This window comes from Lagenorhynchus albirostris, chromosome 3 (assembly GCF_949774975.1).
Source record: "Lagenorhynchus albirostris chromosome 3, mLagAlb1.1, whole genome shotgun sequence".
Taxonomy (NCBI): Eukaryota; Metazoa; Chordata; class Mammalia; order Artiodactyla; family Delphinidae; genus Lagenorhynchus; species Lagenorhynchus albirostris.
Window position 1 is genome coordinate 120,997,558 of NC_083097.1, and position 72,089 is coordinate 121,069,646.

Sequence of the window (72,089 nt, forward strand, 5' to 3'; positions counted from 1 at the left end):
TTCCAGGTTGTCCACTTTATTAGCATAGAGTTGCTTGTAGTAATCTCTCATGATCCTTTGTACTTCTGCAGTGTCAGTTGTTACTTCTCCTTTTTCATTTCTAATTCTATTGATTTGAGTCTTCTCCCTTTCTTTCTTGATGAGTCTGGCTAATGGTTTATCAATTCTATCTATCTTCTCAATGAACCAGATTTTAGTTTTTTTCATCTTTGCTATCATTTTGTTCATTTCTTTTTCATTTATTTTTGATCTGATCTTTATGATTTCTTCTGCTAACTTTGGGGGTTTTTGGTTCTTCTTTCTCTAATTGCTTTAGGTGTAAGTTTAGGTTGTTTATTTGAGATGTTTCTTGTTTCTTAAAAGAAGGTAGGATTGTATTGCTATAAACTTCCCTCTTGGAACTGCTTTTGCTGCATCCCATTGGTTTGGGGTAGCTGTGTTTTCATTGTCATTTGTTTCTAGGTATTTTTTGATTTCCTCTTTGATTTCTTCAGTGATCCCTTGGTTATTACGTAGTGTGTTGTTTAACCTCCATGTGTTTGTATTTCTTACAGATTTTTTCCTGTAATTGATATCTATTTTCATAGTGGTGAGGTTGGAAAATATACTTGATATGATTTCAATTTTCTTAAATTTACCACAGCTTGATTTGTGCCCCAAATATGATGTATCCTGGAGAATGTTCCATCAGCACTTGAGAAGAATGTGTATTCTGTTGTTTTTGGATGGAATGTCCTATAAGTAACAATTAGGTCCATTTTGTTTAATGTCTCATTTAAAGCTTGGGTTTCCTTATTTATTTTCATGTTGGATGATCTGTCCATTGGTGAAAGTGGGGTGTTAAAGTCCCCTACTATGATTGTGTTCCTGTTGATTTCCCCTTTTATGTCTGTTAGTATTTGCCTTATGTATTTAGGTGCTTCTATGTTGGGTGCATAAATATTTACAATTGTTATATCTTCTTCTTGGCTTGATCCCTTGATCATTATGTAGTGTCCTTCTTTGTCTCTTGTAATAGTCTTTGTTTTAAAGTCTATTTTGTCTGATATGAGTATTGCTACTCCAGCTTTCTTTTGATTTCCATTTGCATGGAATATCTTTTTCCATCCCCTCGCTTTCAGTCTGTAGTGTCCCTAGGTCTGAAGTGGGTTTCTTGTAGACAGCATATATACGGGTCTTGTTTTTGTATCCATTGATCTAGTCTATGTCTTTTGGTTGGAGCATTTAATCCATTTACATTTAAGGTAATTATTGATATGTATGTTCCTATTCCCAGTTTGTTAATTGTTTGGGGTTTGTTATTGTAGGTCTTTTCTTTCTCTTGTGTTTCCTGCCTAGAGAAGTTCCTTTACTATTTGTTGTAAACCTGGTTTGGTGGTGCTGAATTCTCTTAGCTTTTGCGTGTCTGTAAAGTTTTTGATTTCTCCATTTTGTCTGAATGAGATCCTTGCTGGGTAGAGTATTCTTGGTTGTAGGTTTTTCTCCTTCATCACTTTAAATATGTCATGCCACTCCCTTCTGGCTTGCATAGTGTCTGCTGAAAGATCAGCTGTTAACCTTATGGGGATTCCCTTGTGTGTTATTTGTTGTTTTTCCCTTGCTGCCTTTAATATTTGTTCTTTGTATTTAATTTTTAATAGTTTGATTAATATGTGTTGGCGTGTGTCTCCTTGGATATATTCTGAATGGGACTCTCTGTGCTTCCTGGACTTGATTGACTATTTCCTTTCCCATATTAGGGACGTTTTCAACTCTAATGTCTTCAAATATTTTCTCAGTCCCTTTCTTTTTCTCTTCTTCTGGGATGCGTATAATTCAAATATTGATGCGTTTCATGTTGTCCCAGAGGTCTCTGAGAATGTTCTCAATTCTTTTCATTCATTTTTCTTTATTCTGCTCTGCAGTATTTATTTCCAGTATTTTATCCTACAGGTCACTTATCCGTTCTTCTGCCTCAGTTATTCTGCTATTGATCCCTTCTTGAGAATTTTTAATTTCATTTATTATGTTGTTCATGCTGTTTGTTTGCTCTTTAGTTCTTCTGGTTCCTTGATAAACGTTTCTTGTATTTTTTCCATTCTATTTCCAAAATTTTGAATCCTCTTTACTATGATTATTCTGAATTGTTTTTCAGGTAGGCTGCCTATTTCCTCTTCATTTGTTAGGTCTGATGGGTTTTTTCCTTGCTCCTTCGTCTGCTTTGTGTTTCTCTGTCTTCTCATTTTGCTAAACTTACTGTGTTTGGGGTCTCCTTTTCGCAGGCTGCAAGTTCATAGTTTGCATTGTTTTGGGGGTCTGTCCCCAGTGGCTAAGGTTGGTTCAGTGTGTTGTGTAGGCTTCCTGGTGGAGGGGGCTAGTGCCTGTGTCCTGGTGGATGAGGCTGGATCTTGTCTTTCTGGTGGGCAGGTCCATATCTGGTGGTGTGTTTTGGGGTGGTTTTGGCCTTACTATGATTTTATGCAGCCTCTCTTCTAATGCATGGGTTTGTTTTTCTGTCTTGCTAGTTGTTTGGCATAGGGTGTCCAGCACTGTAGCTGCTGGTCGTTGAGTGGAGCTGGGTTGTGGTGTTGAAATGGAGATCTCTTGGAGATTTTCACATTTTGATATTATGTGGAGGTGGGAGGTTTCTTGTGGAGCAGTGTCCTGAACTTGGCTCTCCCACCTCAGAGGCACAGGTCTGACAACTGGCTGGAGCACCAAGAGCCTCTCATCCAAACGGCTCAGAATAAAATGGAGAAAAAAAAAGAAAGAAAGCAGAAGCTAAAATAAAATAAAGTTATTAAAATAAAAAATAATTATTAGAACAATTTGTTTTTAAGTAAGAAAACCCGACAGATAGAAACCTAGGACAAATGGTAAAAGCAAAGCTATACAGACAAAGTCACACACAGAAGCATACACATACACCAAAATAGTAAAAGGGAAAAAATAAGTATATATATATAATTGCTCCGAAATCCACCTCCTCAATTTGGGATGATTCATTGTCTATTCAGGTATTCCACAGATGCTGGGTACAGCAAGTTGATTGTGTAGATTTAATCTGCTGCTTCTGAGGCTGCTGGGTTAAATTTCCACTTCTCTTCTGTTTTTGCACAGCTCCCAGGGTTCAAGTTTGGATTTGCATGCCCCTCTGCGTGTAGGTCTCCTGAGGGCGTCTTTTCCCTGCCCAGATATGATGGGGTTGAAGGAGTAGATAATTCGGGGGCTCTCGCTCGCTCAGGCTTGGGGGCAGTTGGGGTATGGAGTGCCGCGGGAGCCTGCGGCAGCAGAGCAAGGCATTACACTGCCCCAGCCTGAGGATGCCGTGTGTTCTCCCGGGGAAGTTTTCCCTGGATCACAGGACCCTGGCAGTGGCGTACTGCACAGGCTCCCGGGAGGGGAGGTGTGGAGAGTGACCTGTGCTTGCACACAGGCTTCTTGTTTGCGGCAGCAGCAGCCTTAGCATCTCATACCCGTCTCTGTGGTCCGTGCTGATAGCCGTGGCTCACACCCATATCTGGAGCTCATTTAAGCAGCACTCTTAATCCCCTCTCCTCGTGCACCAGGAAACAAAGAGGCAAGAAAAAGTCTCCTGTCTCTGGCAGCTCCAGATTTTTTCCAGGACTCCATCCCTGCTAGCTGTGGCTCACTGGCCCCCTTCAGGCTGTGTTCACACAGCCAACCCCAGTCCTCTCCTTGGGATGTGACCGAATCCATAGCCTCAGCTCCCAGCCCCCACCCGGCCCAGCAGGTGAGCAGACAAGCCTCTCGGCTGGTGAGTGCTGGTCGGCACCGATCCTCTGTGCAGGAATCTTTCCGCTTTGCCCTCTGCACCCCTGTTGCTGTGCTCTCCTCCATGGCTCTGAAGCTTCCCTGCTCTGCCACCCAACGTCTCTTCCCGGGAAGGGGCTTCTATTGTGTGGAAACCTTTCCTCCTTCACAGCTCCCTCCCACTGGTGCAGGTCCTGTCCCTATTCTTTTGTCTCTGTTTTTTCTTTTTTCTTTTGTCCTACCCAGGTACGTGGGGGAGTTTTTTGCATTTTGGGAAGTCTGAGGTCTTCTGCCAGCGTTCAGTAGGTGTTCTGTAGGCATTGTTCCACGTGTAGATGTATTTCTGATGTATTTGTGGGGAGGGAGGTGATCTCTGTGTCTTACTCTTCTGCCATCTTGAATGTCCCTAAAATTACTTTTTGAGTGTTCCCTCCCCTTCAACTTTTTGGACTAGTTTAAGAAGGATAGGTATTAACTCTTCTTCAGAATTCCTCTGTGTTTTGTAGAATTCCCCTGTGAAACTGTCCAGTCTTGGACTTTTGTTAGTTGGGAGTTTTGTTGAGTACCAATTAAATTTCAATAGTAGTAATTGTTCTGTTCAGATTATCTGTTTCTTCCTGATTCAGTCTTGAATGATTTTATATTTCTAGAAATTTTCCATTCCTTTAGATTTTTCGGTTTGTTGGCATATAACTGTAATATTCTCTTATAATTTTAAAAATTTCTGTGAACTCTTTTTTTATTTTGTTTACTTGAGTCCTTTATTTATTTTCTTAATGAGCCTGGCTAAAGTCTTATCAATTTTTTAAATCTTTTCAAAAGACAAGTTCTTGATTTTATTGATATTTTCTATTTTTTTTGCCCCTATTTTGTTCATTTCCACTGTGATTTTTTTTTAAATTTGCTTTATTCTGCTGACTGGGCCTTTGTTTTTCTTTATATAATTCCTTTAGTTGGTACATTAGGTTGTTTATTTGAGATGTTTCTTGTTTCTTGAGGTAAGCCTATCTCACTATAAACTTCCCTCTTAGAACTCCTTTTTCTGCAACCCACAGATTTTGGAAAGTTGTATTTTTATTTTCATTTGTCTGAGTTTTTTCTGATTTCCATTTTGATTTTTTGTTGATCCATTGATTTTTTAGTAGTATGTTATTTAATCTCCACCTGTTTGTGTTTTTCCCATGTTCCTTTCTGTAATTGACTTCTACTTTTATACCTTTGTGGCTGGAAAAGATGCTTGATATAATTTCTATCCTCTTAAAGTGTTTAAAGCAAGATTTTTGGTCTGTCACGTGATCTATCTTGGAGAATGTTCCATGTGCCCTTGAAAAGAGTGTATATTCTGCTGATTTTAGATGGAATATCCTGTAGATATCTATTAAGTCCAACTGGTCTAATGTTTCATTTAAAGCCACTGTTTCCTTCTTGCTTTTCTGTCTGGTTGATATGTCTCTTGATGGAAGTTGATTGTTGAAGTCTCCTCCTATTTTTGTATTACTGGCAATTTCTCCCTCTGTTTCTATTGATATTGCTTTATATATTAGGTGTCCCTATAGTAGGTGCATATATGTTTACAAGTATTATATCTTTTTCTTGTATTGAGCCCTTTATCATTATATAGTGCTCTTTTTTGTCAAAGTATACTTTAAAACAAAGTCTGATATGAGTATTGCTATCCCAGCTTCTTTTCCTTCCACTTGCATAGAATATCTCTTTTCATCCTCTTACTTTCAGTCCTATGTGTCTTTAGCTCAGAAGTGTCTCTTGTAGGTAGCATATAGTTGGGTCTTATTTTTGTATCCAGTCAGTCACCCTGTTTCTTTGGATTGGAGCATTTAGCTCATCGACATTTAAAGTGATTATTTATAGCTATGTACTTACTACCATTTTATTAATTGCTTTGTAGTTGTTTTTGTAGTTCATCTATGTTGTTTGCTTCTTTTAGTCTCTCCCCTTGTGGTTTGAAAGTTTGCTTGAGTGTTATGTTGGTGTTCATTTCTCTCTAGTTTTTGTGTATCTATTGTAGTTTTTTGATTTGTGGCTCTCATGGAGATCATGTATGTTGACTTATAACTATATCTACTTCTTTTCAACTGATAGTCATTTAAATTCAAACACATTTTAAAAACTCCACATTTTTTACTGCCCTCCCCACATTGTTTGAAGTCATATTTTACATCTTCATGGATATCCCTTAACTGTTTATTATAGTTACAGTTGATCTTCCAACTTTTGTCATTTAAGCTTCATACTAGCCTAGTTAAGTGGTTGATCCACAGAGTTTACTATATATTTGCCTTTACCTGTGGGATTTTTTTCCTTCCTATAATTTCTTTTTTTTTTTTTTTTTTTTGCTGTACGCGGGCCTCTCACTGCTGTGGCCTCTCCTGCCGCGGAGCACAGGCTCCGGACGCGCAGGCCCAGCGGCCACGGCCCACGGGCCCAGCCGCCCCGCGGCATGCGGGATCCTCCCAGACCGGGGCACGAACCCGCGTACCCTGCATCGGCAGGCGGACTCCCAACCACTGCGCCACCAGGGAAGCCCTATAATTTCTTATTTCTTGTTGTAGCCTTTTGTTTTTCACTTAAAGAAGACCCTTTACCACTTCTTGTAAGCTTAGTTTAGTATCAGTGAACTTGTTTAGTTTTTGCTTGTCTGAGAATCTCTTTATCTTGGAATTCTGAATAAGCTTGCTGGGTAGAATATCCTTGGTGGTAGGTTTTTTTTCCTTTCAATAATTAAACATATCATGCCAGTCACTTCTTGTCTGCAAAATTTCTACTGAAAAATCAGCTGATAGCAATATGGGGGTTCTCTTGTATGTCACTCTTCATTTTTATTTTGCTGCCTTTAAAATTCTCTCTTTATATTTAACTTCTGCCATTTTAATTAACTTCTGTCTTGGTGTGGGTCTCTTTGGGTTTATTTGTTTTGAACTCTTTGTGCTTTCCTGTACCTGGATATCTGTTTCCTTTTTCAGGCTTGGGACGTTTTCAGCCATAATGTCATCAAATACATTTTCTACTCTTTTCTCTCTTGTCCATCTGAGAACACTTTGATAAGAATGTCAGTATGCTTGATGTTATCCTAGAGGTCCCCTTAACTAATCTCATTTTTTAAACATTTGTTTTTATTGTTGCTGTTCGGATTGGGCAATTTCCACTATTATATCTTCAAGATAATTTACGCATTCTCCTGTATCACCTAACTTGCTGTTAATTCTCTCTAGTGTGTTTTTCATTTCAGTTGTATTCTTCAGCTCTGACTAGTTCTTTTTTATATTTTCTAGTACTTTGTTAAAATTCTTACTGTGTTCATCTATTCTTTTCCCAAGTCCATTTAGCATTCTTGTTACTACTGCTTTGAGTTCTTGGTCAGGTAAATTATTTTTCTATATGTCATTAGGGTTCAGGGTGTTTTTTTTCCTGTTCTTTCATTTGAAACATATTCCTCTGTCTTCTCATTTTGTTTAACTTTCTCTGTGTCTATGAAATTTGGTGTAACAGTTACCTTTCTAAGTCTTGATGGTATGTCCCTGTGTGGGAGCATCCCTGTGCAGGCTGACTTTGCTCAGAGCCAGATCTGAAGTAAGCATGTGCCACATTTGTGCTGGCAGCCACCACCTTGACAGGAAGTAGGGCTGGAGCTAGAGGGGCTAGAGCCAAAGCTAGGTGCAGGCTGGGACCTCTCCTATGCTCAGTGGCCTTTACTGCTTTTTCAGGAGTGGGATTGGGGCCATAGGTGCTGGAGCAGGAGCCCTGAGCAGTTGGGTTTCTTCCAGGTGTGATGGCAGTCTCCAGCTTGGTTGGGGGCTGGGGATATGGCTGGGGTCTGAGGGCTTGGGCCTGTGTTTCTGGGCTGGTTTCACTTTTTCCCCTGATGTGTGTGCCTTGGCTAGCACGTGGGTTGGGACTAGAGGGATGGGTGCCAAACTACTGAGGTAGTTTTGCTCCCTCCCACGTGTGTGCAGGTATGCATGCTTGCAATGGTGGTTATGCCCTGGAGCTAGTTTTGCTCCCTCCTGAGTGTGTATACTGACGTGAGCACTGGCAATGGCTGCCTCCAGCTGGTCAGAGACAGGACTGGCATTGGAGCTGGCTCCAGTCCCTCCAAGTGCTCACTCTTGTTGGCAGTGGCAGCCTCTGCCTTAGTGGGGAGCAGTGCAGGAGCAAGAAAGGCTGAAGCAGGATCCCAGTGAGGGCTTGGGGTTGGGCTGGGGGGGGCCCTTGCAAGGTCAGCAGAGCACCAGGCAGTTTTCAGTCTGCTGCCTCTGAACTCTCCGACTGGGAGTAAGCAAGCTTGTTCTGTGCAAGCATTTCAGGAGTGGAGTTTGGTTTTCTTACAGCCCTTCTGTAAGCTCCATTGGTTTTCAAACCAGCTAAGGGATTGTCTTCCTGGTGTCAGACCCCAGGGCCAGAGTGCCTGATATGTGGCTTGAACCCTTTGCTCCCCAGAAAGGATCCCCACATCTGTGATGTACCCCTCCTCTTCTGTGACTTCTGCTGGGGGTGTGGGTCCTCAATGTATTGCTTCTCCTTCCTTCCTACCATGCTCCATGTGGATCTTTTTTTTTTTTTTTTTTTTTTTTGCGGTACACGGGCCTCTCACTGTTGCGGCCTCTCCCGTTGCAGAGCACAGGCTCCGGATGCACAGGCTCAGCGGCCATGGCTCATGGGCCCAGCCGCTCCGCGGGACGTGGGATCCTCCCGGACCGGGGCACGAACCCACGTCTCCTGCATTGGCAGGCGGACTCTCAACCACTGCGCCACCAGGGAAGCCCCATGTGGATGTTTCTTGACAGCTTTGGTTGTAGAACAGCAGTCCTGCTAGTCCCCACGTCAGTTTCAGCAGAGCTGCTCTATATGTAGTTGTGGTTTTGATACATTTATGAGAAGAGGTGGGTCCAGAGTCCTCCCACTCTCATCTTGTTCTCCATCCTGTTGAGTATCTTTAAACTGTGTCTTTTGCCCTGCAACTTTTTGTTGAAAGGTAGACATGATATTCTGTGTAAAGAGAAAAAGAAAATCAAAACCAAAATCACTGTAGTAACTAGGCCTTTAGGCATAAAGTGGTAATGTGGAGGGGTAGCATTCTATGATCCTATGATTAGGTCTTAGTCTTTTGGTGAGCCTGGAACCCTGAACTGTGAACTTCCCCAGTGCTTCTCAGTAGTCTAGTTTTTTCCTCTCTTAGGTGGGACCAGATAGCTAAAGAAGGCTGCTTGGGTAGTTCTCTTCTCCCAAGTCGATGAGACTCTGAAAAAAATACCCTATTAGTCTCCGGTAAAATAGTTTCTCCTTAGGGCAAGTTTTGTTGGGGACAGAGTGCTCTTATGTATTGCAAAAAAGCTATTTTTCCCTCCCCCTCCTGGAAGCAGAAGGGACTTTTCTCCGTTCACTGTGAGAAACTGGTAGAGCCCCCTGAGGTAAAAACTCGAAAAAGGTGACTAGATCCCCCTGAAGTTTTTATCTCTCAGATTTGTCCACACTAATCCTGCAGCAGTTCATTGATTACAGCTTAAGTTTTCCTACCGCAGGCACTGATTCCTGCAGAGGTTTTTGCTTGTGTTTTTTCTTCTCTGGTAACTTGTGATTCTATGTATCTTTTTGTCTCTCCAACTTTTAGGGCCGCACTTTGCCCTGTGACCTCACTTCTCTGATGTATCTAAAAAGCTTGTTGGTTTTCCAGGTCATTTAACTTTTTACTTCTGCTTATTTGTTCTTGTTTGTTATTATTTCTCTTTCACTTGGTTTGTTATCTTACAGACTGTAGGCACTTGATAAATATATGTTGAATGAGTATATGAAAGAATGAATAAATGAGTGTATAAGAGAAAAATTACATATGACCCTTGACTTACTTTGCTGCCATGCAGTTCAATGTAGCCCACAGCTACCAGAGGACACAGATTGATTGCATGCTGGGGTGGCAGGTTTCTGGTCTGGACTACTTTCTTGGGATGCCCCCACCCACAGCTTCATATACTTCACACTGATTGCAACTCCAAGAGTTAGGGCATATGAGGTAGGAGAGAAATCTCTGTCCCTAGTCCTCTTTAATCCTTCTTTTCCCTTTTGGAAGAGAGTAATTCATTCATTATGTAAGAGTGAGAGGCAGTCATTTCTAGCAAGAGACGAATTTGTGTGTCTTGGAGATGCTCTGCTCTGAAGAGTGGGAGGGCTCAATGTTAATGGGATTTTGAGCCTCGTCTGTACCTGGCCAGGACTGCAAAGGAGGAGCCGGCTGAGAGCATGAGTTTCTGTCTCTTCCTAGAGACGGAGGATGACCCTGGGGACAAGCTACCATCCAGATACATGGACAGAAAGACAGACAGGTAGGAGGCAGGTGGGTAGAGAGATGGGTAGGTGATGGACAGGTTAGGGTTAGGGTAGGAAGTTTAAAATAAGATGCTGGAAGAAATGGCAGAGGGTAAAAAATGAGGGTGAAAGGAAGACCAGGGGGTGGGGGATCCTCCATATGTCATTTAATGTGAACTTCGCCTACACTGACATATGATCCAGTGGGAAGAGTCACCTTTTGGTATGACTCAACAGACACAGCATATTGTTTAATCAAGGATAAGTACAATTGGGCTGTCTCTAGTAAGAGTTCAGATCCTTTCAGACATTCTAGGACATAATGACAAGGTTACAGAGGCCCAGGCATTCATACCTTTTTTTCCCACAAGTTCGGACTATTGAAGGGAAAACACACTCATGCATTGAGATGAAGCAACCTGCTGCTCCATTGGTAACAACCCCTTGGATTTGGTAGGCATCAAGAAAGCTACAGGATGCTTTTGACCATGCCTCTTGTTTAAGATTCTTTTGGAAAAGCAAAGCAGGTTTTGTTTCTTGGACAAACAAGACAACTAAAACATTAAAAATAAAAGGCCACTCAAATGCTGGCATGTCCAACTGTGGTGCCTATAAGTAAAGAACAGATTTTCCCTCCCACTTGTTTTCATCAGAAACAGATAAAGGAGAAAAAACCAAAACAGTGTAGTTGAGATAAGTTACATTGTCAGCGTGGCATTTTTAAATAGCATTATAATACGGAAGTTGTATTCTTTCTTCGATTCCTAAGAACATATGCTAGCATCCTATTCTTATAGGCAGCTTTGAGATGAACATTAAACAATGCTGGGTGCAAACACACACTGCAGTGTATTCAGACTTTTGGTATGTGAAGACCACCCTCCCTGCTTCTGCTTCCTCCTGTTGGATAGCCTGCAGAAGGTATGGGCCCAGGAGAAAGAGTGGGGACTAGCATCATATAGAGCCACTCAGTTAGGATTAGACTGGTGTCAAAGGTCGTCTTGCCTGTTTCTCTCTGCTACTTTGAGGCTAATTTCCTGGCAGTCTCTGATCTGGTTTCAACCTGACTTGACAACTTGCCCCATGTCTAGACTACTCCTAGGGTGTAGTAGCTTAGGGCATGTATTTCAACCTTGGGTTGTCTGTATTCCACTTTGATTGACTCACTCTGCTTATACCTTTCAATTGGAAACTCCTGAGATTCACACTTTCAAAGGCATAGGGCACAGGACCCCTTTTTGTTTGCTACCAAGCATCGTGATGAATGGATTGTTCTGTAATGGTGGTGTAAAAACCATCTATTTTGTAATCAAACAGATGTGGAGAAAACTAGTAAGCTCTGGGGCGTCAGTTTCCTCATTTGCAAATGGAAAGGCTAATGAGAACTGTACCATTGAGCAGTTAGGAAGATTGACAGATTGACGTGAAGTATCTGTTATAGTGTCAGGCTTATAGTAGGTGCCCAGAGTGGCTTTTAAAAGTAAATAGATTCAAATAGAAAGCCAGATATTGCCAAAACTTTAGGGTATGGAGGAAGCATAACAGAACCGTATGAGGCTGATGTTTTAAAGGACGTAATTGGTTAGCAAGATGTTTGTACCTGAATCAGAATCTTAACATGAAGCATAATGTATCCAATCATTCAGAACAGATTAAATATCATGCTTATTGATGATACTTCAGTTCTGTGCCAGATATTTGAAATAGTGTTTATGTCAACATAGGTCCAGCATAATTTTAAAACTACTCATGAAAGTGTTTTCTGTTTTGGAGGCAGCAAGAGATTTTCTTGGTCATTTTAAATGGAATAGGTTGGTCTGATCAACAATTTGGCAAAATAATGCCATAAGAAAACCATTGAGTTGACTTTTGTTTTCCGACCGGTATTTTTCTCAGAGTAAACAGTCATAGCAATCACAGTGTTTTGTTTTGTTGTTATTGCTTTTGCTTTTTCCTTTCTTTTCCACTTTTCCTTTTTCCCAAGAGGCCACCTTTCTCTTAGGGTATGTTCTGACACTCTCTGCACTGTCTGTTCACGTCTCTCTTTGTTTCCACTGAAGCTAATAGAATTGGAAAATTGACTTTCCCCTAGCGGGCTGGCAGAGTGATGCTCTGACCATTTTTAGCTTAAGAAATCCGTTTTGGAAGGATTCGTCTTAGCTCAATCTTCTGAGGCTGAAAAACCATGCTGTACATTTCTTACACTTTTGGAAAATCACCTGCAAAGGCAGCCCTGTGCTAAATTTTCTAACTGACAGGAAACTGACCCATCAGGTCACGTGGCTGTTGATGATATACCCCAAAGAAGACATCATTCTAAACATGTTTGTCTGCGTGTGAGATGCTTCCTGGAGGAGTTTGCTCTTCGATGTGTTTCTGGACTGGAAGATGATTTTCAGGCTGTTTTCAGAATTTGGGCAAGCTCTTTCTTTCCTTTCCTTCCCTTCCTTCCCTTCCTTCCCTTCCTTTCCTTCCTTCCTTCCTTTCTTCCTTTCTTTCTTTTATTCATTCATTCATTCACCAGGTCCATCATCAGAGACTTAATCATAGCCGACCTGTGAATACAGCTACATTGTTTCTAAGCAGCCTCACGAATAAAAAAAGCAACGATCTTTGCCTGTGATCGTGGGGGCGAAATTTGATAAAGAAACAGATGGCACTTTGCTGCTTCCAGGAATTTTCAGTAAACAAGCTGATATTGAAAGAGGTTTGCAAAAAAAAAAAAAATCAAATAATACTAGTAGTATATATTTTTTTGTAATTGAGTGCACGCATCAAGTGCTGAACAATATCAGAGTAAAAACTTACAAACCGCAGGATTTAATACTTCTGGATACAAACTCCACGGCATACAGGGCTCATTATAAACATTAGCCTTCCACTGAGTTGACAGACCACCCTCCCCATGTTGGAAGCCTGAACACCACATTAATTCCACAACAGGTGGCAAAGCTCCTACTACCCAGTGGGTCAAGAGTGAAGCACATTTTAAGCAAATATTTTGCAGGCTGTCTCCCCTCAGAAGAAATGTGTTTTAGGGGACACCAGTATTTTCAAATGGGAGTACATTAAATGTGAGTATTTTGAGTTTTCAGAAGGCACACCGTAAATAAATACAGGAGTATCATCAGAGGAACAGTTAACATACATTAAACCAATGAATGCAGACCTCTGTCTCATGATATGAAAATATTATAAAATTATACTTTTATATGCATACTATTATATCTTATGTTACTCTGTAGTCTATATACACTTGATTCTGTAGGGTTGAATGTACTCAACTGCATACATATACACATATATATGGAGAATTTTTAAGAATTTTCAAAGATAAATGTGATCCCCAGTGAATTTGCCTGTGCACTGAGTTTAGAGCCCAAACACCTACTTTATTTTTATTGAAAAGGAGAGGTGAGACTTTATTTCTTATTTGTCAACATGAATAAAAGTATATCTTCCTTATTAATTATAGTAAAAATACTAAATAAAACACTTATAAATTTAGCACTGTAATACACTAAGTGAACAATATATTACATGGAGGTTGGCATTCCAGCAGTGCAAGTTCCCTTCGTATTGATTATTTTCATATTCTTTTCCATTTTGGTTTATTACAGGATATTGAATATAGTTCCCTGTGCTATACAATAGGACCTTGTTGTTTATCCATTCTATATATAATAGTTTGCAACTGCTAATCCCAAACTCCCAGTCCTTCCCTCCTCCCCCCACCCCCTTGGCAACCACAAGCCTGTTCTCTATATTTGTGGCTCTGGTTTTGTTTCATAGATATGTTCATTTGTTTCATATTTTAGATTCCACATATAAGTGATATTATAAGGGATTTGTCTTTTTCTGACTTCCTTTGCTTAGTATGATAATCTCTAGGTCCACCCATGGAGCTGCAAATGACATTATTTCATTCTTTTTCATGGCCAAGTAATATTCCACTGTATACATATATACCACCTCTTCTTTATCCATTCATCTGTTGATGGACACTTAGGTTGCTTCCATGTCTTAGCTATTGTAAATAGTGCTGCTATAAACATTGGGCTGCCTGAATCTTTTTGAATTAGAGTTTTCTCCCAATGTATGCCCAGGAGTGGGATTGCTCGGTCATATGGTGACTCTATTTTGGTTTTTGAGGAACCTCCATACTATTCTCCATAGTGGTTGTACCACTTTACATTCCCACCAACAGTGTAGGAGGGTTCCCTTTTCCCCACACCCTCTCCAGCATTTGTTATTTGTAGACTTTTTAATGACAGCCATTCTGACCAGTGTGAGATGGTACCTCATTGTAGATTTGGTTCACATTTCTTGAATAATTAGTGACGTTGAGCATCTTTTCATTTGTTTATTGGCCATCTCCAAACACCTACTTTACATTCCTATAATCTACAAACACTGGCCCTCACTTTATTCTCACTCTCCCAGACTCTGTCTTTCCATGTTCCTCTTTTTTTTTTTTTTTTCCTGGCTTATAAGCAACAGACATTTATTGCTCACAGTTCTGGAAGCTGGAAGACCAAGATCAAGGTGCCAACCTGGCCAGGTGAGGGCCCTCCTCCTGGTTCATAGCTGGTGCCTTTTTGCTATGACCTTACATGGTGGAAGGAGTCCCCTGTTCCTCTTTTCTCAGCTCAGACTCCTGCCTCTCGCATGAGTCTGTGCTCCTTCAATCTCTTCCTCTGTGATCACTGACAACTTTAGCTATTAGAACTTTATACTCTGCTCATCCTCCCACATGTAAATATTACTTGTATTAGTTGCTTTTGGTGTTTTGTTCTTATTGTTTCTGTGCTTTTCAAACTCCTTCCTCTTTCACTCTCCCTTCTTCTTTTCTAGCCTGTGATAAGTAGCAAGAATCTAAAATACCCTCACAGAGGCAACTGTCCTCCTGCTGTCCTCGTGATCCTAAAGACCTTGGCTTCTCTACATGGGGCCAGGTTATGTGGCCTCCACCATGCCAGCTTCCATTCTCTGAGGCTGATACTGTCCCAAAGCTGTGGATGCTCTTGTGGGACACCTGCTCCAATCATCATAGGCCCATCCTCTGTGCTAAAAAAGAGGTGGAACTCTTTTAGGTACAGAGCTGTTCTTCATTCACCATGCTGGTAGTTTTTAGGAATGTAGACTCTGGAAACAATCTGCCTTGGCTGAAATTCGAGTTCCACACTATGTGAACTGTGTTACGTGAGTGATATAAGTTACTTAAACTCTCTAAATTTCCTAATCCTCCCTTGATTTATGGTTGTGAAGATTTCTTGGAGCCAATGCATGTAAATTGCTTAGGGCAAAGCCTGCTATATAGTAAGAACTCCCGAAAAGTTAGCTATTGTAACAGATAGATTAACAGTGATGTTATTCTGTCATTCATTAATCCTTCCAACAATCCTTTATCAAATGCAAGTGTCAGACTATATGCCAGTCACTGGGGAAATAAGGATAAATTAAGCAAGTCACCTGCCATCAAGAAGTGTAGAGTCAAGACTTAGAGACAAATAGGCCAAATAAATAAAGCCAAAGTTTCACAAGGGTTGCTGCTCCCACCCTGCTGCACCTGGCTTTCCCTGGGGATACAGTTTCAGGGGATGTTTGCAGACTGACCAAGAAATCAGTAGAAGATGCCTCAGAGGGGAGGGTGCAGAGGGTAGACACTAGAGATCTGGGATGTTTACTCAAGAGTTAGAGGTCATGGAGAGAGAGGCTCCACACCCTGGCCTTAAGGTGTGAGGTTTGTGAGGGATTGAGCAGTACCTCCTGAGAAGTTCTCCTCAGACACCACATATACTGTATCTCCAGTGGAAATCCAGGGTTTTGTTATGAAGAATGTAGAAGGAAAGTTCTCTGAACAGATATAGATAGAGAGGAGTTTTCATTTTTTCCATGTTCCTGAGATTTCAGAGAGTCCCAAAGAAGGATTACAGAGAAAGGAGCCATGGGAGATTGTGTCAGGAGAAAGAAAGAACTGCCAAGTATGAACATTAGAATATCAGGTTGTGGAGATGGCTGACAGTGCTTATAATTTAGAAAGTGACCACGGCTGACAAAGGTGTGACATATGGTAGGATTAATTGCCTGTAAATTTTCACACAGAGCTCTCCACTTAAGCTTTCTGAGTCTTGTTTTCTAGTACTATTTCATGGATGCAATATATTTTCCAAACAATCTATGGGAGTGAAACTGTTGAGGTCAAGGCCAAGTCTTTCAAACAAAAGAGCAAATTCTTTCAGCTACTCATTAGGCCAGATAAATTTTTGTACAATTTACCCACGTGAGAACAAAGACCAGATTTTTATATTATTAAAGGAAACACTCTGAAACTTGAAACAAAATTGTTCTTACTGATTCACACAATCCTATTGGAACATTCACAAATGCTCAGGCTGCCTACACTGCCCTTAATTAAAATGGCTTGTTTTCCACCATGAACTCAACATTTTACTCATTTCAGAATACTTCCTGGAAACTGATAATTTTATTTTGTCAAGTAAACTATTATCATATGATATTACTATGTAATGATGCATGTGCCCTTAAAGCCACTTCAAAAGCAAAGAATTATTTCATTGGTAGTTGTGCCTATAAAATAGACCAAATTATATTTTTCTAATTTGTTAGCTTACTATTGTTTATCTTAGAATCTTATGAGTGGTGGACAGCCAGAAAGAGTATGCTTACTGTTCATAGAATGCCAACAAATCAGATAAATATAATTGTTAGAACTAATCAAAGTAGTTGAGCCTTGGAATCATTGTTCAACTATTGCCAGAGATATGAGGCTTTGGCAACAATGGAAAACAAGGGGCAACTTTTTGAGCTCTTGGAGGGAGCTGTTGAAAAGTCTGGGAATGTAAGATATCACTCATTCTAATAAATATCTCAGATAATGCTCTATGGAATAAAATCCCCAAAGCAAAATGCTAGGCAGGTTTGCTCCCCCTAGCCAATATATATGAAGACATTCAGATGTTGTTTTGTATACCCAAGTATCACATTTTCATCTCTGGGATATGTCAGAAGTGTAAAGGTATATATATATATATATATATATATATATATATATATTTTAACATCTTTATTGGGGTATAATTGCTTTACAATGGTGTGTTAGTTTCTGCTTTATAACAAAGTGAATCAGTTATACATATACATATGTTCCCATATCTCTTCCCTCTTGCGTCTCCCTCCCTCCCACCCTCCCTATCCCACCCCTCTAGGTGGTCACAAAGCACCGAGCCAATATCCCTGGGCCATGCGCCTGCTTCCCATTAGCTATCTACCTTACTACGTTTGTTAGTGTGTATATGTCCATGACTCTCTCTCGCCCCGTCACAGCTCACCCTTCCCCCTCCCCATAACCTCAAGTCCGTTCTCTAGGAGGTCTGCGTCTTTATTCCTGCCTTACCCCTAGGTTCTTCATGACATTTTTTTTCTTAAATTCCATATATATGTGTTAGCATACGGTATTTGTCTTTTTCTTTCTGACTGACTTCACTCTGTATGACAGACTCTAGGTCTATCCACCTCATTACAAATAGCTCAATTTCGTTTCTTTTTATGGCTGAGTAATATTCCATTGTATATATGTGCCACATCTTCTTTATCCATTCATCCGATGATGGGCACTTAGGTTGTTTCCATCTCCGGGCTATTGTAAATAGAGCTGCAATGAACATTTTGGTACATGACTCTTTTTGAATTTCGGTTTTCTCAGGGTATATGCCCAGTAGTGGGATTGCTGGGTCATATGGTAGTTCTATTTGTAGTTTTTTTTTTTTTTTTTTTTACATCTTTATTGGGGTATAATTGCTTTACAATGGTGTGTTAGTTTCTGCTTTATAACAAAGTGAATCAGTCATACATAAACATATGTTCCCATATGTCTTCCCTGTTGCGTCTCCCTCCCTCCCACCCTCCCCATCCCACCCCTCCAGGCTGTCACAAAGCACCGAGCCAATATCCCTGTGCCATGCGGCTGCTTCCCACCAGCTATCTACCTTACTGCGTTTGTTAGTGTGTATATGCCCATGACTCTCTCTCGCCCTGTCACAGCTCACCCCTCCCCCTCCCCATAACCTCAAGTCCGTTCTCTAAGAGGTCTGCGTCTTTATTCCTGCTTTACCCCTAGGCTCTTCATGACATTTTTTTTTCTTAAATTCCATATATATGTGTTAGCATACGGTATTTGTCTCTCTCTTTCTGACTTACTTCACTCTGTATGACAGACTCTAGGTCCATCCACCTCACTACAAATAGCTCAATTTCGTCTCTTTTTATGGCTGAGTAATATTCCATTGTATATATGAGCCACATCTTCTTTATCCATTCATCCGATGACGGGCACTTAGGTTGTTTCCATCTCCGGGCTATTGTAAATAGAGCTGCAATGAACATTTTGGTACATGTCTCTTTTTGAATTATGGTTTTCTCAGGGTATATGCCCAGTAGTGGGATTGCTGGGTCATATGGTAGTTCTATCTGTAGCTTTTTAAGGAACCTCCATACTGTTCTCCACAGTGGCTGTATCAATTTACATTCCCACCAACAGTGTAAGAGGGTTCCCTTTTCTCCACACCCTCTCCAGCATTTATTGTTTCTAGATTTTTTGATGATGGCCATTCTGACTGGTGTGAGATGATATCTCATTGTAGTTTTGATTTGCATTTCTCTAATGATTAGTGATGTTGAGCATTCTTTCATGTGTTTGTTGGCACTCTGTATATCTTCTTTGGAGAAATGTCTATTTAGGTCTTCTGCCCATTTTTGGATTGGGTTGTTTGTTTTCTTGTTATTGAGCTGCATGAGCTGCTTGTAAATTTTGGAGATTAATCCTTTGTCAGTTGCTTCATTTGCAAATATTTTCTCCCATTCTGAGGTTTGTCTTTTGGTCTTGTTTATGGTTTCCTTTGCTGTGCAAAAGCTTTGAAGTTTCATTAGGTCCCATTTGTTTATTTTTGTTTTTATTCCCATTACTCTAGGAGGTGGGTCAGAAAGGATCTTGCTTTGATTTATGTCATAGAGTGTTCTGCCTATGTTTTCCTCTAAGAGTTTGATAGTTTCTGGCCTTACATTTAGGTCTTTAATCCATTTTGAGCTTATTTTTGTGTATGGTGTTAGGGAGTGATCTAATCTCATACTTTTACATGTACTTGTCCAGTTTTCCCAGCACCACTTATTGAAGAGGCTGTCCTTTCTCCATTGTACATTACTGCCACCTTTATCAAAGATAAGGTGTCCATATGTGCATGGGTTTATCTCTGGGCTTTCTATCCTGTTCCATTGATCTATCTTTCTGTTTTTGTGCCAGTACCATACCGTCTTGATGACTGTAGCTTTGTAGTATAGTCTGAAGTCAGGGAGCCTGATTCCTCCAGTTCCTTCTTTCGTTCTCAAGATTGCTTTGGCTATTCGGGGTCTTTTGTGTTTCCATACAAATTGTGAAATTTTTTGTTCTAGTTCTGTGAAAAATGCCAGTGGTAGTTTGATAGGGATTGCATTGAATCTATAGATTGCTTTGGGTAGTAGAGTCATTTTCACAATGTTGATTCTTCCAATCCAAGAACATGGTATATCTCTCCATCTATTTGTATCATCTTTAATTTCTTTCATCAGTGTCTTATAATTTTCTGCATACAGGTCTTTTGTCTCCTTAGGTAGGTTTATTCCTAGATATTTTATTCTTTTTGTTGCAATGGTAAATGGGAGTGTTTTCTTGATTTCACTTTCAGATTTTTCATCATTAGTATATAGGAATGCCAGAGATTTCTGTGCATTAATTTTGTATCCTGCCACTTTACCAAATTCATTGATTAGCTCTAGTAGTTTTCTGGTAGCATCTTTAGGGTTCTCTATGTATATGATCATGTCATCTGCAAACAGTGACAGCTTTACTTCTTCTTTTCCGATTTGGATTCCTTTTATTTCCTTTTCTTCTCTGATTGCTGTGGCTAAAACTTCCAAAACTATGTTGAATAAGAGTGGTGAGAGTGGGCAACCTTGTCTTGTTCCTGACCTTAGTGGAAATGACTTCAGTTTTTCACCATTGAGGATGATGTTTGCTGTGGGCTTGTCATATATGGCCTTTATTATGTTGAGGAAAGTTCCCTCTATGCCTACTTTCTGCAGGAATTTTATCATAAATGGGTGTTGAATTTTGTCAAAAGCTTTCTTTGCATCTATTGAGATGATCATATGGTTTTTCTCCTTCAATTTGTTAATATGGTTTATCACATTGATAGATTTGCGTATATTGAAGAATCCTTGCATTCCTGGAATAAACCCCACTTGATCATGGTGTATGATCCTTTTAATGTGCTGTTGGATTCTGTTTGCTAGTATTTTGTTGAGGATTTTTGCATCTATGTTCATGAGTGATATTGGCCTGTAGTTTTCTTTCTTTGTGACATCCTTGTCTGGTTTTGGTATCAAGGTGATGGTGGCCTCGTAGAAGGAGTTTGGGAGTGTTCCTCCCTCTGCTATATTTTGGAAGAGTTTGAGAAGGATAGGTGTTAGCTCTTCTCTAAATGTTTGATAGAATTCGCCTGTGAAGCCATCTGGTCCTGGGCTTTTCTTTGTTGGAAGATTTTTAATCACAGTTTCAATTTCAGTGCTTGTGATTGGTCTGTTCATATTTTCTATTTCTTCCTGATTCAGTCTTGACAGGTTGTGCATTTCTAAGAATTGTCCATTTCTTCCAGATTGTCCATTTTATTGGCATAGAGTTGCTTGTAGTAATCTCTCATGATCTCTTTTATTTCTGCAGTGTCAGTTGTTACCTCTCCTTTTTCATTTCTAATTCTATTGATTTGAGTCTTCTCCCTTTTTTTCTTGATGAGTCTGGCTAGTGGTTTATCTATTTTGTTTATCTTCTCAAAGAACCAGCTTTTAGTTTTATTGATCTTTGCTATTGTTTCCTTCATTTCTTTTTCATTTATTTCTGATCTGATTTTTATGATTTCTTTCCTTCTGCTAGCTTTGGGGTTTTTTTGTTCTTCTTTCTCTAATTGCTTGAGGTGCAAGGTTAGGTTGTTTATTCGAGATGTTTCCTGCTTCTTAAGGTGGGCTTGTATTGCTATGAACTTCCCCCTTAGAACTGCTTTTGCTGCATCCCACAAGTTTTGGGTCGTTGTGTCTCCACTGTCATTTGTTTCTAGGTATTTTTTGATTTCCTCTTTGATTTCTTCAGTGATCACTTCATTATTAAGTAGTGTATTGTTTAGCCTCCATGTGTTTGTATTTTTTACAGATCTTTTCCTGTAATTGATATCTAGTCTCATGGCATTGTGGTCAGAAAAGATACTTGATACAATTTCAATTTTCTTAAATTTACCAAGGCGTGATTTGTGACCCAAGATATGATCTATCCTGGAGAATGTTCCATGAGCACTTGAGAAAAATGTGTATTCTGTTGTTTTTGGATGGAGTGTCCTATAATAAAGGTATATTTAAATAAGTCAAATCACTTCTTGAGACAGTTGCCGCTAGACAAATGGTAGACCCTGGTAGATGCAATTTAAAATATTTAAATGTAGATAATCACCTGTAAAACACATGGCATATTCATTTGGGCGTGATTTATTTAAAACTATGGCTAAGTGCCAAAGACCCAGCCACTCGGTACTGAAGACTTTAATAACAGTATTGTTGGTAGTGGTGGTTGGGGTAAGGGGAGGCAGGATTATATTAATAATATCTCCAGAGTTTGATCTCCTTCAACACTGACTTTATAATTGCCAATATTTAGACATTTGATGAATTCATCAAAAAGTGATCAAGTTCTAGGGAAATACATTAACTAAACTCACAATTTAATGATTTATTAACTAAAAATTATGCTGGGAATTGTTTATCTCACAAGTTTAATATTGTTATTTACTTGAATGGTAGACCTCCTTCTTGTGTACTCTGGAAAGTAAAAGAAGATCAGGAGGTGAGTTAGTATGTGTAAAATTAAAAGCAATTAAACCCAATCAAAACAAAAAACATTGCATTTAAAAAAGCAAGCTGCAGTATTCTAAAATACTTTTATGTATTCCTACTATTTCTGATAGATAATCTAATACCAATTATTAGAACAAATGCACCAACACCTAAAAAGAGTGAAGAAGAGGATTTCTGGTTCCCCATGCAAGGAGCTTAGAAGTTGCCATTCAGTCTTAACAACAATAAAATCTGAACAGACTGAAAAATCAACAATTCTTCTTGAATCCATAAGAGAGGGGAGGACACAGGGCCAAACTCTGTCTCCAAGATTGGAGAGATAGTCGAATACAGGGAGTCATGGTTCACTAGAGCAGACACTCATGAACAGAAACCATCACAGGAACTGCTTCATCCAAGAAGAGAAGAATGCACATTTTGCTTAAGTTCATATGTAACATTCACAAGGATAGTCTACATTCTTGGTCATAAAACTCACCTTAAAAGATTTAGAATAATAGAAATCATACAATGTCTGCTCTTATACCACAATGGAATTAAATTAGAGATCAATAACAGATAACTGGAAAAATCACAAACTAGGTGAGGATTAAACAGTACGCTTGTAAATAGCACATGGGTCAATGGAAAAAAAAAACTCGAGATAAATTTTAAAATATTTTGAACTAAATGAAAATGAAAACACCACTCATCAAAATTTGTGGGGGCTTCCCTGGTGGCGCAGTGGTTGAGAGTCTGCCTGCTAATGCAGGGGATGCGGGTTCGAGCCCTGGTCTGGGAGGATCCCACATGCTGGGGAGCGACTGGGCCTGTGAGCCACAACTCCTGAGCCTGCGCATCTGGAGCCTGTGCTCCGCAACAAGAGAGGCCGCGATAGTGAGAGGCCCGCGCACTGTGATGAAGAGTGGCCCCCGCTTGCCACAACTAGAGAAAGCCCTCGCACAGAAACGAAGACCCAACACAGCATAAATAAATTACTAAAACTCCTATCCTAACATCTTCTAAAAAAACAAACAAACAAAAAACAAAATTTGTGGAATACAGTGAAAGCAGTGCTTAGAAGGAAACTTATGGCATTGAATGTGTATATTAGAAAAGAAGAAAGATTGCAAATCAATAATTTAAGTTTCCAATTTAGGAAACTAGAAAAAAAAGGGTAAATTAAATCCTAATAAATCAGAAGAAAGGAAATAATAAGAATTAAAGCATAAATCAGTGAAATAGAAAACAGGATATCAATGGAGAAAATCAACAAAACCAAAAGCTTGTTCTGTAAAATTATCAATAAAGTCAAAAGCCTCTAGCCAGGCTAACTAAGAGAAAAAGAGAATACAAATTACTAATGTCCAGAATGAAAGATGGGACATCCTACAGATCCCAGGATAATAAAAGAATACTATGAAAACTCCATGTCTGCAAATCTGATACCTCGATTAAATGAACCAATTCTTTTAAAGACACATTATGCCAAAACTCACACAAGAAAATGTAGGTGATCGAAATAGGCCTATATCTATTAAATAACTTGGATCAGTAATTAATAACCTTCCAAAACAGAGAGCACCAAGCCCAGGTGGGTTCACTGGTGAATTCTATCAAACATTAAAGAAGAAATTATACCAATTTTCTACAGTCTCTTCCAGAGGATAGAAGCATGGAAACACACCCTAACATAGTCTGTGTTGTCAGTATCACCCTGATACCAAAACCAGACAAAGACATTACAAGAAAAGAAAACTATAGGCCAATATCTCTCATGAACGTAGATGAAAAAATCCTCAACAAAATATTAGCAAATCAATCCAATGATGGATAAACATAACTATAAATCATAAACAAGTGGAACTTATCCCATATATGCCAGCCTGGTTCAACATTTGAAAACTAATTAATGTAATCCATCAAAAAACATACTAAAAAAGAAAAAGCAGATGATTGTATCAATAGGTGCAGAAATAGCATTTGTCAAAATTCAATGCTCATTCATGATAAAATATCTCAGTAAATTAGGAATGGAGGAGAACTTTCTCAACTTGATAAAGAATATCTACAAAATATGTACAGCTAATATCATATTTAATAATGAGGAAATTAAAATTTCATACTAAGATCAAGTATAAGGAAAGGGTTACTCCTTCTCACTCCTTTTCCACATTGTAATGGGAGCTCTTGGTAATGCACTAAGCCAAGAAAAGGAAAGAAAAGGTATATAGAGTGAGACAGAAGACCTAAAATTATCTTTGTTGCATATGACATGATCGTCTATGTAGAAAATCCAAAAAAATTAACAAAAAAATTCCTGGAACTAATAAACAGCTATAGCAGGTTGAAAGATATTTGGTTGGCCAAAAAGTTTGTCTGGGTTTTCCATAACATCTTATGAAAATCCCAAATGGACTTTTTGGCCAACCCAATACAATGTTAATATAGAAAAGTCCATTGATTCCCTATGTACCAACAGTAAACAAGCAAACTAAAAATTAAAAACATAATTTCATTTACATTAGTACCCCAAAATATAGAATCCTCAGATATAAATCTAACAAAATATGTGCAAGGTCTATATGAGGAAAACTATAAAACTATGTTAAATGAAATCAAAGAAGAACAGAATAAGTGGAGAGATATTCCATGTTCATGGATAGGAACACTCAATATTTTCAAGATGCCAGTTCTTCCTAATGGGATCTATAAGTTAAATGTAATCCTAGTCAAAATCCCAGCAATAAACTGTTTCTAAAGTTTAACAAACTTGTTTTTCTTTAAAAAAAAAGAAAGTGGAGAAGACTCTTGGCATGTTATTCTTCCATATCTCCTGTGGTAACATTGTCTTGAGATACATACATACATATATCTGTAATTCGTTATATCACCTCCTTTGTCATAAAAGTCCTACCCTATTCTCTCAGGTGAAATCTAAAAGATACCCTCACCTCCAGTAACCAAGTGAGTTTGGCAAGTGATGGGATAAACAAATTTTTACTTAAGAGCTTCTCAGAGCCTTTGTCATTGATAGATCTGTGTGAATCTTGGGAGGAATTGAAAACATACAAGCACCTGAGTTTGTTTTAAAACCTAAGGCTTTCTACGTTTTTGCTCTTATTCTGTTTCCAAAATTCTTATGAAATGTATACTCTTCTTCAGAGTAGACATGTAAAAAATCAACACTAGATTCCTGACAATGATGAAAATCACTTCTTAAAGTTATGCTTCCATGGTTCACTAAGCTTAGTTTTTTCACATCAATTGTAATTAGTTCTAATTTCAGAGAGTAATATTGTTCTTTGATCACTTCCCAATGGAGGTGACATTTGAGCTTGAGATGAAGTTTTCTTAACTTGTCCAAAACATCTTCAGGGTCTCTTTGTAGCCTCATATGCAGTGAATGCCAGTTGAGTCAAGGAGCCTTGCACCTTTTTAAAAAAATTATGGAATAATAATAGAATTAGAGGAGATTTTAAAAGTTCATGGAGATTTTGTGTACCCCTCACTCACTTTTCCCAGTGTAACATACTGTATAACTACAGTATAATATCAAAACCAGGAAATTTTCATTGGTAAAATCCACACACTTTATTCAGATTTCACCAGTTTTACATGCATTTATTTGTGTGTATGTGTATGGGTGTTTGTAGTTCCCTGATGTCTTGCATGTTTTAAGAATCTGAACCTGCAAAGTTCTGATAAGACAGTACTCGGACAAATGTGTGAAGCTTAATTTTTTAAGAACAAATTTTTTAAAGTATAATTCCAGAAGTGCCTGAGAGACCCCACATTTCCTTTAAATAACTTCCTTATACTGTTTTATGATGCCTGATATGCTTTTGGTTAATGGATAAAGCAACAAAAATGTAATAATAATTTTTTTATTTATCTATTTAACAAATATTTATTAGCCAGACACTGTATTAGGCACTGGGGACATTATAGTGAACACAACTATAAGTCTTTGCTCTCATGAATTTTCTACCTTAGTAGAGGAAATCAGAAAATAAACAACCAATTATAAACCACCAGGTAGCAATAATTGCTATGAAGAGAACTAGAGTGGGACTAGTGGAGATGGGGGCGAGTTCATATAAAGTGATGAGAGAAGACCTTTCTGGTGGCATTTAGGGTGTGGCTAAAGGAAAATGTGAAGAGCATTGTTAAAAGCATTCTAGGTCAAAGGAAGAGCAAGTGCAAAAGCCTAAATCAGGAGCATGCTTGGTGTGTTTTCAGACATGGAGGCCAGCGTGACTACAGTATAGTTAGAGAGGGGGACTGTAGCAGTATTTGAGGGCCAGTAAGTGACAAGACCAAGTTATGTGAGGTTTTGCAAGCCATAGTGGCAAGTTGGGGTTTCACTCTGAGTGATGTAAGAAGCCATTGGATGGATTTAAGAAAATATTTTATGCAGTTTAACTCATATATTAGAAATATCACAATGCTGTCTCCATGGAGAATTGGCTAGAGTGGACAAGGGTGAAAACAGGAAATCAATTAAGAGACACTTGGTGATAATGCAAGGAAAAGTTGATGGAGGCTTTCACAGTAGTTCATAGCAGTGAAGATGGAGAAGAGTAGTCAAATTCTGTGTATATTTCAGAGTAAGAATCAACAGACTTGCCTATCAAATGTACACAGGAGAGAGATAGGGGGGAATCAAGGATGAATGCACAGTTTTTGGCCTGAGCAATTCAAAAGTTGAAATTGCCATTCATTGAGTTGAAGAGGACAGTGGGGATTGGTAATTCCCACACTGGGAAAGTGTGGGACAATCAATAGCTCATTTTTGAATGTGTTTAGGTTGGGATGGCTGTTATGTGCCCTACCAGGTGGGCATGCAAATTTGGAGTCCAGGAGAGCATTCTGGGCATCTGACAGAATGCTGACAATTAAGGGCCATGGGACTAGATTAGAAGAGCCAGGGAGAGGGTCTAGATAAAGAGGAGAGTGTTTACTATGAACCAAGCTGTGTTCTAAATTCTTTGTTGCTCATTTAATCCTCACAAAAACCCTGTAAAGTAGGAAGTGTTCTTTGATCCCAGTTTCAAATCTGAAAATTGAAAGTCAGAATTTACATAACTTGCCCAAAGTGACACAGCCAAGATTGACTCCGAAGACATTCTGGCCTTAGAGGGCTTGCTTTTAATCACTGTACTTTATTGATCAAACTTGAAATTCAAATCCTGGAAGAGATAAGGGACTGACTTAAATGGCTACCTAGCTGAAAATGACTGAAGCAGTTTTAAGGACAGCAAGCTTTGCCAGGGCAAGAGAATAGAAGAGTTTATCTCCTGAGAAGAAAACCCTATAGTATATAATCCTACTCCTCACGTCATTATTAGTCATCCTCAGTGAAGCAGAGCAGAGGTCACATGGGCTGTCCCCATAGGGTAGTACTGGGGTCTCATAGGTAGTATTGGGGGCTGGGCATAGAGTAGCACTCCAGTCAGATCAGTTCTGCATCTGAGTATGGAGCTGCACACCCTGCATATAACTTATTCAAAAGTAACTCTTTTTTGTGTTGGTGTCACTTTGTGGCCAATCCTTCATACAGATAGTTTTACACTGAGACCCACTAAGAAGACTCAGACCCTATCTTTTCTACAGGATTCAGTCTCAGTTTCCTGTTTTGGTTGGGATAGGATCATTCGTTCATTAGATGCATATTTCTGGTGTGTCTATTATGAAGCAAGAATCGGAGATAGAATGAGGCATAACATAGAAATGGTCTCTGCTCTTGTAGACAAGCTTTCCTTCTAGCAGAAAGTAAAAGATCATGGACAGGTATGCAAACAAATGATAGACGAATTATAAATTGTGACAAGTTCTATAAAGAAAAGAATGAGGCAGCTAAAGTAGATAACAGGGAGATCTAATTAGGATAGACAGGAAAGTCTTTCAAAAGAGGTGGTATTTGAGTCGATACCTGAGGGATGAGCAGAACACATCAATGAAAAAAGTAGAGGAAGGACATTGCATACAGTGAAGTCTACAAGAGGTCAGAGATTTCAGCAAGCTTTGGTATGCTGGAATAGCTAGGTCAGTGTGTTTGGAGATGAGTTAATATATAAGGGGTTGCAGCTTTTTTTATAGTACAGTATAAGAGTATGAAAGGAACTAATGTAAAATGACTTGGATATTGCTTTCCTTCTATAATTCCATTTAGACAAAACTATATTACTGCTAATTCAACAAATCCAATATTTTTCTGACAGAGAAAAATGTATTAGTTTTGAAAAGGCCACCAAGACCCAGACTACGTGTGGTCACTTGAAGTTAATATATATTCAGTCTAATTGTTTTAGAAAATGTTCTTCTGGAAATCTCAATAACCAGTTGCTGCATAATAAGCTGAATTTAGCCTGTAGTTATTGGTCAGGATGAGCAAGTTTTAACTAATTTTCCATTCCTCATCACACAGAATAACTCAGGGCTGGGTTTTCTCTACTACTTTGGCTAAGTCCTTTCTAATGATGTGCAATAATAATTTCTATTAATCACTTTCCAAGATGTGTAAGGACCCCAAGAAATTTTCCCTCATAAGAAGGAACCAATTTAGGTTCATGGCTAAAATGTTCACATGGATAAGTAGTTATGTCAGTCTTAACTTCCTGTTGTAAGAGATATAGGAACCCAGTTCAAACTAAATCATGTCTTTTTTGTTTGTTTGCTTTTTTTTTTTTTTTTCTACTGGTTTACATGGCCAACCTATGGAAAGGGGAAGAATAGAAAAGGTCTTGTGTAGGATGGATTCAAGAGGTTGAACACCATCAAGTTTCTCTCTTACCCTCTGTCTGCATACAGACTTGATTCTCCCTGTGCATTTGAGTTTGTCCCACATGGATTTTTAAATTATTAAACATTTAGTGGGTGCCTACCTGTGTGTGCCATGTTGTGTTAAGGGACAGAGTAGTACGCAGATCAGCTCTGTGTATGAGAATACAGAGCTCCATGACTTATATACTCTTAACAGAGGGTAAAGACAGAATTTAAATTAAAAATAAATCCATAAAAAAAGTCTTACTTCAAATCGTAATAAATTCTTTAAAAGGAATCAATGCACAGGGTAAAGTAATGGCCTATGACTGGGAGAAGATAGTGGTTTACTTTAAATAGGGGAGGCTTCTGTGAAGAGGTGATGACCTCTTCAGAGGTTGAGTTGAGACCTGGAGGATTAGACAGAACCAGTCATTGAGAGCTCTAGGGCAAGGAAATTCCAAGAAGAAGGCTCAGCAGATGTAAAGCCACTAAAATGAAAATAGTCTTAGAATGTGTAAGAAGTGGAGGCAAGGCTGATATGAGTGGAACAGAGAGATCGGTGGGGAAAGTAGGTAAATGTTGAATAGACAAGGCCTAGTAGTCCATGGTAAAGAGTATGGATTTTATTTTAGCTTTAGTAGAAAGTCATTGGAAGATTTTAAGCAGAAACTGAAAGAATCAGGTTTAATTTTTTTAAATATATCTTTTTAGTGGAGAACAGCCTTTAAGAGGTCAAGAGTGGAAGCAGAGAAACCAGCTAGTAGGTAGACACTTCAGTTCTAGTAAAAAGTTAGGGTGGTTTGGATTAAGGTGAAAGCTTTTTTTTTTTTTTTTTTTTTTTAGCAGCAAGAAATTAATTCAGGCTACATTTTTAAAGATAGAGTTAAAAAAAGGCTTGCTGATGGATTGCATGTGGGAACTCAGAGAGAAACAAACTATGCATTTCAGAAGATCTTTCCCTAAGCAGGTGGCGGATTAGAAGGGTGGTTAGTTGTGCCATTAACTGGAATAGGAAAAAGAGGGAGGGGCATGTTTAAGGAACATGGTTGGGAGAAATTAAGAACATAGTTTTGAATGTGTTAAGTTCAAGATGTCCATAAAGGGAGGGATGGTGACTGGATTGTAGCCAAGTCTAACGTTCAATGAAGGAGTGGGAAGCAGCCACATAGCACAAGGAGATCAGCTCAGTGCTTGTGACCACCTAGAGGCATGGAATAGGGAGGGTGGGAGGGAGGGAGACGCAAGAGGGAAGAGATATGGGGACATATGTATATGTATAGCTTATTCACTTTGTTATAAAGTAGAAACTAACACACCATTGTAAAGCAATTATACTCCAATAAAGATGTTTAAAAAATAAATTAAGAAAGAAGAAAGAGTCTGCACTGGAGAATAGAGATTTGGAAACATCAACGTTTTAAAAAAAATCCTCATAACAAAGAACATGACTAAGGGCAATTCTTAACTTACATCCCTTTAGCTCAGGAAATAGAGCTTCTCCGTTTGCAGTTTCCATTAGGAGAATCCTAGGTAGGGATTCTTATTGGTCTGGCTTGGATAACTAACAGAAGATGGGGTAGAACAGACATTGCAACTGTTTCTATACTACAGTGCAAAGTGCAAAAACTACCTAGAAGCAAAATATACTTTGCCTCACCTTTTTATTTGCTATTTACATAAGAACACCCCCTTCAAAAATATTGTATTCCTCGTGTTTTAAAATAATGGATGATTCATTAAACAAGAATCTGCACTTGTGGCACAGACCAAGTAATTTGAAAGCTTATCTAGATTAGATGGTATCAAATTCAAGCCCACATTAGAATCACCTGGAGGACTTTGTGAAGAACACGGGCAGAGTTTCTGGGAACACGGGCAGAGTTTCTAATTCAGGATACCTGAGGTCGCCCAAGAATTTGCTTTTCTAACAAGTTCCAAGATGATGGTTGATGCTGCAGGGGCAGATCCCACACTTTGCGAGTGATTGATCTAGATAATATAAGCTAAAGAACATTAGTCATCAAATAACTGAGGCAAAGGTTCTCTGTCCTGTGTCCTGAAATTTACTTTCTGTTTTAACCTCATGCCATACATGTCTTTAATACCAAATTTCCAGGTAATGGAAAAGTGCATACTCCAGCCTATTACTAATATTTTCTCTGCATGATTTGGAAGAGCTGAATAATCGATTGAGTCAAGTGTCCATTTTGTTGTTGTTGTTGTTCTGCATTGTGTGTGTGTTATTAATGTATCAGTCAGGGTTCTCCAGAGGAACAAAAGCAGTAACAGTGAGACATAGATATATAGAGGTAGATAGAGATATATGCTAATATCTCCCCATATATAATATTTCTCTATTATAGTTATTATAGTATATCTCTAGTAATGGCATTATATATCTAATATCTACCTGTATATAATTATGTCTCTATCTGTATATAGTCATCTCTCTCTCTCTCCCTCTCCCCGCCCCCATATATATCTCTGGAGAGGGATTGAGAGAGAGATTGAGAGATTTATTTTTAAAAATAGGCTTATACAATTATGGATGCTAAGATCCATGATCTCAGCCATCTGCAAGCTCGAGACCCAGGAAAGCAGGTGTTGTAATTCTAGCTCAAGTCTGAAGGCCTGAGAATCAGGAGAGCCAATGGTGTAGATCCCAGTCTGAGGGAAGAGATAAATATCCCAGCTCAAGCAGACAAGCAGTAAGAAAACAAGGGGCACATTCTTAATTCAGGCCCTCAGTGGATTCAGTGGTGTTCTCCCACATTGGGTAGGGCAACTACTTTACTGAACCCAGTGACTCAAATACTCATCTCATCTGGAAACACCTTCATAGACACGTGCATAAATCATGTTTAATCTGGACACACCATTACCAATTAAGCTGACACATGAAATTAACCATTACAGTTACTATTGCCTAATTTTTTTTTGACCTTTTATTTTTTTTACATCTTTATTGGAGTATAAGTTAGTTTCTGCTTTATAGCAAAGTGAATCAGTTATACATATACATATGTTCCCATATCTCTTTCCTCTTGCGTCTCCCTCCCTCCCACCCTCCCTATCCCACCCCTCTAGGTGGTCACAAAGCACCTAGCTAATCTCCCTGTGCTATGCGGCTGCTTCCCACTAGCTATCTATTTTACGTTTGGTAGTGTATATATGTCCATGCCTCTCTCTCGCTTTGTCACAGCTCACCCTTCTCCCTCCCCATATCCTCAAGTCCATTCTCTAGTAGGTCTGTGTCTTTATTCCTGTCTTACGCCTAGGTTCTTCATGACATTTTTTTTCTTAAATTCCATATATATGTGTTAGCATACGGTATTTGTCTTTCTCTTTCTCACTTACTTCACTCTGTATGACAGACTCTAGGTCTATCCACCTCATTACAAATAGCTAAATTTCATTTCTTTTTATGGCTGAGTACTATTCCATTGTATATATGTGCCACATCTTCTTTATCCATTCATGCGATGATGGACAATTAGGTTGTTTCCATCTCCTGGCTATTGTAAATAGAGCTGCAATGAACATTTTGGTACATGACTCTTTGAATTATGGTTTCCTCAGGGTATATGCCCAGTAGTGGGATTGATGGGTCATATGGTAGTTCTATTTGTAGTTTTTTAAGGGACCTCCATACTGTTCTGCATAGTGGCTGTACCAATTCACATTCCCACCAGCAGTGCAAGAGTGTTCCCTTTTCTCCACGCCCTCTCCAGCATTTATTGTTTCTAGATTTTTTGATGATGGCCATTCTGACTGGTGTCAGATGATATCTCATTGTGGTTTTGATTTTCATTTCTCTAATGATTAATGATGTTGAGCATTCTTTCATGTGTTTGTTGGCAGTCTGTATATCTTCTTTGGAGAAATGTCTATTTAGGTCTTCAGCCCATTTTTGGATTGGGTTGTTTGTTATTGAACTGTATGAGCTGCTTATAAATTTTGGAGATTAATCCTTTGTCGGTTGCTTCATTTGCAAATATTTTCTTCCATTCTGAGGGTTGTCTTTTGGTCTTGTTTATGGTTTCCTTTGCTGTGCAAAAGCTTTGAAGTTTCATTAGGTCCCATTTCTTTATTTTTGTTTTTATTTCCATCTCTCTAGGAGGTGGGTCAAAAAGGATCTTGTTGTGATTTACGTCATAGTGTTCTGCCTATGTTTTCCTCTAAGAGTTTGATAGTTCCTGGCCTAAAATTTAGGTATTTAATCCATTTTGAGCTTATTTTTGTGTATGGTGTTAGGGAGTGATCTAATCTCATACTTTTACATGTACGTGTCCAGTTTTCCCAGCATCATTTATTGAAGAGGCTGTCCTTCCTCCACTGTACATTCCTGCCTCCTTTATCAAAGATAAGGTGACCATATGTGTGTGGGTTTATCTCTGGTCTTTCTATCCTGTTCCATTCATCTGTCTTTCTGTTTTTGTGCCAGTATCATACTGTCTTGATTACTGTAGCTTTGTAGGATAGTCTGAAGCCAGGGAGCCTGATTCCTCCAGCTCCGTTTTTCATTCTCAAGATTGCTTTGGCTATTCGGGGTCTTTTGTGTTTCCATACAAATTGTGAAATGTTTTGTTCTAGTTCTGTGAAAAATGCCAATGGTAGTTTGATAGGGATTGCATTGAATCTGTAGATTGCTTTGGGTAGTAGAGTCATTTTCACAATGTTGATTCTTCCAATCCAAGAACATGGTATATCTTTCCATCTATTTGTATCATCTTTAATTTCTTTCATCAGTGTCTTATAATTTTCTGTATACAGGTCTTTTGTCTCCTTAGGTAGGTTTATTCCTAGATATTTTATTCTTTTTGTTGCAATGGTAAATGAGAGTGTTTTCTTGATTTCACTTTTAGATTTTTCATCATTAGTGTATAGGAATGCCAGAGATTTCTGTGCATTAATTTTGTATCCTGCTACTTTACCAAATTCATTGATTAGCTTTAGTAGTTTTCTGGTAGCATCTTTAGGATTCTCTATGTATAGTATCATGTCATCTGCAAACAGTGACAGCTTTACTTCTTCTTTTCCGATTTGGATTCCGTTTATTTCCTTTTCTTCTCTGATTGCTGTGGCTAAAACTTTCAAAACTATGTTGAATAAGAGTGGTGAGAGTGGGCAACCTTGTCTTGTTCCTGATCTTAGTGGAAATGATTTTTTTCACCATTGAGGACGATGTTGGTTGTGCATTTGTCATGTATGGCCTTTATTATTGTTGAGAAAAGTTCCCTCTGTGCCTACTTTCTGCAGGGTTTTTTTTTTTTTTTAACATCTTTATTGGAGTATAATTGCTTTACAATGGTATGTTAGCTTCAGCTTCACAACAAAATGAATCAGTTATATACATACATATATTCCCATATCTCTTCCCGCTTGCGTCTCCCTCCCTCCCACCCTCCCTATCCCACCCCTCCAGGCGGTCACAAAGCACCGAGCTGATCTCCCTGTGCTATGCGGCTGCTTCCCACTAGCTATTTCTGCAGGGTTTTTATCATAAGATCGGTGTTGAATTTTGTCGAAAGCTTCCTCTGCATCTATTGAGATGATCGTATGGTTTTTCTCCTTCAATTTGTTAATAGGGTGTATGAAGTTGATTGATTTGCATATATTGAAGAATCCTTGCATTCATGGGATAAACCCCACTTGATCATGGTGTATGATCTTTTTAATGTGCTCTTGGATTCTGTTTGCTAGTATTTTGTTGAGGATTTTTGCATCTATGTTCATGAGTGATATTGGCCTGTAGTTTTCTTTCGTTGTGACATCCTTGTCTGGTTTTGGTATCAAGGTGATGGTGACATCATAGAATGAGTTTGGGAGTGTTCCTCCCTCTACTATATTTTGGAAGAGTTTAACAAGGATAGGTGTTAGCTATTCTCTAAATGTTTGATAGAATTCGCCTGTGAAGCCATCTGGTCCTGGGCTTTTGTTTCTTGGAAGATTTTTAATCACAGTTTCAATTTCAGTGCTTGTGATTGGTCTGTTCATATTTTCTAAATCTTCCTGATTTAGTCTTGGCAGGTTGTGCATTTCTAAGAATTTGTCCATTTCTTCCAGGGTGTCCATTTTATTGGCATAGATTTGCTTGTAGTAATCTCTCATGATCTTTTGTATTTCTGCAGTGTCAGTTGTTACTTCTCCTTTTTCATTTGTAATTCTATTGATTTGAGTCTTTTCCCTTTTTTTCTTGATGAGTCTGGCTAATGGTTTATCAATGTTGTTTATCTTCTCAAAGAACCAGCTTTTAGTTTTATTGATCTTTGCTATCGTTTCCTTCATTTCTTTTTTCATGTATTTCTGATCTGATTTTTATGATTTCTTTCCTTCTGCTAACTTTGGTGTTTTTTTTTTTTTTTTTTTGTTGTTCTTTCTCTAATTGCTTTAGGTGCAAGGTTAGGTTGTTTATTCGAGATGTTTCCTGTTTCTTAAGGTAGGATTGTATCGCTATAAACTTCCCTCTTAGAACTCCTTTTGCTGCATCCCATAGGTTTTGGGTCGTCATGTCTCTTTGTCATTTGTTTCTAGGTATTTTTTTATTTCCTCCTTGATTTCTTCAGTGATCACTTCGTTTTTAAGTAGTGTATTGTTTAGCCTCCATGTGTTTGTATTTTTCACAGATCTTTTCCTGTTATTGATATCTAGTCTCATAGCATTGTTTTCGGAAAAGATACTTGATACAATTTCAATTTTCTTAAATTTACCAAGGCATGATTAGTGACCCAAGATATGATCTATCCTGGAGAATGTTCCATGGGCACTTGAGAAAAATGTGTATTCTGTTGTTTTTGGATGGAATGTCCTATAAATATCAATTAAGTCCATCTTGTTTAATGTATCATTTAAAGCTTGTGTTTCCTTATTTATTTTCATTTTGGATGATCTGTCCATTGGTGAAAGTGGGGTGTTAAAGTCCCCTACTATGAATGTGCTACTGTCGATTTCCCCTTTTATGGCTGTTAGTGTTTGCCTTATGTATTGAGGTGCTCCTATGTTGGGTGCATAAATATTTACAATTGTTATATCTTCCTCTTGGATCGATCCCTTGATCATTATGTAGTGTCCTTCTTTGTCTCTTCTAATAGTCTTTATTTTAAAGTCTATTTTGTCGGATATGAGAATTGCTACTCCTGCTTTCTTTTGGTTTCTATTTGCATGGAATATCTTTTTCCATCCCCTTACTTTCAATCTGTATGTGTCTCTAGGTCTGAAGTGGGTCTCTTGTAGACAGCATATATATGGGTCTTGTTTTTGTATCCATTCAGCCAATCTGTGTCTTTTGGTGGGAGCATTTAACCATTTACATTTAAGGTAATTATCAATATGTATGTTCCTATTCCCATTTTTTAAACTGCATTGGGTTTTTTATTGTAGGTCTTTTCCTTCTCTTGTGTTTCTTGCCTAGAGAAGTTTCTTTAGCATTTGTTGTAAAGCTGGTTTGGTGGTGCTGAACTCTCTCAGCTTTTGCTTGTCTGTAAAGGTTTTAATTTCTCCATCAAATCTGAGTGAGATCCTTGCTGGGTAGAGTAATCTTGGTTGTAGGTTTTTCCCTTCATCACTTTAAATATGTCCTGCCACTCCCTTCTGGCTTGTAGAGTTTCTGCTGAAAGATCAGCTGTTAACCTTATGGGGATTCCCTTGTGTGTTATTTTCCCCTTGCTGCTTTTAATATGTTTTCTTTGTATTTAATTTTTGACAGTTTGATTAATATGTGTCTTGGCGTATTTCTCCTTGGATTTATCCTGTATGGGACTCTCTGTGCTTCCTGGACTTGATTATCTATTTCCTTTCCCATATTAGGGAAGTTTTCAACTATAATCTCTTCAAATATTTTCTCAGTCCCTTTCTTTTTCTCTTCTTTTTCTGGAACCCCTATAATTCGAATGTTGGTGCGTTTAATGTTGTCCCAGAGGTCTCTGAGACTGTCCTCAGTTCTTTTCATTCTTTTTTCTTTATTCTGCTCTGCAGTAGTTATTTCTACTATTTTATCTTCCAGGTCACTTATCTGTTCTTCTGCCTCAGTTATTCTGCTATTGATCCCATCTAGAGTATTTTTAATTTGATATATTGTGTTGTTCATCATTGTTTGTTTCATCTTTAGTTCTTTTAGATCCTTGTTAAATGTTTCTTGCATTTTGTCTATTCTATTTTGAAGATTTTGGGTCATCTTTACTATCATTATTCTGAATTCTTTTTCAGGTAGACTGCCTATTTCCTCTTCATTTGTTAGGTCTGGTGTGTTTTTATCTTGCTCCTTCATCTGCTGTGTGTTTTTCTGTCTTCTCATTTTGCTTATGTTACTGTGTTTGGGGTCTCCTTTTTGCAGGCTGCAGGTTCGTAGTTCCCGTTGTTTTTGGTGTCTTTCCCCAGTGTCTAAAGTTGGTTCAGTGGGTTGTGTAGGCTTCCTGATGGAGGGGACTAGTGCCTGTGTTCTGGTGGATGAGGCTGGATCTTGTCTTTCTTGTGGGCAGGTCCACGTGTGGTGGTGTGTTTTGGTGTGTCTGTGTACTCATTATGATTTTAGGCAGCGTCTCTGCTAATGGGTGGGGTTGTGTTCCTGTCTTGCTAGCTGTTTGGCATAGGGTGTTAGGCACTGTAGCTTGCTCGTCGTTGAGTGAAGCTGGGTGCTGGTGTTAAGATGGAGGTCTCTGGAAGATTTTCGCCATTTGATATTATGTGGAGCTGGGAGGTCTCTTGTGGACCAGTGTCCTGAAGTTGGCTCTCTCACCTCAGAGGCACAGCACTGACTCCTGGCTGCAGCACCAAGAGCCTTTCATCCACACGGCTCAGAATAAAAGGGAGAAAAAGTAGAAAGAAAGAATTAGTAGAAGTAGAAAGAAAGAAAGAAAGAAAGAAAGGAGGGAGGGAGGGAGGGAGGGAGGGAGGGAGGGAGAAAAAAAGAAAGTAAGAAGATAAAGTAAAATAAAATAAAGTAAGGTAAACTAAAGTAAAGTTATTAAAATAAAAAATAATTATTAAGAAAAAAATTTAAAACAAAACAAAAAAAACGGACGAATAGAACCGTAGGACAAATGGTGGGAGCAAAGGTATACAGACAAAATCTTACACAGAACCATACACATACACACTCACAAAAAGAGGAAAAGGGGAAAAAATAATAAATCTTGCTCTCAAAGTCCACCTCCTTAATTTGGGATGATTCGTTGTCTATTCATGTATTACACAGATGCAGGGTACATCAAGTTGATTGTGGAGCTTTAATCCGCTGCTTCTGAGGCTGCTGGGAGAGATTTCCCTTTCTCTTCTTTGTTCTCACAGCTCCCAGGGGCTCAGCTTTGGATTTGGCCCCGCCTCTGCGTGTAGGTTGCCGGAGGGCGTCTGTTCTTCGCTCAGAGAGGACGTGGTTAAAGGAGCCTCTGATTCGGGGGCTCTGGCTCACTCAGGCCGCGGGGAGGGAGGGGCTCAGAGTGCGGGGCGGGCCTGCGTCGGCAGAGGCCGTTGTTATGTTGCACCAGCCTGAGGCGCGCCGTGCGTTCTCCTGCGGAAGTTGTGCCTGGATCCCGGCACCCTGGCAGCGGCGGGCTGCACAGGCTCCCCGGAAGGGGGGTGTGGATAGTGACCTGTGCTCGCACACAGGCTTCTTGGTGGCGGCAGCAGCAGCGTTAGCGTCTCACGCCTCTTTCTGGGGTCCGTGCTTTTACCCGCGGCTCGTGCCCGTCTCTGGAGCTCCTCTAAGCAGCGTTCTTAATCCCCTCTCCTCGCGCAACAGGAAACAAAGAGGGAAGAAAAAGTCTCTTGCCTCTTCGGCAGGTCCAGACTTTTCCCCGGACTCCCTCCCGGCTATCCGTGGCACACTAACCCCCTGCAGGCTGTATTCATGCTGCCAACCCCAGTCCTCTCCCTGCGCTCCGATCGAAGCCTGAGCCTCATCTCGCAGCCCCGCCGGGTAAGCAGACAAGCCTCTCGGGCTGGTGCTTGCCGTCGGCACCAATCCTCTATGCGGGAATCTCCCCGCTTTGCCCTCTGCATCCCTGTTGCTGTGCTCTCCTCCGCGGCTCCGAAGCTTTCCCCCTCCGCCACGGCATTCTCTGCCCGCGAAGGGGCTCCTAGTGTGTGCAAACCGTTCCTCCTTCACAGCTCCCTCCCACTGGTGCAGGTCCCGTCCCTATTCTTTTGTCTCTGTTTATTCTTTTTTCTTTTGCCCTACCCAGGTACGTGGGGAGTTTCTTGCCTTTTGGGAGGTCTGAGGTCTTCTGCCAGCGTTCAGTAGGTGTTCTGTAGGAGTTGTTCCACGTGTAGATGTATTTCTGGTGTATCTGTGGGGAGGAAGGTGATCTCTGTGTCTTACTCTTCCGCCATCTTACCTCCGTTCCTCTGCCTAATTTTTTTAAACTTGTTAATCTGCTCCTCAGAAATTCAGGTTATGCCACAGGACAATATATCCATGCAGCTGACCAGTTTTACAATAAGGATTAAAAAATACGGCATTAGGATACAGGATCCATAAGGGAAGAATAAAACATATTATCTCTGAATGCTGTCAGAGAGTTGATACCATTATCTTTCATTTTTCATAAAACAGTTATCCATGAGTGCCAAGTCCTGTGCTAGACGCTAAGGAGACATAACTGAATTGCAAATTTTGCCTTATTTTTTTAATTAAAAAATTCTTATAATCAGTCATATTGGCATAATTACGGTATAGCCAAAATAATAGTTTTCAGCATAAGACATTAAAGAAAGTGAACGAAAATAAAATATTTTACTCTTTTTTTTTTTAGGCTAAGGAAGGATTTTCACAGCTGACTAGTTTCCTCTGTTCTCTCTTCATTTCACTTATAGCCATGGGCAAGGAACTCCCAATAAAGAATTTCTGTTCTCACGACAGGTTGTAACTTCCTCTGGCACAGCATAAAATTTCATTTCATGTGCGCCAGGCAACACTGTTTTCTAAAGCTCGAGCTAATTGTATGGGATTTATCTATGTGGAAACACAGCGATTAAGCAAGCAGGAAAAATAGGGAAAATGTATTTAGTGGCTGTCTTTAACACCGGATAATGAAAACAAGGGTTGTAGAAAACAAAATCTTTGCTGAAATAAATGGCTAACCAGTGAAGGAAGTCATGAGCATTCTGTGGGTACTTTTATCCTGGCCTAACAGAAACTGCTACCAATAATACAGAAATGCTAAACAGACATTTTTGCTTTTAAGCCAGTACTGGGAACTCCATTAAACTTATCTCTTTGATATACTTGTTACTAAGCTTCCTGAGTCTCATTTTTGGATTATTCTTTAGCAGCGCTGTTGCTAAAATACCTTATCATTGTGGTACGCTAATTTTTTTGTGGAAAGCATATTATTTAAAAAATACTTTTAACCTGCAAATGGTTACTTATAATTGTTTTGTCTGTAAGCCTTAATTTTTATTTGTCCAGCTTCACGGTGCCACCCCCTCCCTACCCAGAATTACTTGTTTTCCTCTTATTGCCTAATTGCTTATAATACCCCGTTCCAGTGTTCCTATCACACAATTAATTTATCTGTGTGTGCTGGCGGGGAGAGACTCCAGTGTTTTATTTCCCTTAATACAGAGTTTTAATTTTCTGAATTTGCAATCTTAATATTTCTCTTTTTCTTCATAGGCTTGTCTGTAATATTTATTATCTGTGATGACCCTAATCTTTCAAACATGAGACAATAATCTTGAAAGTGTTGCATCATAGTCATCTATTATTTATTTGGATGATAGGCCTTTTGTAATACATCAGGATAAAAAGTGCCTGTTATTTGTTCAGGTTAAGGAAAATTCCCATATTTTCAGAATTTAATTAGCACCAACCTCTTCATCTTTATTTACCATTCTTCTCCCAGAATAGCCAGTTCCTCAAAGTAAAGACATTATTTCCACTTGTAGAGGCCCCTGGGTGTCCTCTTGAGAGTTAGGGTTAAATCAGATCATACAGACCCCAGAATACTTTTCTTCCCCTGCAAGGCAGCTGCTCTGAATTGCCAGTTATGGTGCAGTAGAAATATGACTCTATTGCTCTTTTGGGGTCTGAAGACCTGGGGTATGTTCCCGGCCCTAAGATCACAGCGAGTGGCATTTCCAAGTCACTTAACCTCTCTTTGGTTTCCTGTAACTCTCCTCCGTAGCTTCTTTTTTTCTTACAGTTTCCTCATCTGTAAAATGTTTAAAAAAATATCTAAGAGAGTAGATTAGTAAGAAGTGAGAACGCAAGGAGAAGAATGCAATAAGAAGAAAGACGGCAAGTTATATTTTTATGTCACTGTTATATAAAAATTGACTAAGCATATGTTTAGTGAACTCTTTCAGTGTTGAATATTGGGACTACCAACAGTGCTGGATCTAGAATTTCTATAGAGACAGGTGCTCAGAAGATGGAATCTGACTGGAAGGAAAGCAGGATATGGTCTTGAGTTGCATTTGTATTATAAACACAGTTTTTACTTACATTATGATATGTTTGTGGGGGAAAGAACTCTGAGCACCTCCAGACCCACTCTCCACTCTCCACCCCTCTGCCTGTGCCTCCCAGGCCAAGGCTGATCCCGGTAGATCACATCAAGAAGCTCCTTTGCAGTTTGAGATTGACATGTACACACTGCTATATTTAGAAAGGATAACCAACAAGGGCCTACTATATAGCACAGGGAACTCTTCTCAACATTATGTAACAACCTAAATGGGAAAAGAATTTGAAAAAGAATAGATACACATAAAAAAAAAACAAAAAAAACCTTTGCATTTCTAAAATAAACCCTGTTTGGTTGTGGGGGAAAAAAAAAAGAAGAAGATGAAGCTCCTTTGTATTCTAGCCTCCTATTGGGTTTGACAGTAGTAGGCGCTGGCAGAGTATTGGGGGGAGGGAGAAGAGTGAAATTGGGATATTCTTCTCCTGGATCCCTTCTTGCAGAGCCCCTCTAGCTTGGCGTATTTCTTGACCAAAGTCACAACTCCTAAAAGGCAGCCTCTCCACTCAGCTCTCCGTCTCTCTCTGAGTTCCATTACACTTCCTCTTGCTCCTTCAGGACTTCTAGTACGTATTGTCCCTGACGTTGCTTATCCTAAGATACTGTCCTGTCATTTACAGGTTCCTTTTTACTGCATTAGATTTCTCAAATTACCTCCTTGTGGTTTTGTTTTTGCTTTTGCTGCCTGGACAGGGAGGATAAATGAAGGTAATTGGAGAAGGGAGTTTAATGTTATAAGTTAGGTCCAAAAATAGTTCAGGTATTTTTCTGTCTTCTAGACACTTCTTTGGGGAAAAATACAGGTATACAAATAAATATTTCCAAAAATTCTGAAAGGCTCCGAAGTTGGGGCTGCACAGAGGCCCTAGCAGCCTGTCAGTCCCTAGTGTAAACTGTGATAATAATGATTTTTGTAACCTTGCAGAGAGGGGTCAGACCCCTGTTGTCAGTTACCTGCACTATTGCAACAGCCTCCCAATTACTCTCTCTGCTGCCCTTCTGATAAAAACCATCCTTCTGTTTACATCACGTAGTGAGGTTTCTCATTGGCCTTGGGATAAAATATGATGTCCTTGTCATGATAAATATCGTGTTCTTCTACATTTGCCTCTTGCTTACTGCCCTGGTCTCACCTTGAAACCTCACTTATATTTTTAGCAATGCAGCAACACTGAAAGGTTAGCGATGCCCCAGGAATACTTTCTGCTGATTATCATCTGTATGTCTTTGCTGCTGCTATTTCCTCTGCTTGTTATTGAACTCCAGCCTGTCCGATGAATTTTTCCTCATCTCATAATCACCCAAAACATCTACTTCAGGAAGTCTTGTCTGAAAATTCCTTCCGCTTCCCTCCTACCTCACCTAACATAAATGCCCCTCTACTATGATCCGTAACATCCAGTGTACTCACTCTTTACATCTGACATACTGATTTGTATTTACCCTGTTAGGTCTATCTTAAACTGCAAGTCAGTGAGTGCAAGTACCAGCCAGGTACATTAAAACATCGTCAGGACTGATCATTAATTCGTCTTTAATTGAATCAGTTGATTAATGGAATTTTTCAGTGGACCATTTGTTATTAGATAACTGATTGATCAATTGAGTTAATTAATTGAATTCTTTGCTTTTGATTGTCCAATCTCACCGAACACAAAACAGCCTGAGTATAGGACAAAAAGTCAGGTACTAGAATGGAAAGTATTATGCAACAGCTGTATTGTGAAGCAGGGAGTTTCATTTTTTTGATGTTCTTTCAGTCCATACTCAGCTTCTATTTCCTTTGTTGTGGAAATCCTGGCCCAGACACATGCTATTCCATTGTGCATGGGCCCCGGAGTCAGACTCCCTGGGTGTACATCTTGTCCCCAACATTTACTAATTGGGGACACTGGCTGGGCTACTGAACCTCTAGGTTTGTTTCTGTACCAATTAATTCGGAATTATATTAGTATTTACCTCGTAAGTGTGCTCTGAGGATAGTAGTGTGTAAACTGGTGATGTAACAATTTTAAACTCATATGAAAATAAATAATATAGGATTAGTAACTCATATTATATCCCCAAATGATTTCTTTGTGGACAAAAGACTTAAGTATGAAAATCATACTTTAGTATTTTTAGGAAGAAAATACGGGAGATAATCTTTATGACGTCTAGACAGGAAATGACTTTAAAATAGACATAATATGGGCTTCCCTGGTGGCGCAGTGGTTGAGAGTCCGCCTGCTGATGCAGGGGACACGGGTTCGTGCCCTGTTCCGGGAGGATCCCACATGCCGCGGAGCGGCTGGGCCCGTGAGCCATGGACGCTGAGCCTGCACGTCCGGAGCCTGTGCTCCGCAACGGGTAGACATAATAAGCACAAACCATAAAGTACGTTTATAAATTTGAATGTTTTCATCAAAAAGTATATTCAACAATTATTTTTTAAAAATCCAAAGACTGGGAGAAGATATTAACAATACAAATAATTAACAAAAGATAAATGTCCAGAATAAAAACAACCCCAACATGTTTATAAGAAAAATGTGGTAGCCTGATTACAAGAAGAACAAATGTAAGAACAGATATGTAAAGGAGGAAACAACTTGGATGTCAAATAAATATGAGAAAATGTACTCCATCTCACTAGTAATAAGTGAAATGACATTTAAATACAATTAAATTCTATTGTACACTCAACAGATTTGCAAAAATGTCAAAGTTTGATAATGTCAATCAAAGAGTATGTAGCGTGAGAGAAACCCTTATACATCAGTGTACCTATTTTGGAGAACAATTTGGCAATACCTAGAAAAGCTGAAGAAGTGAAACATTTGGCAACAATAAGAGTGGTTGAAAACAAACATTGCCTACATAGCAATTCAATTCCTAGGTATAGGTTCTAGAGAACATTCTGTACATTTTTACATGGGCCCTTGTGTAATATACAGAAAACAGAAAACTTATATGTAGTAGTGGGGATAAAAGTCTCAACAGGGGAAAAAAAATAGATAAACTGTGGTGTTTTCTTAAAATTGAATAGATAAATAAAATGTGATGTTTTATGAAAATTGAGTGATATACAGTAGTGAAATTGAAGGAATTAGAGCTATGCATATCAAAATGGATAAATATTATAGTATATATTTCAGTGAAAAAAATGTTTGAAGAACACATGAAGTTCAATGCCATATATGGAAGTGAAATACACTAGATATTGCTTTATATTTTTCGGGATAAATACATGTAAAAGTATTAAAAATGATGGAGAGATTAAGCATTCAATTCTGAGTATTAGTTACTTGTGACAGTGGGTAGAGGAAAGGGAACTATATGGAGTTTTCAGCAGATCTTAATTCTGTTATCAGTTCATTTTTTCTTGAAGTGGATGTGTATACTGTCTTATTTAAAATAGGTGTAATGACTTCCTAAGAATTTAGCGAGAATTAATTGGACTGTACAGGCAAAACAATTAGCACCATGTTAAACACATGTAGGATAGTAATTAAGTTTCAGTTTCCTTCTCTTTCCTGTTTGTCTTATAGGTAGAACTTATTTTTCTTCTGCATTTTCTTCTGTTCTTTCTATTTTGATAAGTGGGGAGCATGGAGATGAATGTACAGGCTGTAACATGTAGTGTTTGATGTCAGTCAAACCTGATCCTTCACCTGGGTTCGATTACTTGACCTCTTTGAGCCTTGATTTTTCTCCATCTGAACAAAGAATTGTGTGTTAATATCACAAATTTAATTTTATGTTAATTTAATCTAGATAAAATTTTTAGTATAGACTCTGGCCCCAAATAAGAATTCATTAATCTATTATTGTTATCAACCAGCAGAAATCACATTGCTGGTTAATGACATAGTTAAGTCTACTAAAATTAAGAAGTAGCATTTATGAGTGTTCATTATGTATCATGCACTACATTCACTACATGAAATTACATTTTTTGTATATTATCTCTTTTAATACTCACAACTTAGGAGTTAGATAATATCACTATCCAGTTTACAGATACAAAAATGGAGGTCTAGGGTCTAAATGAACCCAGAGATGAAGCAGAAGACTTCAAATACAAATTTGTCTGGTTGATTTCACAGCCCAGTATTTTAATCATTAACTCCCCTGTCTGCTAGTTTTATGCTCTTTCTTGGATGTCATCTTGCTGCCTTACAAATATATGTTAATTGTGGGAAATGAAATGCTGGCTCTATTAACGGACCAATGAAGTCATTGTCTTTTGAAAGAAATGGGCCCTTTCCTTCTTTCCTCCTTCTATGAGCTAATGCTCATTTTGTCCCAAATTAGTACTACCTGTAGGAATTATTACTGAGGTATTCTTTGTCCACTGGAGTTTGAGTCAACCAGTTAATTCCAGCAGTATTTTTACATAGTGGTCTGTTTGGAACAAAAATCTGATGGAAGCCCTTTCAGAAGATACAGGTTATTTGGACAGTTGAATCTGTTGCACATGGTCTGACTGGCAAATTGTTTGGATTTAACTGTTTGATTTTTTTTTTTTTTATAAAATACTGTTTGGGGTTTGTATAAATACCTCAGCAAAGAAAAAAAAATCAATGAAACCAGTTTCTCGACATTGTGTCAGTAAATGGCTAGCTGATTTGTTTAAATTTTCAACCAGAGACTGTTCCATATAGACTATATATTTATTTTTTGAAAAGGGCACCTTAGTTTGAAAAACAGAACACAGTTTTGCAGGAGACGTGTATATTTGTGTGTTGGAAGGAGGGTATATTGTGATTGCATTCATCCAGAATTGCTGCAGTCAGCATTTCCAAAGTCATATTTCATCAGAGTTTGTAGAGATACTTGAAGCCACTGTCTGGAAGGTAAGCAGACTATCAATCTCTCCATCATCCCAGATTACACAGGTTCTATATCAAAAAACCCAAAACCATGCTATATTTGGTTGCTTAGATTTGCTTTGAAATTCTGTAGGTCAGAGTTAAATAATGCCATGAATATTAATAGAAAAAGACTGTATATATTAATAATCTCTTTATTTTCAAGGTGCCAAGGACTGGTATTCAGTCTATAGTAACTGTGAACTTAGTGCAGGGTGACTAGTTATGTTCAGGTAATTGCCAGTCTTTAGCTATGTGTAATGTTTTTAGTCGGCTAGGCTTCAACCAGAGTGTTTTTCCCCCCTTGGGTGTTCAAAGATATGTCGTGTGATAACATTCTTTGTTTTTGCCTTAGGCTGAAATACACTAAGTTGTTCTAGTCATCAATACCTGTTTTATAGTTGCAGTCATTCTCTAACGATGCGTGCCAATGGCATGAGTGCAGTTCTGCCAGCACATAAATCTCTGCCCCATCCCTGCACCATGTGGAGGTTTAAACATTTCATGATTTGATACATTGCCATGCATCTTACTTATCTTCTTACATTTGTACTGTCATAGTCTCTGAATAATGTTTTTACTCTGTCTACAGATATAAATCTTTGAGAGCATGTATTTTTTTTTAACATCTTTACTGGAGTATAATTGCTTTACAATGGTGTGTTAGTTTCTGCTTTATAACAAAATGAATCAGTTTTACATATACATATGTTCCCATATCTCTTCCCCCTTGCGTCTCCCTGCTTCCTACCCTCCCTATCCCACCCTCTAGGTGGTCACAAAGCACCGAGCTGATCTCCCTGTGCTATGCGGCTGCTTCCCACTAGCTATCTATTTTATGTTTGGTAGTGTATATATGTCCATGCCACTCTCTCACTTTGTCCCAGCTTACCCTTCTCCCTCCCCATATCCTCAAGTCCATGCTCTAGTAGGTCTGTGTCTTTACTCCTGTCTTACCCCTAGGTACTTCATGACCTTTTTTTTTTTCTCTTAGATTCCATTTATATGTGTTAGCATACAGTATTTGTTTTTCTCTTTCTGACTTACTTCACTCTGTATGACAGACTCTAGGTCCATCCACCTCACTACAAATAACTCAAGTTTGTTGCTTTTTACGACTGAGTAATATGCCATTTTATATATGTGCCACATCTTCTTTATCCATTCATCTGCTGATGGACACTTAGGTTGCTTCCATGTCCTGGCTATTGTAAATAGAGCGGCGATGAACATTTTGGTACGTGACTCTTTTTTTTTTTTTTTTTTAAAGATTACTGTGTAGGATTTAAATGTTATCTTTTTTCTTTTTTAGATGTTGGGGGTAGGAGTTTATTAATTAATTTATTTTTGCTGTGTTGCATCTTCGTTTCTGTGCGAGGGCTTTCTCTAGTTGTGGTAAGCGGGGACCACTCTTCATCATGGTGTGTGGGCCTCTCACTATCGCGGCCTCTCTTGTTGCAGAGCACAGGCTCAGTAGTTGTGGCTCACAGGCCTAGTTGCTCCGCGGCATGTGGAATCCTCCCAGACCAGGGCTTGAACCCGTGTCCCCTGCATTAGCAGGCAGATTCTCAACCACTGCACCACCAGGGAAGCCCCATGACTCTTTTTGAATTATGGTTTTCTCAGGGTATATGCCCAGTAGTGGGATTGCTGGGTCGTATGGTAGTTCTATTTGTAGTTTTATAAGGAACCTCCATACTGTTCTCCATAGTGGCTGTACCAATTCACATTCGCACCAGCAGTGCAAAAGTGTTCCCTTTTCTCCACACCCTCTCCAGCATTTATTGTTTCTAGATTTTTTGATGATGGCCATTCTGACAGGTGTGAGATAATATCTCATTGTAGTTTTGATTTGCATTTCTCTAATGATTAGTGATGTTGAGCATCCTTTCATGTGTTTGTTGGCAATCTGTATATCTTCTTTGGAGAATGTCTATTTAGGTCTTCTGCCCATTTTTGGATTGGGTTGTTGGTTTTTTTGTTACTGAGCTGCATGAGCTGCTTGTAAATTTTAGAGATTAATCCTTTGTCAGTTGCTTCATTTGCAAATATTTTCTCCCATTCTGAGGGTTGTCTTTTGGTCTTGTTTATGGTTTCCTTTGTGCAAAATCTTTTAAGTTTCATTAGGTCCCATTTGTTTATTTTTGTTTTTATTTCCATTTCTCTAGGAGGTGGGTCAAAAAGGATCTTGCTGTGATTTATGTCATAGAGCGTTCTTCCTATGTTTTCCTCTAAGAGTTTGACAGTGTCTGGCCTTACATTTAGGTCTTTAATCCATTTTGAGTTTATTTCTGTGTATGGTGTTAGGGAGGAGAACATGTATTTTTAATGGTGTTCTTTTTTAGAAACATTTTAGTTACACAAAATGGTTTCACTGAATTTATGAATTGAGAGCACAGTAGATTGTTGGTTATGTAGAATTTATGAGTCCTTTGTTGAACTTTAATTTGACTGAATCTGGCTACACAGTCATCACTTTTCAAAGTCCCATTACTGGCTTTCTTATGAACAAATCCTAACAACGTATTTGTTGTTGTTGGTTTGTTGTTGCAGTGCTTAATAATGAGAGTTTTACCATAAAGTCACCACATGGATCACTTATTCAACAACATGTTATGTCCCAGACTATTGGCTGAGCAATGAAGATACAGCAACAGACATGATAAAGTCCTTGCAATTGTGAAACATATATCTGTAGAGGAAAAAAAGACATCTGGCAAGTAATGCCATATATTTTTACTTAGCGGTGAGCCCACTGCTTTCCAAACATCAAAAGTTGCAGTGCCTTTTATAATATGAATATGGAGTTTCCTTTCAGTGTATGTAAAAAGAGAAGATAAGCTTTACATTTTCACAGCTAGTTGGTAGCATGCTAAAGTCATAATTAAGAAAGACTGGACTGTGTGTTGTCCATGGTCCTGAATGCATCCTGTAGCTACAGAGTAGATGGGGACATTGCTATTTATTTGACTGCTGGACTAAAGTTAATAAAACTTCCTGAGTTATTAACTGGATTCCGGAAATGTATGCCACAGTCATGGCCCTCAAAAAGTTCACAGTTTTGATGAGAAAACTGCCATACCTCATTGTTAATTTTCAAATTTTTTTTTTTAGTTCTGACCTAAGTATATGCTGCTTGAGAAGCTCAAGTGATACAGTAAAACAAGCTATTGATTATGGGCTAAAACCATCCTGATTGATTTTATTCACCTAACGTTTTCACTATAAGTGAAAGGGCATAAATGACTTAATGATAGGTAAGCTTACTTTCTTAACTGTTGAAGTGCAGTGGTATTGGATACCTATGTTACTTCAGGACTTTATGGGTAGGTAAGCTGCAACTTCATAGTGATATGAATTTTGTTTACTGCCATGGAATCAAGTATTCAATGTATTAGGAATCTGGACGCTAATATAATTTGAAAGTGATACTTTATAAATCTAAATTTAAATAACCATTTTCAATGCAGTATTATTTTATATTTGACACATCACAAGAGTTATTAAGGTAGTCAAAACTTGTGTAATGAACACATAAAATGATATAAGACAAGTAATAATGTAGAAATAATGAACACGTATGCAAGTCCAGGATGAAATTTTCACATTGGAGGAGATTTTCACAAGTCCCTGGGTCATAAAATCTTGATGTGACCTCTGAAATATTAATAGAGACAACTATAAAATTTTCTTAAAAGGAAGCAAATTTCCTGATTATATCAGAGGTTAATTTATTGAATATTTACAGATTTCTGATAGAGGAATATTGATAAAAAGTAAATATTGATGAAAGGCAAAGTCACAACGTGCTTCCCTTTTGTTAGCACAGTATCAGCAATGTGTGAATGACTTATTTAATGGCAGACTATAGTTTTAATGTAGGAAATTGAAAGGAGCATTACTCTTCACTGTGTTGGTTGTGATTTTATGATAACAAAAGCATCTCAGAGAATATTAATACTCTTTGTTGCAACATTCTCACAGTGGAAACTTCAGGACCACAATTCCACAAACCCAGTGATTATCATCCTCATAGTTTCTTACTTAAATGAACAGAAATGAGTTTGAGCATCTGCACTAGGAAGGATGTACGTTGTGCCTTTCTATTTCTTTATGGAAAAGAGAAAACTGGGGCAGCATATTTCTCTTCATTCCTGTCCTCTTTCCTGATTCTCTTTCTATTCATGCTTCAAGTATAAATACCTCCAAATCTTTGGATTGGAAGAAAAGAGAGCTTGAACTAATAGTGTTGTCTTTAAATATATTTGTTGAGATTTTATTCCCCAGATTCTTCTTCAGTGCCCCTCACAACCAAAATCACTAACATTGTGCTCATAAAAACTTCAATTATCAGGGATATAAGTATATTAAAGATATGTTAACTATGTAAATTAGAAACCATCAAAATGTTTAATGTTGATTTTCAACTATATAGACAATGCAGTTTAAAACATATGGCATAATATATGTGAAAAGTTTCTCAATTTACTTTTCCACTTTTTATATAATGATAGTTTTAAATTTTATTTAGCATCTTGAGTACTATTTTTATGACTGTAGGGTATTCTATTTATTATATGTATGTAGCATAATTTCCCTAACCAATATCCTATTCCTGGGGATTTAGATATTTTCCAGTACTTTGTTACCATAAATTATCCTGCAGTGAAACAAAGTATGTAGTTAGTATACATTTTTATTCCTTCTCTGAGTCCATTTTTATCTCTGATATCATAGAAATCTCACACGACAGTGTAGAAGGATAAGATGTCCACATCTCAGAACAATAGGTATAAAACTTAGATGTCTTTCTTACGTTTAACCAGTTTAGCTACATTTGTTCTTCTAAAAAGAAAATTTATTCTTGCATCCATTCATTCACTTAAAGAATTATTTAGTGCTTGTGATGTTACAGCTACTCTTTTAGGCACTTCGGATATATCAGTGAAGAAAAACAGATAAAGGTCCTTCCTGTCATGGAGGTGTTTTCTTTTCAGAGACTCTGGCCTTATAGGGTTTCCTGATGGCTAAATATGACATATGACCTCTGAACACACTCTAGGCCATATCACATATTTTTGTCAGGAGATGGTGTAATTCCGTTGCATTATGTTGTGGTAGGAAGAAGGTAGTTGAAGAGATCTTCTTTGGCAGGTCACCAACAACTTGGAAGGAGATAATAGCAATTTAAAGGTTCCGCATACTCCATGTTTTAAAATTACTTTATACTCAGGATTGTAACTAAATATAGTCCTCATATTCTATACGCAGGATGTCAATGGGAATTTGCCTCCAAATGTAAAAAATTTGGGTCTTGCCATTTTACACTGAGCCAGTGCTTCGTGTAAATGGATTTTGTCCTGGAATGGCCACATAATACAAATTTAGATTTCAAGTCCAAAGGTAAACAGTCATCTATAAAGATGAATCCTGTTTTCTAGTTCTAGATCCTAGCTATAAAATCAGTATTGTTGCATTTGCTCTCTTTTTTTCATAATCCTAAACATGCAAAATCCTTTCAATGACTGAGTAATGTTTTGCAAATACTCTTTTAGATTCATTAGATGCCATTTTAAATCCTAACTGACCTAATATTTATTTCATGGGGGCGATACGAGTAAAAATCAGAAACCTATTGTTTCAGGAATGACAATGTGTTAATCATAATAGAGAGCAAATATAATCTATAGGTGTTTATTTGAAACCCAAGTACTATATGGCTGGAAAAATACACAGAAATATTAGTTCCTGTCTTCAAAACAACATTCACAGAGAATTGGCAAGGTATATTATAATGATATAAGAACTAAATAAAAATATAAAGATTAGATAATCATCTAACAGTTTCAGAAAATATTAAAGATATGTGATAAGTACACACTCACTATAGTAAGTAGTTTATGCAGGGTACTAACCAACAGTTTTTCACGGGCTAAGGAGATAAATTATATTCAAATTTGTTCACAGGCCAAGGAAACCCAGAGATGCATCCACCTTTAAGCATGGGTGGACCCACACGTTCAATCAATGTCTTCAAGAAACTGTGTCTTTCCGTTTTTTGGCTCAATGTTTTGCCATTTTTTAACTCCGCCTCAGGCAAACTCTTTCCACACTGTGGTAAGTGGCTACTAGTAACTTATGGTTTATATTCCACCACATTTACGGTAACAATGAGCAACTTCAGGAAAAAAGATAGCTCCTTTTCCCAGTAGTTCCAGCAGAAGTTCTAGAATTTCACTTATTGCTCCATCTTGGTGGTATATTTAACCTTGACCCATTTAATATGAATGATTTGCCTGGTTTCAAGCAAAGGCTTAATCACTTTTATCTGAACCACAGTTGGATGCTGGGAGAGGGCTGTCCATGATGGAACAAATTACTTTTAACCGCCAGAAAGAGGGAATAGATACTAAGCAGGGAAATACAGAAGCCTTCTACCGTATATTATCTCATTTAATCCTTATAACCACCCACTGAGCTAGTAATTATTTTTGTTACTTCGAGATAGATGGATGGTCAAAAGATGGTAACTTTCACAAAGCTGTAACACCAATAGGTGGTGAATATGAGATTTAAATTCTGATTTCATAAGCCTATGCCTTAGCTGCTATATGACACTGCTTCCATTACATTTATTTATACTTATGTTTTAGATACATCTTATTTGTTAGCATAGTACTAGGTTCATAGCAAAACTGAGCATGAGGTACAGAGATTTTATATATACCCCTTGCTCCCACATATGTATAGCTTCCCCCATTAACAACATCCTCCAGTACAGTGGTACATGTGTTACAATGGATGAACTTACATTGACACTTTATTATCACTGAAGGTCCATTGTTTACATTAGGATTCATTCCTGATGTTGTGCCTTCTGTGGGTTTTAACAAATGTATAATGACATGTATCCACCATTATAGCATCATACCAAGTAGTTTCACTGCCCTAAAACTCCTATGTGCTCCACATATTCACCCCTCCCTCCCTCCTAAACCTTGGCAACCACTGATCTTTTCACTGTCTCTGTAGTTTTGTCCTTTTCAGAATGTCATATTGTTGGTATCGTACAGCATATACCTTTTTAGATTGGCTTCTTTCATTTAGTAATATGCATTGAAGTTTCCTCCATGTCTTTTCTTGGGTTAATAGCTCATTTCTTTTTAGTACTAAATAAGTTCCATTGTCTGGATGTATCACAGTTTATTTATCCTTTCACCTACCGAAGGACATCTTGGTTACTTCCAATTTTTGGCAATAATGAGTAAAGCTGCTATAAACATCCATGTGCAGGTTTTTGTGTGGACATAAGTTTTCAACTCCTTTGGGTAAATACCAAGAAGTGTGATGGCTGAATCATATGGTAAAAGTATGTTTAGTTTTGTAAGAAACTGTCAAACTGTCTTACAAAGTGACTGTACCATTTTGCATTCCACCAGAAACGAGAGTTTCTGTAGCTCTCCATCTTTGCCAGCATCTAGTACCGTTAAGTGTTTTGGATTTGGCCATTCGAATAGGTGTGTAGTGATATCTCTTTGTGGTTCTACTGTTTATATCGGTTAACTGGTGAATAGAGGTGCGACCAGATGCACTAAATCTCCTATTCAGCCTCAACTCTTCTGCAAAGGTTCGGGTCGGAGCACCTTTCCCTTATGTTCCTTCATTCTGCTCATTTTTTCCTGCCTCAGGGCTTTTCAGGTTCCATATAGAAGTGTGGTGTCCTGCAGTAAAATCCAAGGCAAGAGCATTCCAATGTCAAGCAGCTTACCTTATTCTTGTCCTCCAAGTTAGCTCCTTGACCGTGGGTTTCCTGAGCACAAAAATGTGCTTTGTTTGACTCTGCATTCCTAATGCCTAGGACAGTGCCTTGTATTTGGTAGGCATCCCTCACTAGGCTTAGAAAAAATAAAATTAAAACAGTTCTGATTCCATGAGAGTAAAAGTTCTATTTCAAACCTGTGCGTATCACACAGATAGACCTGATAAAAGTCTCACATCTACCTTTTGTTCCAGTATGTCCTTGGTCGGGTGGCTAAAACTCTTTGGGGCCTTAATTCCTTATCTATAAAAGGGAGATAGATGGATCTGCTTTTGAGGACTATTTAGGAGAGCTTGAGGTGATAGGTGCAGAGTCAAAGCGGGATTTCTGGCACACAAGAAGCATGCAGTAAGTGGTGACTGTTATTAGTATAAATGGCCCCATGGCTCAGGGAATAGTGCTGGAAAAATATTTATATGTATTCCACAAAAACTTAAGTAGAATGGGTTATTTAGCACTGCGGACACATATGCACGCAGCACACACGAGATCTACCTGTTTGCGAGTCTTAATGCTGAAGTCAGCTAAATTTCCCCACAATTCAATCAATCTGTATATATAACACAAACTGATTTGATAAGGGTAAAATCCTGAATCTATTTTGTAAGTAAATTGTGTTTGTCAGTTCCCCTACAAAAAATTTTACTTGACTAAAGAACTTTGTATTTTAAAAGCCATTGCTTTGCATAGACCACTCATATAATTCCCACTGTTACATTAAGAAAAGCTGCTTTTGTTTCACAAATCACCTTTCACCATTACTATGATTCCTTCTCAAAAAATATTTCTCCATCGTGTATTAACGTTAGATTTTTTTTAATGTTACTGAATTACTGTGGTAAAAATGTTTATCAAAATTTTATTCAACTACTATGTTAGGAGATTTTCAATTGCAGGTGACAGAAACTCAGTTGAAACTGCCTTGGTGAGGGGAGTGTGGAGAGAGAGAGAGAATTTGGCTTATGTAGTTGAAAAGTTCAAGCTTTTTGGCAAGGCTAGATCAAGGGATACAATCAGTTTCATCTCTCAGTTTAGCTTTCTTTCATATTTGCTTTCTTTCAGGCAGGTTTTCCCTTTTGGGATGGCAAAACAAATAGCATCATCTCCAGGTCTGCATTCTACCAGTTCCGTAATCCCAGTGGAAAGTGAGCTTCACTTAAACTTCCATAAGAAGTCCAGGGATAGAATGCCATTGGCCTACGTTGATCACTTGCCTGCCTAGAGCTAGTCTTGGGGGCTGGGGTTGGTACAGTGTTCTGATAGGCCACACCTGGATCATTTTTCTCTTCTAGGAATGAGAGATACAGTCAACCTGAACTGAACCACATGGACCCAGAGTAGAGAATTGGTGGTCCCCAAACTGATAACACAGGTGCTGTTAGCTTAAGAAAACTGAATGGATGTTGGAGTAGCAAAACACACATATATATTATACACACTCTTAAATTTTTTCTCTCTACTTGCATGCAAAAGAAAAAATTAAAATAGTGTTTAGATGTAATACTAGCAAGAAGATTTAAAATCATTATCATTTCTGATATAACTCAGAACAGGATGCTTATATTATACTTATTTTCCTTCACCCTAGGATGTAGGAAAGAACCTAAAGCAAGAATTTTATATACAAATTTCAAATTCAGATATCATTGTAAAGTAATTTGAAGGTGAAAATTCAATCAAACTTTTATGACGTGTCACGTACCCTTAGATTGTAAATACATTGCAATTTGCTACAGATAATCGATCATCATTTCTGAAGCTTTTGAAAAGGAGTCAGGTTGGTGACATTCCCCACTGAGATTAATATGACCTCTTTGCCAAACTCCCCACAAACCACCTTGTTCTTCAACAGATGACAGGAGGTCACAAGCCAGAGACATTAAAACAGATTTATTTAATATGCAACATGGAAGAGGCTGGAAATGACAAATGGCAGGAAGCTTTTTCCATCCTGTTCACCTGAAAAGAATGTAGCCTGTGATAGATTTGATTCCTTTTCACTGAGAGGCAAGAGACTTTGAAACTATTGTCAGGTCACAGACCACCTGGGGAGCTCAGCTTTGGTCCGAAACTCCACTGTGTAGCATGAACACACAGGCAGTGGGGGGTGACTTGAGATCACAGAACACAGATATTCATAAATAATAGAAGATAAAGTTAGATCAAGCATGCTCGCAGAGCTGAAGTTCAACCGATTTAACCAGGGAGAGGAGGAATGTATTTATAGTTTCATAGCTAATTCATATTTTTCTCAACAACGGTTACACTGTAGAGACATGGCTGGGAATCAAAGTGGCTTCTAATACAAAAGGTAGCATGAATAACTCAACTGACCAGGTTACATAGAAAGAATTATATGTCATAACAGAAGACACATGAGGAAGTTCTGTACCAATTTCCATGTGCTGGAAAAAAGGGAAGATTTCTCCCTTCTCCCAACTCCCAAGAAATCATACCTAAACTTTGTTTTTTCTAAGTTGAATCTCAGACAAGAAATGCATCTTTCATAATCGTGGTCATTAGGACATCATCATAATATTGTCTCTTCAAGTTTTAAAACAATATGAAGTATAAATTATGCATTTATTTTCAAATTTTTAATGTAATAGGAGCTAATTTTCTAAAAAATATAATCATAACCCTTGTATATGGATCAGATGAAAGAACAAATGCTTTGAGTGAAGATACCACTGAACTTAGAGATGCAAGATTTGGATTTGAATCCAGACTGTGGCTCTTTACAGCTGAGTAAAGTGGGGGCAGGCAACCTGTATTTCTCAATATCCATTTGCTCTGTAGCGGTAATTTCAATGTACTTACCTATTGCAAGGTAGATACATTGAAAAACAAATAAGGTAACATGTGACAGCATCACAAAAGAATGTCTGCTCTAGAATTATAGGAAATTATTCTTACTGGAAATTGTCCTAATCTGATCCATGCTCAGTGAATGAGGTAGGCAACCTTCAGCTTAGTTTAAGACTATCTTTTTATAAGTCTTTTTATAGAGGAGAGATCCAAAATTAACTAAAATATTGGATAGCCCCACTGAAGTTTTGGAAAAACGAAGTTTGATTGTGGAGGAAGGGAAACATCTCAAATGTCTGTATGGAAGGAAGTAAGTGATGAAGAGACGGGTCAATTAGGTAAGAGAAGATACTGAAGACTTTCATGATAAGAATTCAAAAGACATCAATTTTAATCATTAAAGAGTATGATTATGCCATATGACAACAAATAGATATTAGGAACGTACTTCTAAATGATTGAGTTTTTCTTTATTTTCCCCAGTGTTTAGGGGTCTTATAAAAATAAAATGTGTTTGTGGGTATAGGTAGATAATACAATAGTAAATATTATAAACTGTGTTGACATTATAAGGAAAAAAACAATATACTTAAAAATTCTCAATATATATTCTAGTTTATAGGCATGCAAGATTTACCAGGACCTTTTCATTTACAGGTTACAAAAGTCCAGTTCAAACTTCTTTATGCAAAAAAGGATAAAGGGAGGGAGGTGGGGGAACTAATGGACATGATAGGGAAATCAAGGTAGTAGTTCTGGCTTTAGGCAATGTAGGATATGGAGGGTCAAATGATGCCATCGGTTTCTGCTCCTTTCTCTACTTCTGCCTAGGTTACTCTCTTCTTTAGATCTCACATCACCATGGCATGGACATTATAAACTGCTCCAGATTTATAGTCTAACATGTCATCATCTCAAGAACCCTCTCCTTCCTGGTGGCTGCAACAATTATTTTAAAACGAACATTGATTGGACCTGTTTGGAGGACGAGTCTGGTTTTTTTGTTTTCACTAACTGTTCTGGATTGGGTGTTCTAATTGGCCAGTCTGGATTAGATGCCCATCTCTGTGGCTGGGAAGTAGGACCCTGGCTTGATAGCCTTATCAGTAGCACATGAAGTGGAGGCGGGGGTGATTCTTGAAAGGGCACAAGGCCATTAAAGTAATAATAAGAGCTCTTTATTTTATACTGTCTCAGTATTTACGCCTCTAAATATATATCTTCTATAAACCGGTTTATAGAAGATATATATGTAGAGGCGTAAATACTGAGAGAGAGAAAACAACATCTTTACAGTGATGGTATTGGTAAATTTGCCTTCTTTATTCAGGTTGGCCTCTCTTGAACTGTGATATTCCAGTTGGGATGTCAGAGTATTCCGACAGCAGCCCCTGAACTGATGAGATGTGTGCTTCTGCTGGGGTTATATAACAAGGTCAAAGCTGAAACAAACTCACAGTTTTGAAGTTAGGAAAATCAAACAATCCCTTTGACCCAGAAAGGCATTCATGGAGAGAAGTTCTTTTGCAGAGCTCTGACCCTGCCCTGAATAGCAGGACTTCATACACCAGGAATGCACACAGGCTCACCCCATTATATACAGAGCCCACTGCGAGACAGCAGTACAGCCTGTAGTACCCTTTAAAATAGATTTTAGAAAACAAACGTGTTTTTGGATCTTCACAGCAATATCCTCTTGGAAGAGTCAAATGCAGATAGAAACTATGAGAAAACAGTGTTAAGATTCATTAATATCAAGAAACAAGAGCTGATTCCAGATATCTTAATAAAAAGTCAACTTAGAAGGCTATGGTACAGTCATACAAATGAAGAATATCAGAAGATAAATTAAACCCAGGTAGCCCCAGAGATCCTGGTAGCAGGAAAGAAGAAACTATTTCATCAGGAAGTTGCTGCTGAGGCAAATCAGCTGTAACCAATGTTTTGTTCTTGAGTACAGAGGAGCTGTATAGCCTAATGCTGAAGCGTATTTGTTCTCAGTTCATATCTGGGTTTGAATTCTGTCTCCACTTAACGACTGGCTTCTTGGTCTTGGAATATTTGCTTCAATTGTAAGGTGGGAATAATAATAACATATAGTTTATTGACTCGTTGTGGGGCACCTGAAGGGCTTAGGTTGATGCCTGTACACACTCAAAATTCTTAGGTAGTAGTATTATTATATGTAAGATCTGAAGTCCCAGAAGGTAAAGTCCAAGTGGTTGAGCATTGCATCTTGAATAATGAAGCTGTAACCGAGCAGGACCCTATGGGGCCTTCCTGGAACAGACACCTCTCCAATTCCTCCACCTGCCTCTTATCTGTAGAAGAACTTTAGCCTCCCAGGCCTTCCCCAAGCTCCAAAGAGTAAAGTTAATCAGAGAAGTGAGAAAATGCAGAAAGAAAGGAAAACTGTCAAGTGAGATAAAATAATAATGGTTTAGCCACTAAACAAAGTCAAGAACCTTTAGTTCCTCCTCAAGGACTATGGATAATATTCTGAACCACGCCCTTTGAGCTGTTTTGCAGATACTGAAACCCCCACTAGGTGGAAGAAGTTAACTGTATGCTGCCCAGAAGCACGTAGACCCCAGACCGGTTGGAACTAGAAGGTTGATAATGTTGACTCCCAGTTACCTCATCATCAACCAATCATAAGAATGTCTAGGAGCTGATCACACAACCCACAAACCCCCTCCATCACCCTATCTTTGAAAACCTTTCCCTGAAAGCCTTTGGGGAGTTTGGGCCATTTAAGCACTAGCTGCATGGACTCCTTGTTTGGTGCCCTGCAATAAATGCTGCAACTTTCTTCGTCACAACATAGTGTCAGTAGATTGGCTTTACTGCACACGGGCAAGCGAACCCAAGTTTGGTTCGGTAACAAAGTTATCAAGACCACACTGAAGGAGAAGCTAAGTTTCCCCAAAGAGTATTAGAGTACATCAGCAGAGGAAGGGGGTAATGGAAGCTGGGAGGCAAAGCACAACAAATGTCCATGAGTGTTACCAACCCAGGGAATTTACAATTCCATTTGATTTCCTCATGTATTTCATTGGATGTGGGCTGCAGAAGGACAGTGACTGTGTTTCTTAAAGGAAATACTGAGAGTTTGGTGACCTGATGGTATACTGATATGGAAAAGGTCATCCCGGTATTCACAGCTACAAAAAGTACCAATTTACACAAATCCGTTCTGATGCATGTAAGAAAACCAAATGGCACTTGTAGTGTGATGCAAGAGAACTTCTGTTAATTCATTCAAACTTCATTATATCTGTCAAAGATGGGGCCTTGTTCATCACTGGTCTCTGGTCCCAGTCAACATAGAAAAAGCTAAAAGGCACTGTGGGATACATTACTTTGTGTCTAAACTTTACTTGTTCTCTGCTGATGTCTTGACTTTTTTGACATGTTAGTGAACGAAAACAGTTGATTTTTCAGGGCTTACAAAGTTTGGTAAATACTTATTTAACTTTTTGGCAGCTATGAGTAATAAATAAAGAAGCATCCTGAAACAAGATTTGTACAAAGTTTGCTTTGGTTTTGCTTACACAAAATCCCTAGGAAGAAGGAATTGAAATATGTTTTTCTACCCTGAATTTTTTTTTCTTTTATCATTCAGCACATTTATTTACACTTTTTTCTAGGGTTGTTCTGGACTGTTAGGTTGCGGCTTTGATTTATTTTAGTTTTCATTTCATGCTGGGAGAAAAAATGAGCCATTAAGCACTTGGCTTTCGACAGAAGATCTCCCATGATGCAATGAATGACATGCCTTTCCAAAACAGACTTGAGAAAGAAAGTTTAGTAGTTAGGTTTCAGCTATATTCTCTGAAGATATTGTGGAGTCATGGATCTTTGGAGATATGGAGTAAGGAGAAAGAGTTGTTCTAGTCCTCCTTTCTGTTCTGTCTAAACCAAGAAGATATGTGGATCAGTATCTTGCACTGCTTTCAGGGCTCGGCATGTATTATCTCACTTATCATTTACGCATTCATTTCACAAGTATTTTAGTTCAGGTGCTGTTCTAGGGGCCAAGGAATGCAATTAACAACAACAACAAAAATATCCCTGCCCTCATGGAGCTTATTGAAGGGCACAGATAATAAATAAGACAAGTAAGTAAAATACATTTGTGAGAAGAGTTTAGGAGAAAAATCAAGCGGGGGTGTGGAATATGAACTGTTGGGGGTAGCGTGGTTGATAGTTTAGAAAGATAGCTAAGTAAGGCTTCTCAGAGAGGTTTTGTTTGTGTGTGTGTGTGTGTGTGTGTGTGTGTGTGTGTGTGTGTGTGTGTGTGTGTGTGTGTGTTGCAGTAAAATGCTAAATGAAGTGAGAGGGACACCATTTATATATATAATAGGGGAGAGTTCATGGTGGAGGAAATGTCAAGCTCAGAGGCCCTGCAGCAGCTCCAGGCCAAGTGCATGGGAACAGCTAGGGAGCCAGTGTGCCTGGGTGGGTGAACAAATAGAAGAGTTGCGGAGGGCGGGGAATGAAGTCAGAGAGGTAAAGTGGGGGCAGGAGGGTGATTATGTTGGCCTTTATAGGTCATAATAAGGGTTTAATTTTTACTATGAGTAAGATAATATTTCATTAGAGGGTTTCCAAGGGACGATTGACATAATCTGAAAAATTAATCTAAAAATCTTATGTTTTATCAAGATCACCCTGCTTAGAATAGACAAGTAGGGTGCAAGAGCAGAACCAGAATAATAGCTGGAAGGATATTGCAATAATCCTGATGAAAGATGTTCATGGCCTGAACCATCATGGAGGTGATAGTAGTGAAGAAAGTGGCTGAATTCTGAATATATTTTGAAAGTAGAACAACGAGATTTGCTGATTGACCAAGGGATGATTTTTTTTTTAGAGTGGGCACATAAACATCTTCCCATCTTCTCTCTCAGAATGGGACTTCTTGCTTAATATTATTTCTATCTATTGATCAGTCTATCATCTATTTATAACTCTTATCTATGTCTGTCCATCCATTCATCATCTGTTTTGCTGATATAGCTAGGGACTGCATAAGGGGGAAAACAAAATATTTATTATTGCCATATAGGTATAAGTAGAGAATACTAATTAGAAATGGAAATTCAGAAGTGGACTTGAATATCATGGAGGAAGAAATAGCATCAAAGATAGCTAGAAATATAAAGGATTTAAATTAGTGCATTTGAGGAAAAATAAGGAGATTAACCTGACTCTGTTAGGAAAGAGAGAGAGAGAACAAAGAAAGAAAACATGCAGAACATTGGAGTGGCTTGCTTTCTTTTCATACAAAATCGGGGAGAGCCAGGGACATCGAAGTAATCTGGTGGAGTTTGAGATTTGAAAGGTCTGTCAAAACCGCATCCAGAATAATGCCATTATAATGAGAAAAATTGATTCAAACAAAATAAACAATAATGACAGGTCCAGCTGTATTCTGGGTGAGGTCTAGGGAAGAGTTTGGAGAAGATCGGGTTTTAGACAATAAATTAATTCATAAAGCTTGCAATTTATGTATAAAATAATTAACTTATACTTCCATGCTCAGGAGAACCTCCAGGTTCTGCTGTGTTCCTTCTCCTGACAGATAATGTTAAGTTGTCAAGTCGATATAGGTGGAAAATAGTTTATTTGCATATCCATATTGTTTTACCCACTCTATTTCTGGCATTAGTGCAAGTAAGGAACCGTGGACTGAGAAAATGAGAAGACACGTTGTCCCAGTGCCTTGTGTAATTTCTGCTAAGATGGCACAACCCAGGCAGCCCAGTCTTAGACTGTACTCCCTGAGGTTTCCCTCCCCCAGGAGAGTTGGATCCATCCAAACAATGGATTAAAACAGTGAGACAGCAATGTCCATGGGGAAGTGCATTTTACTTTTTTACCTTTTAAAAAATATTTATTTAAAAAAATTTAATTTTATATTGGAATATAGTTGATTTACAGCATTGTGTTTCAGGTGTACAGCAAAATGATTCAGTTATACATATACATGTATCTATTCTTTTTCAGATTCTTTTTCCTTATAAGTTATTACAGAGTACTGAGGAGAGTTCCTTGTGCTATACAGTAGGTCCTTGTTGATTATATTTTTTATTGGAGTATAGTTGCTTTACAATGTTAATTTCTGCCATACAGCAAAGTGAATCAGTTATATGTATACATATATACACTCTTTTTTAGATTTCCTTCCCATTTAGGTCACCTTAGATCATTGAGTAGAGTTGCCCTGTGCTGTATGGTAGGTTCTCATTAGTTATCTATTTTATACGTAATAGGGTATATATGTCAATCCTAATCTCCCAATTCATCCCACCCCCTTTCCCCCCTTGGTAACCATAAGTTTGTTCTCTACATCTGTGACTCTATTTCTGCTTTGCAGATAAGTTCGTCTGTACCATTTTTCTAGATTCCACATATAAGCGATATTATTTGTTTTCCCCTTTCTGACTTACTTCACTCTGTATGACAGTCCACGTCTCTGCAAATGGCACTATTTCTTTCCTTTTTATGGCTGAGTAATAGTTCATTGTATATATGTACCACATCTTCTGTATCCATTCCTCTGTTGATGGACATTTAGGTTGCTTCCATGTCCTGGCTATTGTAAGTAGTGCTGCAATGAACATTGGCTTGCATGAATCCTTTCGAATTAGGGTTTTCTCTAGATATATTCTGAGGAGTGGGATTGCTACGTCATACGATAGCTCTATTTTTAGTTTTTTAAGGAACCTCTATATTGTTCTCCATAGTGGCTGTACCAGTTTACATTCCCACCAATAGTGTAGAAGGGTTCCCTTTACTACACACCCTCTCCAGTATTTATTGTTTGTAGATTTCGTGATGATGGCCATTCTGACCAGTGTGAGGTGAGATACCTCATTGCAGTTTTGATTTGCATTTCTCTAATAATTAGTGACGTTGAACATCTTTTCATGTGCTTTTTAGCCATCTGTATGTCTTCTTTGGTGAAATGTCTATTTAGGTCTTCTGCCCATTTTTTGATTGGGTTGTTTGCTTTTTTGATATTGAGCTTCATGAGCTGTTTGTATGTTTTGGAGATTTATCCCTTGTCAGTTGCTTTGTTTGCAAACATTTTCTCCCATTCTGAGGGCTGTCTTTTCATTTTGTTTGTGGTTTCCTGCTGTGGAAAAGCTTTTAAGTTTAATTTGGTCCCATTCGTTTATTTTTGTTTTTATTTTCATTACCCTAGGCAGTGGGTCAAAAAAGATCTTGTTGTGATCTATGTCAAAGAATGTACTGCCATACTGCCTATATTTTCCTCTAAGAGTTTGTACAGTATCCAGCCTTACATTTAGTTCTTTGATCCATTTTGAGTTTATTTTTTTTGTATGGTGTTAGGGAGTGTTCTAATTTCATTCTTTTACATGCAGCTGTCCAGTTTTCCCAGCACCACTTATTAAAGAGACTGTCTTTTCTCCATTGTATATCCTTGCCTCCTTTGTCATAGATTAAGTGGCCATAGGTGCGTGGGTTTATCTCTGGACTTTCTGTCCTGTTCCATTGATCTGTTATTTCTCTTTTAGGGGACAGTGCATTTTAATATTTCTGTGTGAACCAGAATTACAACATACCATGGGAGATTGAGTAGGGCAATATATGAGTATTTAATCGATAAATGAAATAATGATAATTAATCTTTTCTGTTATTGAAATGCAGGTGATGCCTGTAGTGTCCCTGGTTTAATATTTATTCAGTATGCATAAGGTTAAGATTGTTCTGATAGACTAAGAAAATAATACACATTATATACCTTACATATCCTCAAGTGAGGTATAAAAGTTACATGACAGCGGAGGCCAAGCAGATGATGGAAGGAAGTGAAGCAATACGGAGTGATAAGAACTTGAGATGTATGTCTAGTTGCAGGTCACAGTGACAATGAGTTTTAGATAATTGTCTCCAAATAGGACTGTAACCCAAAGAGGCTAGATGTTCTGATTTTTTCCTAAGTTTTCAGTGTGAGACTATTAAAAAAAATCTATATCAGACCAACAAAACATATCCATGGACTACCCTTTTGATGCATGTTTAAATTGTCAAACTGAAAAAGTTAGTGATTAGGAACCCAAACTGTTAAGAGAACCTAGTTTAAATCTCCCCTCACCTATTAACTGAGCAATCTTGGGAAGTTACTAAAATTCTCTGAGCCTTAATTACCTCAGTTGTAAAAAGGATGTAATTCTAACTTTTAGAGTTGTTGCGAAAATTGAGATGATATATGTAAAGTGCATAAATAGGTGATAGTGATGATAATAATGATTAAAAAAAGTAACTAGGATTCCTAGAGTCCTATCACATGTTAACCCCATTGGTCTAAGTGTTTTAGTCTTTTAAAAAATTACTAGTGAAGATTACTCCATGAAGGGCATTGTACAGAGTCTTTTTACATGCATTTCGTATGCATCATTTAATCCTCATAACCTTACAAGTAGGTATGATTATTATAGTTCCATTTCACAGATAAGGAAACTGAAGCCAGACTAAGCCATTTGCACAAGGTAAATGGAGGAACTGAAATTCAAACTAGGTCTGTCTAAATGTAAAACCGAACTCCTCATCATGACTTTGTCCATAAAGTGTCGACATACTTCAGTCTGTATCAAGGGTGAACAAGAAGAAATGTGAAATTAGACAATTTATAAATGAGAGAAGGGTAAAAAGAGAAAGTAGCAGACACAAGCTATCAGAGTTATAGAACTTTCTGAAATGGCTATAAATACTCTTGACAAGCAGAGTGTTATGGGCACAATACAAATGAGTAAGTTGTTTTTAATATCCAAACTAAAAGTTTTAACTTCTTTTGGAGGCATCTTTTAAAATCCCTATGGAAATTTATCTTTCCATGTATCATAAAACTCAAGGATTTTTTTCTATAAAGAAATCCCTCTATAGCCAGCTTATCCAACAGAAATATTTAGCAAACAAGGAAATACCGACATGAACTAAAACCACAAGTCAGAGCATCCTTGTGGAAATGGAGGATAGCAAAGCAACTGAAGAAGAAGCAATCAAATGGAATATACTGTAAAATTGTGCACACTGTATCTGGTTGCGTGTAGCATTATGATGTACAGAGATTAGAGAGCTAAATTCATGGAGCTCTGAATTCCTTGAAGAACTTGGCAGGATTAGGCTTAGCCATGGGTGTAAGTTAATTCACCAGAACAAGAACAGCAAACAGACTTTGGAGACAGTGACAGTCACTGAAAAGAGATTTTGATGGATGTCTCAGCTCCGGGTGTGCAGTGCTCTGCAGTACCCATGTGCCTCAGAAACAAAGTAGGGCCAGAAACTGTTGTTATGTTGCAGGCACTACATGGGCATTCCCTGAAGAGAATATTTATTAGGAGTGGAAAAAGAAACAGAGCTTGGAAAATCTGAAGGGAGAGGTTAAAAATGTGTTTTTTTTTCCTGTAACTATTGGATGAGGAGAAAAACACAACACACTGGTGTCTTCCTGTTGTAGTAGTGAATTCCTGTTCAGAGAGTGACCATTGCATTGGTGGCACTTGGGGACAACCAACAGGACTTCCTGTCCTGTCTCCTCCTTGAGCCTGTTAAGATACCTAAACCTTTTCCCGTTGTTTTTATTATTATCATTTGCTAATATTTAGCGAGATTTCTTAAAGTGGCAAATGCTGTTCTAAGGACATTATATGCTTTACTTCAAATTTTTACACAAACTCCATGAGCTACACGTGATTACCCACAAATTTAGATGAGAAAACAAAGGGTCACAAAGGTTGTGCTTTGGTCAGGGCACCCAGGTGGCAAACCTCAGAGTCAAACAGAGAACTGTCTGACTCCAAAGCTCATAATCTTTTTACTGCTTTATGCTGTACTTAATTTTCTCAAGACAAGAGAATTATTTCTTTCAAATATGTGACATTGCCAGAAATAATATGTATTATAGAATGAGCACTGGACTGGGAAACAGGAGATGGGGAATGCATTATTTTCTCTCGTTTAGTGCTTCCCTTAGCTGTGAGAACTTGGGCTTCAAGTTTCTCCTCTATAAAGAAGAGACTTAAAGTAAGTAATTTCTTAATTTATCCAGCTGTCTCTAGTCCTCTCCAAAGCATATAAGTGTTAATAGATGGAGTTGAAATAAGGGGACACATTAATAAAAGGAAATTTACTATTTTTCATCACTTAATATTAAAGGTGTTAAATACCATTCTAGGCATGGTAAAATACTATTTCTTTTTAAGCCCATATATTTCCTGTGCAACAAGTTTTTTTTTCTTTTTTTTTTAACATCTTCATTGGAGTATAATTGCTTTACAATGGTGTATAACAAAGTGTATAACAAAGTGAACCAGCTATACATATACACATATCCCCTCCCTCTTGCGTCTCCCTCCCACCCTCCCTATCCCACCCCTCTAGATGGTCACAAAGCACCTAGCCGATCTCCCTGTGCTGTGCGGCTGCTTCCCACTAGCTGTCTATTTTACATTTGGTAGTGTATATATGTCTATGCCACTCTTAGCCAATAAGGAAGCAGAGTCATAGGTTACCTGTCCCCAAGGCCATACTGGACAAAGCTGGAGCTCTCAGTCTTTCTGATTCTAAACTCCATTACCTTCAATTCCAAATGATAGCTTTCCGTGACTACCTTTAGGCGTAAGCACTGAAGATCCTTTCCACTAATGATTCTACTCTAGCAACAGTGCAAAATAGGTGCTGATGAATGTCCTCAGTAATGCGAACAAATACATTGTTTTCAGAACTTAAAGAATAAATCCCAATAAAAGGGAAAACTCAGTGTGGCATAATAGTGCACAGCCTTTTCACCGATAATTTGTAATTGTTTTGATTTTGTTGATTCCACTGTGTGGGACCAGAAAAGCAAAATGCTGGCCAATCATTGGAAAATCAATCATTTCACAGCGTGGTTAGTATGTTACTCTAAAACTTGCTCAGAATCAACCAGAACACAATCAGTTTGATTGGTAAAACGATAGCCAGAACTTGATTATGGCCTTCTGTCTGTGGCAAGATAAATGGAGGGTCAGGCCATGGATACAATGTTGGAAGCTTTTCCTAGCATCTGGTTGGATCAATTGCTTATTACTAATTATTCCTAAATTATTACTTACCTTAATCTCTCTACAATCTCAAATTGTTCTTCAATGGTGTTTGATATATTGGGTTGCAGAGACTACATTAACTCATGAAGCAGCTCATTCCCTTTTTGGATAGAAAATTGTGATGAATGTGGAGTTTTCCTGAAATTGCACTGAAAGCTATTTCTTTGTATCTACCTCTCATGGAGACCATATAGAGTCTTTTCTTTTAAATTAAATTAAATTAAATTTTTTTTATACAGCAGGTTCTTATTAGTTATCTATTTTATCACACAGAGTCTTTACTTCACCTTTTCTTCTTCAGTAATCAGTTACAATTGTTCAGTGATTGTTAAAAATTATATTGGAAATTGAGGATATGCTGAATTGTAATTTTTATATTACTATGGACTACCATTATTCCTTTTAGACCTAGGGCCTACACACACATAAATTAGGAAAATGACTATTTAACTTTCTCAGCTAAAATATATGTGTTTTCACTTTCAGCCAGGCATTTCCGAGCACAGGAATTTTCTTATGTAATCTTCACAACAACTTTGTGATTTACTATTATTATTTGCTTTCTACAGGCAAATGAATGAAGACCGAGGGAGCTTAACTAGCCCAAGTCACATAGCTAATAACTTGACACGGCATCCAAATTCAAGTCCATAGAACTCCATAATGTGGGCTTCGTACTGTTGTGCTTCCTTCTAGACTGGGCCTCTTAGAGGCAGGATCTATGTTTTATTGACTATGGTATCCCAGTGGTTAATAAAGTATCTGCTGTGTAATTGACACAAATGTCTATTTAATTACATCAGACTATAAATTTCAAAAAATATCCATTTGAATCCTATTTTTCTGATTCACTTTGTTATACAGCAGAAACTAACACAAGATTTTAAAGCAATTATATTCCAATAAAGATGTTAAAAAAAAAGCGTTTGTCAGTAAACTCAATTTAACCCTTCGGTATTATCAGTGTTCAGCTTACCGATCTTTCTCTTCTTTAATTTCCCTTTCCCTTTTTTGTTTTCCATGGAATATATTGGAATACTTTGGAATGTTTGGAATACATATTTATTTTGGAATATTTTGGAATAAAATATTTTGTAGTACTTGGGATTTTTTTTAACATCTTTATTGAGTATAATTGCTTTACAATGGTGTGTTAGTTTCTGCTTTATAACAAAGTGAATCAGCTATGCATATACATATATACACCTGGGATATTTTTGCAAACCTGATATCATACAAGGTTATAGCTTCTTCTTACACATCACCTTTGTATATTTGTTCCTTCCTAGTCCTTTTCTAAAACTGGAGTATAGTGCACTTATGAACTGAAAAAGGCAATAAATTTACCTGAGTTTCCATAAAAGGATTTTAAGCATTGGCATTTTTCACCTGGAATTATTGTCCTTTCACCAAAAGGTTTCATAAAGTGATGAAAAATAATCAAGAATAAATTTATTAAAATGGGAAACCAAAATCCATAGCACCAAGTAGGCCACGTTAAAAGGAATGATCTATTTTATTAAAAAATAATTTTGTGTTGTATAGGTATCATAAGAATTCTGATTGTGCTTCTTGCATTTTGAGGTATATTTTTTTAACAGTGTGGTTTCCCTAACCAGCATGTATGGGATATTACGATAGGCAAGTCCATTTTTGCTAACCACAATCTCACCTCTCTTATTGATGCTTCAGAGCCATGACATAAATTCCTTTGTACTAATATTGATGATTCTTATTGGAAACCATTATAACATGTCTTTCCTTTTAATTAAGGCAAGTAGCACTCAGTACATTTTGTTTATATTCATTCATCACAATTTAATCAATACCTACACTATGTCAGGCAGTCTTGTAGGCCTTGAAGACACCTGAGAGGAAGAACTTTGTGCTCAAGGAACCTGCAGCTTCGTGGAAAGACAGACATGTGAAGAAACACATTACAGTTCAAAATGACACTTGCTAAAATACAGCTGCTTATAAGATTAATGAAAATAGAAGGATGATATACCTAAGTTTGGACAAGCTGAAAGAAGCTTCACAGACATAGTAGGGTTTGAATTAAGACACGAAGGTTAAAAAAACACAATCAGTTGCTTAGAGGCGTGAAGGAGTGTAGGGTCCTTGAAAATCAGTAAAAGAACTTGGTAACATTAGAATGTAAGAAAAAGCAATGAGGTGAGAAAACTAGACAAGGGCCAAATCATGGAGGACCTGAACATCTTTCAGAGGAAAGTATATTTATTCCAGTGAGCAATGGGGAACAGGGGCAGAATTGTGAGCAGAAGAATGACATAATTGGATATGAATGCTCAATGACACATTTATTTCAGAGGAGTGACAGTTGTGCAATTGACAGTAAGTCAATCCTAGATGAACTCCAGTGATTTGTATGGCTTACTGTCTGGTTTTCCTTGGTTCCGTGTCTTATTTGCTGTAACCAGCACTAGACTGATGAAAAGTCTTTTCTAGAGGTAATCATGACTGTCATCGTAGCTGTTACACCATATTGTATGTGTTAACGTCTTTTGACCTTCCATGAGCACATTCTACTTACATTGTCATGTATTATGATTCAGTTAGACTTTCCCTGAGCCTCAATTCTCAGCTAATGCCTGTACATGGAGTCACAGAGTCCTACCTATCGTATATTCCATAGCAGAGTGCTGACAGTTACAGATAAATAGAGAAGTAGACAGCTAATTCTCATCTTGCTCTGCCCAGAATCTTGATTACAGTTTGCTTTTAAGACGACTATCACCAATGTCTGGGGGAGATTATGTCACGTGTGAAGCACCACTAATAAATTAAGGCAATATAACACTCCACATGTCAAAAGAACACACTGGATAAGTTTAAGAATGTCAAGACATATCTATAGTTTTATTTATACCCACGAACTTGAAGTGTCAATTTCAAGCTGATATCCAGTGGTCATTTTCCAAATGCTCTTTTTAAAAATGTTTCATTTTGAAATCATTTTAGACTCACAAGAGGTTGAAAAAATAGTATAGAAGGTTCCCACGAATGCTTCCCCAGGTCCTTTAATGATAACATATTTCATAATTATAAGACTTTATCAAAACCAGAAAACTGATGTTGCTACAACACTCCTAACCATACTGCAGATCTTATTCAGATTTCTTCAGGATTTCAATCATCAAAATTCATCCACATTTTTTTTTTTTAACTTTTCAGCTGCTTACTGATCCGTTCTGCTCTAAACATGCTGTTCCCTCTGCCTTGGGCACTTATCCCTGTTTCAAGGACTCAACTGTCACGCATATTGAATGCACGTTCTAATTTAGCTATCTGCCTCCTCTTTCAGTTCTAGCTCGTATATCATTTCCTAAGGGAGGCTTTCCCATGCGCCTCCCAAATAGGGTATATCTGCCTACTATGTACTGTCATAGCCCTCAGTCTTTGTACTTCTTACCATTTATTATATCTCAAACTATATAATTATCTAATTAGTTTCATGGCAGTATATGAGGATTGTAATGGTTAATTTTAGGTGTCAACTTGTCTGAGCTAAGGGGTGCCCAAATAGCTGGGAAAACATTTCTGTGTGTATCCATGAGGCTACCTTTGAAGAGATTAGCATTTGAATCAGTAAACTGAGTAAAGAAGATCATCCCCATCAATGTGGGTGGGCATCATACAATCCACTGAGGGCCTGAATAGAACAGAACGTCAGAGGAAGGGTTCATTTGCCTTTTCTGCTTAAACTGAGACATTCATCTTCTTCTGTCCTTAGACATCAGTGCTCCTGGCTCTCTGGCCTTTGGACTTGGACCTATACCACCAACTCCCCTGGTTTTTAGGATTCAGACCCAGAGTAAATTACACCACCAGCTTACCTAGTTCTTCAGGTTGCAGACGGCAGATCATTGGACTTCTCAGCCTCCATAAAAAAAAATTAGGTGAGCCAATCTCTATAATAAATCTCCTCTTAAATATGTTTATATAAATATTCTATTGGTTCTGTTTCTTTGGAGAATCTTGACTAATACAGAGATGGAGAAATTAACTGCGAATTATTTTAGGGTCTTTCACTGTATCACAAGAGAATAAGAAGTATTGTTTCCTTTCTCTCAAAGTAAGGTAGGCAGAACCTCCCTGGTACTTTCTGGTTTCAAGTCAGCACTTCCTTAAAAATCCATAAATGACATTGGGACACCATTGGATGAGCTATAGAGGTTGATTCAGAGTGTTTAATGTGTTTAGTAAAGGAAACATTTTATTACTTTCTTTGACCTGGGA